The 72,089-nt window shown below is 37.6% G+C and overlaps 2 protein-coding genes across 2 annotated transcripts; both read left to right on the top strand.

Annotated features, from left to right (window-relative positions):
* Positions 1-1,098: 1,098 nt before the first annotated feature.
* On the top strand, positions 1,099-4,421 carry LOC149842239 (uncharacterized). Its single transcript, XM_090001333.1, has 2 exons — positions 1,099-2,215; positions 3,936-4,421. The coding sequence occupies exons 1-2, from the start codon at positions 1,199-1,201 to the stop codon at positions 4,011-4,013; spliced, it is 1,095 nt and encodes a 364-aa protein (XP_089857459.1). The 5' UTR covers positions 1,099-1,198; the 3' UTR covers positions 4,014-4,421.
* A 15,809-nt stretch (positions 4,422-20,230) lies between these two features.
* Positions 20,231-36,317, top strand: LOC149842240 (mitochondrial outer membrane protein porin 5-like). Its single transcript, XM_089999022.1, has 6 exons — positions 20,231-20,416; positions 20,515-20,582; positions 35,032-35,142; positions 35,223-35,309; positions 35,430-35,638; positions 35,752-36,317. Exons 1-6 carry the CDS (start codon positions 20,368-20,370, stop codon positions 36,056-36,058), a joined length of 831 nt encoding a protein of 276 aa, XP_089855148.1. The 5' UTR covers positions 20,231-20,367; the 3' UTR covers positions 36,059-36,317.
* Positions 36,318-72,089: the final 35,772 nt, after the last annotated feature.

Genomic DNA, 72,089 nt, shown 5'->3' on the forward strand with positions numbered 1-72,089 from the left:
CTGGATCGTCACCTACGAGCGCCTCAGGGATTCCCCTCTCCACAAAGCCCTCGTTGAAGGCATCTCTGGCGTCGTAGGTGAGGTTTTTCATTCCCTCCTCCTCTCTTTCATTCTTGTTTTCCCTTTGAGGAGGATGCCACCATCATACGAGCCCACGCCCGCTACGGCAATAAGTGGACCACCATCGCCCGCATCCTCTCCGGCCGCACAAACAACGCCATCAAGAACCACTGGAACTCCACCCTCAAGCGCAAGTGCTCCAGTGTCGGCAACCCTCCGGCCAAGCGATCCAATAGCTCAGGCAGTGTCAGCCCCTCTTCCGCCGCCGTCGGCGTCCTCTGTCTCAATCCGAGCAGCCCGTCAAGCTCCGATTTGAGCGACTCCAAACATGATGCGTACGCCTTAGAAGCGAAGCACGTTTCAACTTGGCGTGCGCTTCACATGAGTGAAGCGTGCGTTTCAAGCCTGAAACGCTTCACTGCAATACCTTAGTACCTTGAGCGTGCGCTTCACCTTTGAGGCGTACGCTTCAGGTATTGAGGCGTACGCCTCTCACAACACTGCTATCAACAGCCAATTGAAAGGCAATGTACGGTTAGTGATGAAAGGTTGGGCTTTTGTACAGTGAAAAAGAAAACTAATAAATTATTTATTTAATTTTTTAATCCATCGGGTATGAACCGGTGTGGGTTTGGTTGGGGTTGTTATGAATACACTATACAGGTATAAATTATAAATATGTTTAAATATAAGATGGTAGATAGGTTAGGGTTGGGATCCTGGTCAGATCTAGCACGTATCATAAACGACCAACAGAGGAACGGTTGGGTTCTTGCATTTTCACAAAACGGGTTTAAATCTTGGATCACAACCGAGCATAGATCCATTAGAATTTGGGTCGGATCAGGTGATCTTGTTCTGGTCTACCGACCCTGTTAACAAAATCCAGACTGCCGAGCTTCCTTCAACACGGAGAGCCACAGCACGAACCGAGTCAGCTGCACGCGTCATCATCAACCCACCCAATACCCATCGACGATCGTGCGGGGCCCAGTCCCCCCCCACCCTTTAAAATGAGCTCAACCATGTGTCGCCACCGCCACAAGTCTTTTGGTTTTGGGGCAAAAAAAAAAAAGAGAAGGGGAATTCGGGGCTGCGTTGGCTGGAAACGGTTTAGACGATTAGAATTTCCGACGAGATGGAGGCCGCCGAAGACGAGAACTCCGGGCCATTCAGCTCTGCGGCGTCCATCTACAGCTACCTCGGCCGGAACCTCGACAGGCTGAAGACCCATTCCTCGACTTCCGCCTTCAGCGACTGCAACAGCGACCGGTCCGGCGAGTTCGCATCGGGATCCGGCAGCCGGAACCTACTGATAACGGCCTGCACGGCGGACCGTCCCGACGACGACGACACAATATCGCAGCTCGTGTCCGACCTCCAGTCGGCGTCGCTCGAGACGCAGCGGACCGCGGCCATGGAGATCCGCCTCCTCGCCAAGAACAAGACGGAGAACCGAGTCCGGATAGCGGACGCTGGCGGGATCAAGCCGCTCGTGGCGCTGACCCAGTCGCCGGAAGCGCAGATCCAGGAGCTCGGCGTCACGGCTCTCCTAAACCTCTCGCTCTGCGACGAGAACAAGGACCGGATCGTTGGCGCTGGGGCGGTCCGGGCCCTCGTCCGGGCGCTTCGGACGGGGACGGCTGCGGCGAAGGAGAACGCGGCATGCGCGATTCTTCGGCTCTCCTGCCAGGACAACGTCAAGGCGGCGTTCGGCCGGGCCGGGGCGGTCCAGCCTCTCGTCAAGCTGCTCGAGGAAGGGGGGCTCAGGGGGAAGAAGGACGCCGCGGGCGCCCTCTACGCGCTCACGACGGTTAAGGAGAACAAACTGCGGGCCGTCGAGGCCGGGGTGATGCGGCTGCTGGTGGATTTGATGGCGGACCTCGAGTCCCAGATGGTGGACAAGGCCGCGCTTGTCACGCTCAATCTTGTCTCGGCCTCGGAGGCGCGGAAGACGCTCGTTGAGGAGGGTGGCATCCCGGTGCTGGTCGAGATCGTGGAGGTCGGGACGCAGAGGCAGAAGGAGTTCGCGGCGGGGATCCTGCTGGAGCTGTGCGAGGACAGCGCGCAGAATCGGGGCATGATCGCGAGGGAAGGGGCGATCCCTCCCCTCATCGCCCTCACGCAGTCCGGGACGACTCGGGCTAAGCAGAAGGTAAGAGAAATTTTTTCTCGTTCGTTTCCCGGCCGTATTAAACCCGGTTTCCCGGCCTTTCTATTCCTGTTTGTTGACTTAGTCCGTTGACGTCCGCTGGAGAAAGCGTCTTGCGCTCGCCTTTGGGGTTTTTTCGGTGAATTGACAGACGTGTCCGGTCACCGGTGTCCCCTCCCTCTCGAAAATGACATCCTTGTCGTTTGGGAAGCTTGGTGGGGGGTGGGGGCCGGCTTGGCACGGCCAGTATCTTTTCCGCCCTCTAGAAACTATGAAATGACGATCGTATCGTTCCTTATGTTCCGGACCTCCGGTACATTTTAGAAGGTCGGATTTGTCATTTGGGTGATCTGGAGGGACAGCGTTGTCAATGGAAATTTGTGGCAACAGTACTTTGGCTGGAGATTTTGACCTCCGTTTGTGGAGTTAACGGATTGGGAGTTGGGATTCGGTATGCAACGCTAAACCGTTTGAAATGTTGACGTGTTTTGGTCTTTGACTTTGTGTGTTTGACGAAAGGGAAAATTTCCAGTTAGGCTCCAACCTTTGCACTTAATTACAAACCAGAGATAAGCTTAGGGTCTGTCCTTTTCTTTGTGGCCTGCTGCATGATAACCCTGCCCATCTGCTCTGCTGCATGGAGATAAATGCAGTATGGAACATTTTTGTTGCTTCTCTTTATGGAGAAATTTCCACGTGGTTCAACTACCGACGGCCAGGCCCTTCATTATATATATTGGAAAGCAATAGGATTTTTTTCGTTTTGTGATTTTGATTGGGACATCTACTATGCATCCGTAAGGAGGCAGCAGCAGCAGCAGCAAATGGGTTGCTTTTGTGTTTTTCCCATCAAAAAAACGTTAAAGAATGTGTCGAGTTTTTTTAAAACACCTTGTTCCCTTGGCTTCCTGCTTAATTTGCCTTTTTAACGTATCGATTCTGTATGGTTTTTACCGCGTTAAAAAAAAATACATGCACCATCGGTTCGCGACGCTAAAAGAATGTAAAACTATTGCATGTCGCTCACCGCCATTCGTTTGGCTGTTTGGGCGTTTGCTATTTGGAGGCATCTTCTCGTTGGGCTTGGCGTTTTGTTCGTTGTGCTGAGTTTTACGTGAATTCCGGTGACAACCAAACGTGTCATAGTGTCTTTAACAAAATGAGGGGAGAGACAAGCCCTGACAATGGTTCATGGGGCTCAACCGACATGGAAAATTGAAACCTACATAATACAAAACCTATTAAATCAAACATGACATTGGATTTTCGTTGTTTCTTTTTGAAATCCCAACCCATAGATGTGTTCAGAACTAGAAATCGACACTTGGATCATGCAATTTGGATGAAAAAGTTGGTATTTAAAGCATAAAAAATTATGAAAATTGTAGGCCGTTGATTTTTAAAATCTTTTAAAAACTTATTGTGATTCATATAAAAACATATAGATTACATCTGTATAGTTAGAATTTTTTAAAAAATCATGAAAATTCATGTTTCATTTATAGGTTTATATATATATGAGACCCACGTGTCTCCAGTCTCTTCCAAGTTTTAATAATTCCGCCCCTTGTCTCTCTGTCTTGAGGCTTGCCTTGTAAAAGGAGCAAGGAACAGCAGATTCCCCAATAATTGAGTTATGGAAAAGTTGTAGGTTAAATATTTAGCTTCCTCCACCCTATTAAATAAACTATTCTCCTAATGTTCTTTTCTTTTCTTGGTTCAGGCAGAAGCTTTAATTCTGTATCTACGGCAGCCCAGATCCGGGAGCAACGGAGCGCCAGCGTCGGATATCTCAGACTAGTAGTGGGTATCTGAGGTGGACCAAAAAAATAGAAAAACCTTGTTTGTGGTGTTGGGGGATGTAAATACGTGTAACCAAGAGAATCAGAGAACGTGTAAAATATTTTGTTTTTCTTTATTCAAGTGAGGTCCCCAAACCCCCCCTTCTTTTTCCGCTGGAAAGTGGTTTTCCTTCGATGTTTGATTGCTTCTGCCCTAGCTGACTCTGGTTTTTGTATTATGGGTTTTCCTTCCTTTCTATCTTTCTCCGGAGTCCACAACGGTGGTCGTTGTATTGCTGATGTTTGAGGATAAAAAAAAAAAAGGAAAAAAGAAACGGTTGAGAAGCGAGGAAATGTCTTTTCTTTTGTATATCTTGAAGATTCTTTATTAGTGGTTGTTGTCATTGTCATGACTCATGACTGACAAAGATGGTGCTTTCTTGGCTCAGTTTGAAAGCAATCCAAGTTTGACTGGAACAGGGTAAGCTGGGTAACCATGGGAAATGTGCAAGCAATACCATTGTGGGTTTTTCACTTTTTTGGGTTTTGGGGTGTGGTCTGACAAGATTTCTAGAAAGTTTTCCATCTTTGATGCTTTTGGTCGTTTCATGTCATCATCAAAGTGCGAAGGTGAATGGATTTTGAATGGGTGCACCAAAAAATAATCTTTTTAATTTAGAAAGTGATAAAAAAAATAGTAAAAATTATTTATAAAAGAGACCATTTAAGAAAAAAAAACCAAACACAGTAACATTCAATCGTTTCAAGATTGATCGTGACAAATTTGCCTTATGTTAAAAGACTGGTTGGTTTTACATAAAGATCCATTCGGCCCACGTGAGCCACAGATTTCTAGGAATAACAATGAGTGAGATTATTGGATTGGACTTGGGGTTTCTGTTGTGCTGAGGTGATGAATAGTTGTCAGTTTCTAGATGCTTTTTGAGTTCTGAGAAACATGAATGGGGGGGGGGGGGTAGAATAGCTTGTTTTTCCTATTGCGTTGCTGATTGAGCAGGAGTAGAGCACATGGTGCACTCGGAAGTGACCGAAGATCTAGGATTTATTGGATTCGTTGCTTCTCTGCTGTCGGCAAGTCTTAGAACAAGTGGCACTTCTAAATGTGTTGTCAAGATGCAAGGAGAATTCATGGTTTGCTATTGCATCCAACTACTTAAAAGTTAGATTTAAAACATAAGCACATAGTAGAATTCACCTGTCGGTACATACTATCCGTTTGACACACACACACACAAGGCAAGGCTGTCAATGGGTCACTTATCTGATCCATTAGAATGTATACAAACCAACCAAAATAACAAGCAATCGGGCTCACGTTATATCAAGCGGAGAAAATGGAATCCCAAACCCAACCTCCAGGATTTAGTGGAAATTTAAAATATATCTTTTTACATTCAAATGTATAACAAAATTACTGAAATCAGCTCGGTTAGGTTGGATATCGAGCAAACATTATATATATATATATATATATAGAGAGAGAGAGAGAGAGAGAGAATCACTAGAATATGAGAACTGAAATATGAGAATCAGAAATAATGGCATTTTCAACACCTTTTTGCAAATCTAACCATGTGGATGTGCTTGTCATGATGAATTTGCTAGGAATCAACCATTGGATAGTGTATTTTCGATGAAAAATATGATTTTTGAATGCTTAAATATTTATGAAGAACATGATCCATTGATTTTAAAGCCTTAAATAAAATCTCATTTATGCATCAAAATTGGATGATTCAACAGCGTGTTCTCATGAAACCAAGCATGGAGATTGCATCCGTACAGTTAGATTCAAGAAAAAAGAATATGAAATTCATAAAAATAGCGGTTTACAAGTTCTCATATTTTCAGTTTTCATATTCTAGTGACTATATATATAATACATCCGTGATAAATGAAACATGCTAAATAGGTTTTTTGGCTTTTCTGTTGTATTTTTTGTAGTTTCGACCCCATAAATGTGTTGGGCATGGTCCATCTGCTAGGAATCTACACCTGCATCATGTGTTTTTTATGAAAAAAAATTATATTTGGAGCCTAAAAATTTTACAAAGATTTTGGACCTTTGATTTTTCAAGCTTATAAAAACCCATTCATGTGTGAGAATCAAACTCTTCAAGAGTTGATCCCTATAAAATCAAGTACTTCCCTTTAAAATCAAGTACATAGATCAAAAACTCATTTAGCACAAATGTATTACCCTATATATATTAGGTCCCATTTCTTGTTTTGTCCTGTCCTGCCCCATAGTTTTGGAGTGTTTTATGATGAATCTGAACTGTTATATGTTTTAGCATGCTGGGTTTAGTGGGAATCGGCACTTGTATTATGTTTTTCTATGAAAAAACATGTTTTTATGAGCCGGAAAAAACTGGTACCTTCATAGATATTGATTTTGGATTACTGAAAAAACTTGTATACCGTTCAGATTCCGGTGATCCAAAAGCCGTTCCCACTAAACAAAACCTATAGATCATATCTATGGTGTTAGATGTGAGAAAAAATACAAAAAAAACTATGATTTTAAATGAGAGTGGACAAAACAAGCGCATTATATATATATATATATATATATATATATATATATATATATATATATATATATATATATATATATATATACTGCTACAGTCAATTGTGCCAACAATTTAGTTGGAATCTTATGATGCAAGTTGTGACTTACTCTGACTTGGTAAATATGCTCAGCATGGACAATTTAGTGGGATTAACCCTTGGATTATGCATTTCAACAAAAAAACATTTTTTTAGTGGACAAGATAGATGTATTTACAATGATCTAATTTTGCATCTCTAAAAAAAAACTTGTACATAGGTCAGATTTTGACAATGCTAAAGCCAGTTGCTACCAAAAAGAAGAAATGGATCACATCTCCAATGTCAGATATAATTGAAAAACAAACAAAGGCTTTGTTAGGTCAATGTTAGGTACAATGGATTATAGCAAACATTAACCTACATATTTATACTGGATATGGATTCAAATTCAACTTTGTGATACTACTTTTGGAACTATGTTATTTTGTAATTAGAAAATTGCAAAATGGTTCGGCTTGGACCTAAGTCCGATCTGAATCAGCAAGAAAAGTCTGTCCGTTACTTCGACCTTGCAGCGAGGGATGCGCATCCTAGGTACTGAACTCTTGACATCCTTTAACTTGAACATCTTAAGCTCGCCCACCCTAGCCAGGTGTAAAGAAGCCCTATGTCAGATTTTGGTATTCCTACAGTACTACTTATAACAGGAGATTGAGAACTCTACAAATTCTGAATTGTTAGCAACATTCAAGCACTTTTGCTTTTTTTTAGAGTAAGTGAAGTACAAACCAAGATTGTCAGGAAGGAAAACAGAAACAAGAAACATCTTGGGAAATGAAAATAAGAAACGAGGTTTTTGAAATGACAAAACGAATTAGGAAACTATTGGGAAGTTAATGGAAAATGTTTAAGGACAAAAAGCCTTTGTAACATAATAAATAAATAAAATCAAACATGAGAAAACTGCATTCCACAAAAGGGAAACACGTTTTGCAAATATGGGAAACAGTTTCCCGAATATGAGAAACGCATGGGAAAAAGTTTCTGAGAATATGGGGAATGTGTTTCCCACATGGTGGAAAACACATTTCTCATTAACTTTTTGGCGTTTTCCAGATGTTTTGAAAACACAGGTTTTTCTATTTCAAAAACAGTTTTTCCACGAAATGCATTTCCCATCCTCTTATAATGTTTCCAATATTTTTGAAGTAAACCAACACTATCTATCATTGTTTTTTTGACAAGGAACCTTCGCCAAAGTGTGGAAAACCCCGAGTGTGGCTCCACGACCACCCTTACATGACCCACCTCTGAAAGCTACACACAATACTATTTAATGTACCTTTCTTGGATGCTCCATATTTACCTGATACTGAAACTTTTGCGTCCAATAGAGGTTATTCTTTAATTGTGTTGCTAGTTTATATATACTCTACTGTCTGTATGTCATGATAAGTATATATTTTTTACTTCTCCATGCAAAGGATGCACACACTGGGTATCAAACTATGGGCATCCTTCAACTTAATGTCTTAAGCTGCAGAGCCCTTGTGAGCTCACATCTATCTATATATATATATATATATATATATATATATATATATATATATATATATATATATATTAACCATCAAAATATATAAAAATGCATCCAATTACCCTAATTGAGACAGACAAAGTTCCCACAGTTAATTATTTAAAATATTTCATCAAGCATTGGAAAGTTTGTTCGGGAACCACTTTCTTTTCTATTGAATATACAATAACTGAAAAATAAACAAACTCAAAATTTACTTGGCAAAGATAGACACTTTCATATATATGAGTAAATGTGTTCCTTAGGCCTCCTTTTTCGATAGGTTTCATTGGGCTCCTTCAAAACTCATAGTTTTAAGTATTTTTTATCACGTCTAACACTGATCTATAGGTTTTGTTTAGTGGGAATTGGCTTTTGGATTGCTGGAATATGTCCGGTATACAGGTTCTTCCGGTGATCCAAAATCAATGGCTATGAAGGTACCAGTTTTTCTCGGCTAAAAAAAACATGATCCAAGAGTCAATTCCCACTAAATTGAGCATGCTAAACATATTTAACGGTTCAGATCTATCACAAAATACTAGAATGAGAAATGGGGCCTAATATGTTCAAACTCTCTCTCTCTCTCTCTCTCTCTCTCTCTCTCTCTCTATATATATATATATATATATATATATATATATATATATATATATATATATAGAGAGAGAGAGAGAGAGAGAGCTAGTTGCCCATAACAGTGGATGAGCAAATAGTCCACTGTTATCAAACACATATCCACTGCTGATTGTGTGCGGATCAACGGTGAAAACATCATTTTTACTTAAAAAAATACTTTTAGTGGCAGCTGTGACCGCCATTAAAAGTCCATTTCCCACTCAAAGAATTAGCGGCGATCAAGACCACTGCTAATTGTCTTTTTTTTTTACATAAAATCGATGCACAAGGCTCGATTGATCGTTGTTTGATGATTTACCAGTTCAGCATTAAGAGTTTTCCTCTATATATATATATATATATATATATATATATATATATATATATATATATATATATATATATATATATATAGTGGGAAGCTACCTGATTGCATCCCTACCACATGGTACCTGATTGCTTGGGATCATCAATTTTTGGTGTTTTTTTTTTAATTTCTGACCTTACAATTTTTGGTGTTTTTTTTGAAATTTCATTTTTTAACCTTATAAAAACCTATTTATGCATCAAAATCAAATGATAATTTCTAGTAAATCAATCATGCTGAACACGTCTGTAAGGTAAGAATTTCATAAAAACACCTAAAAATTCTTAGTGGGTGAGAAGCTCCAACACTATTAATGACAAAAATTGACATGTGGGACTCACTGTGATTAGGCTATGTCAATATAGACGATGTAGGTAGGAAATGATAAGAGAAACGCGGAGTGAAAGTATAGAGTCATAGACATGGTCTCTTGAAAGGACGTCAAGCTAAGGCCAAACTTTCTGAAAAAAAGCTCAAAGTGAAATAATGATGATGTGATCGATATAGACAGGCATTATAGTTTAAGGATAGATCATCTGATTGCGTGGTACGTTGGTTTTCATTCAATGCATTACATTTTCAAGGATTGAAGAGCCCAATATTTCTGCGTTGAAATCCCTGAATCCAAATTACAATTTTTAATAAAACAAAAATCATGTCAATATATATATAAGGTTATACAGGTAATTTTAAATGTGATGTACATATTAAGTTCAGTTCCTTTTGGGCTCCTTGAGCTTAATTTTGGTATTTTTTTATATTTATACAGAAACAATACACATGATCATAGACCTAATTATCCCATTGGCTCTGCCTACTATACTTAAGGTCATTGTCCTGACAGCATAAAACTCTATGGACTTACCCCCCTTGCCCTCAAAGCTTTATTTTTTTTAATTTAAATGAGAAAATGCCCCAAGTTATATGTTTGACATCTTTATGAAAAAGAGGACGCGCCATCCTCAGAGAGAGAGAGAGAGAGAGATTGCTTTATTGGGCAATAAATAATTAAAAAAGTTACCGATCAGATCGCTGCACATATTAAAGCTATTAAAATAATATTAAAAAATAATTTTAAGTATTTTTTATGTTTATTAGAAATTAACCTATTCAGCGGTGATGTGTATCAAACAGATACAGGCAACATTGTTTTTGAGTTTTTTTTTTTAACATGATTAAAATATTATTTTTATAACACGTGTCATCTTCTAGTTAAAAATTGACCCATTCAGTTCAGAATTGAAATTAGCTTTGAAAATCGGTTAAGGGCCGATTCCAATTCTGACAACATTGGGTTGGAACATAAAGCAAAGATGGTTAGTGGTACTTTGCCCGTAGAATGGCAACTCTCTACAACAACACAACAATAGGGCAAGCAATCCACAAAATTCAGAAAGGATTCACTGACGTTTACCAAATCAAACTCCCTGCCCCTTTTGGGTGGGAGAATAACAACGCTTTATTAGTTTTTTTTTTTTTTCGAGTTTTACTTTGAGAAACCACCCCAAGCGCAGAGACCGAGTTGCGCTGGCTCAGCCTGCCATACTTATGGTCTCTGTCCATGTTGGCGTAAAACTCCGAGGGCTTACCCGTAGACCCTAGGGGAGTCTCGAAACTTCGGCTTACATATGAGATTTGAACCCAGACCGCACATCAAATGGTCTAGGCCCATCCCACTACGCCAAACCCCTTGAGTCTTAACAACACTTTAATAGTTGTGGTTTGACATCACCTCAGTTTCTTACCCCATGGTGACAATAGGACCGAGCCTAAACCCAGATTGTGGATGTGCTCTTGATCCTCTATTCGATCTTTCACTAATGGTATTAGCAATCTTGGACTACTAATTAACTAGTCAAACTTACCTCCTTTAATCCATCCTGAAACATTCTAGAGCTGTAGATATAAAACCCAAGGTTCAAGTATCTTGGGATCAAGAATTTCTACCAAGATATTGTTGATATTTTGTAAGTAATTTTTCAAGGTTGATGGCATGCCCGAAAATGCAACAGCTCAAAATGTTCATAAATTTTAAGGCTCCAAATATCATTTTTTTTCATTGAAAACACATGATTCAGGCATCACTTCTTGGTAAATAGATCATGCTGAACACAACTATGGAGTCAGAAGCACGAAAAAGCCGAAAAACGGATTTAACATGTTTCCATCTCTCTCTCTCTCTCTCTCTCTCTCTCTCTCTCTCTCTCTATATATATATATATATATATATATATATATATATATATAGAGAGAGAGAGAGAGAGAGAGAGAGAGAGTGTGTGTGGTATTGGGGGATGGTTTAAGACATAATTGTTACTCTCTCTCCACACACACATACAAGTATGCATGTATGGATTGGATAGGGGTGGACCACATCAATAAGTTTGTTACTCTCTCTCTCCCTCCACACAAGTAGGCATGTGTGGATTGGCTAGAGGTGGGTCCACCCTTTAGGTCAATGGTGGAGGTCCAACATGGGCTATATCAATGCATCAATCTAGCTGACATTTGTTGGCTAGTGTCTTGAATGCCATAATTTTTAGGCTTGATGATCACATGTTCATCAACCATGGGTAGGTAGCCAACCTTTACTACTCATTAGTATATGACTACTTTGCATCAATCCATTACTTGGTGGGTTGATGAAGAAAGAATGAGCTTATAAATACCCGATTACAGGGGCACTTGAATCATCACTCTTAGTTGTAAGCATTTGAAAGCAAGTGAGCTAATTGAAAAGATTATTTAGGAATAAGATCTCATTACAATAAGGATAGAGAAATTACTCTTGGACGGGCTATACCCTTTAAGTACTAACCTTCTTGTACTTAAAGGAAGGTGTTGCTTAATAAGAGATTTTGTATTACTTCAACTTTTGCAATAAAATTATTTATGTTTCTCTTCGTGAATGTAGGCTACTTGACGAACCATGTAAACTGTGTGTATGATAATTGTGTATTTGCGTGTGTGTGTGGTTTTATCTATTTATCTCAATATCCTCTTACTTGGTATCTATCCTAATTATACTAAGCTCTTGAGTTAGAGACGACTTGTAACGCCCCCAAAATTTTAGCCCTTTTAAAATTACTTAAAAATTAAAAAAAATCTTTCATATTTAAAAACCACAGCGAAAATATTTTCAAACAAGGTCCAAAACCTCAGGCGAGTTACATTCTAGTCAAAAGTTTGACAAATCATTTTTGCATCTCTATGCAAATCATTATTCAATGCACAAGGTTTTGGCACAAGAAACATTCATTCATTTGAAATGTAACAATTCTAGAATATATAATCTATTCTCAACAAAGCACCAAAACGAAAAACCACACAATACTCATTAGAAGTCTGTGAGTCTTTTGTGCTGCACCTTCCGCCTATCCACTAAGCACCTGAAAAACAGTTAAAGTAATGGGGTGAGACAAACAATAATGTTTCAGCATGATCCAACACTCAACACACATCAGAAGACAAGCACAACAAGCATCCACAATTGGAAAGCCTCTGATGGCTGAAACTCAAATTCAAAGGATCACACTAGCATATTCTTTCAATTTTATACAATCAACAAAAGAGTGTAAATCATCTTAGTCTAAGATAAGACAACCCAACATCGGTTAATTAGCATTCAACGACATAATCCAATTTTCATAAGATCATAACTATTGAGCAACATTCAGCAATTTATTTTATTCACGTAGTGAAGACAAACTCGAGCTAACGCTCTACGTATCGCACCCTTATGGTGCCAAAATCTTGGCCAAGACACAACTACCGCCACAAAACACATGGCATACAGTCATCACACATTGTACCCTCTTGGTATCGGCTCTCACGACCAAAGCTCACAGTACCCCTCAGGTATGAGCCACAATAATAATCATGTCCCCGTACTCTCAAGTATGGGCAACTAGGCATCATACCAGTACTTAGGCTTGGGCCAAGATGCAACATACACAACGGTAGTCAATACAAAGGTTAACCCAAATTATCTACTCAATAATATAGATCAATATTCAATACTCAATCAGGTACATATGGGTCAATACCTGATCATACGAGCTCATGCTCATCAATACCAAAACACTTCTTGCATCACATGCAAACGATTGCACAACCAAGTTTTTGGTTTCAACACATCTCAAGTCCATCCTACATAGATCGAAGACCACATGATTCAATGATGATTGATTTCATACACAAAAGCATAACAGGGGAGTTGACCCTCAACAAAATGAGATCATCCAACATTAATAGGAGGAAATTCATTCAATAGCAATAGGAGGAGTCGACCCTCTGATTTTAGGGTTAACCCAAGCATAAACCTCGATCAAACCAACTAGAGATGGTCTTACCGACCACATCATATTACAACCAGGTAGGGTCACTCAGATCCCAAACTTAATCACATCATTTCATACTCCAAAATCCATGAAGAAACCTTTTACAAGCAAAAGAGTCGACCCAGACCACTCAAGGGTCGACTCACGAGCTTCAAGGGTCGACCCACAATCAGCTGAGATCGATACAACACTACAAAGGTCAACCCTTGTCAAGTGGGGGTCGACCCACCCACTGGAAGGGTCGACTCACGAGCTTCAAGGGTCGACCCACAATCAGCTGAGATCGATACAACACTACAACGATCAACCCTTGTCAAGTGGGGGTCGACTCTTCAAATGACAAGAGTCGACTCTTCCCTACAGGGGTTGACTCTTCAAAGACAAGAGTCGACTCTTCCCTGCAGAGGTTGGGCTAACTAAACTGAAACATCACGAGAAAGGTTGACTCATAAACTACAAAAGTCAACTTTCTAGCAAAACCGAATCCAATTTCACCACTTTTGGGAGACCAAAACATGAAAACCTTGCATCCATAACATCTGAAAATCTCCCCCAACATACCCAAGGAGGAAAACATTCAAGAAGAAAAGCTCTAACATGGATCTTTTACCATAACTTAATTCATGTTACTCTGAAACAACACATTTGATCGTTCTTTGCAAGAATATATATATATATATATATATATATATATATATATATATATATATATATATATATATATATATATATAAGCTGAACTCACTACAAGAAAAATGTTAATTAGCGATAGAAATAATCTGTCATAAATCTATGACGGATTAGCTAGAGAAAACTAGTCATCCCTAAAATTGGAATTAGTTACAGAATTAGCGATGAAAAAATTTTGTCTCAAAATCCATCACTAATTAGCGACAGAAACATTTTGTCTCAAACTTCGTCGTAACTTCGCGATGGATGAGCAACAGAATTTTGCCGTCGTTAATTCGTCGCTAAAAAATGATGGATTTTGAGATGAGATTTTTTTGTCGCTAATCTATCGCTAGTTTTTGATGTAAAATGCCCCATCTTGGGCACGAAATTAACTCCTCCCCCTGCTCTCTCTTTCTCTCTCCCCTATTCTACCGATCGCCCTTGCGCTACTTGCCTTCTCCACCCCCGCTCTCCAGTGACCCAACATCCGACAGCTCGCTCCGGAGACCTCGCCGACCACCTCCCGTTCTCCTCCCTCGGTCGTTCTCCCTTTGTCGCCCCTTTCACTCGGGTGATCCCTCTCTCCCGCTCACCGTATTTCAGCCACCCAACGTCAGCGACCCCCACTCCGCGTCTGGCCCTCTCAGGTGATCTCTTCCACCCTCTTTGTTGTCTTCTTCTTCATCTTCTTTCTTCTCGTCTCTCTTTTCTATCCTTTGTCTTCTGCAGCTCGCCGGCAACCTCACCATACGTTCGATCACCTACCACTGTTGGCTACCTTATCCAGAGCACCTTTGAACCTCCTATCCCCATTACCATCTCCCTCTCTCCAGTTTTGGTTTGTTAGACACCCAACCCCCTCCCTCTTCGACAGCCTCGTCGGGCATCCGACGCTGACCGACACCCTCTGTTCCCACTCTCTCTTTCTTCCCTCGCTCATCCTTTCTCCCTTCTTACCTTCCACGGTCCTGCTCTCTGGTGATGATGCCGACAGACCCTTCACCGGCCCCGCTTAGATGACTCTCTCTCTCTCTCTCTTTCTCTCTCTGGCATCGCGGGAGGGGCACAGACCCCTCCCTACCTTCTTATTTGTCGACAGGCTGAGTCTGTAGACACTTCCTTTTTTGCTGGCAGGTTGGCCTGTTGACTCTTCATTCCGGATAGGCAGGAGCTTGCCATCTCTACCTTCCCGACAAGGGGCTTTGCCTCTGTCCGTTGTGTCTTTCTCTGCAGGTAGGGGCAAGGCCCCTGCCGCCTTTGGTTTTTCTGGTAGGGGCGATGCCTCTGCCCCTCTTAGTCTCCCTCTTTTGTTTCGATCGGTAGGGGCGATGTCCTTGCCGTCGGTGGGATTCCTTCGATAGTGACTTTGACCTTGCCCCTCTTTTTTCCTCGACAGACAGGGGTGCATTACAGGTGCATAACAAAGCAAAATGTGTGATGCTTAATGCTAAGCATCACATGCGGCTTAAAATGCAATGCGAAAAGAAACAAGAAAAATACAAATGCAAAAGTATGTAAATCAGGTAAATACCCATGGTAAGTAAGTGATACAAGTGCATCACATGTTATTTACTTTCTTGGATGCAACACATTTCTGCTCACACACTCACTTAGTTGTGGATATCTATGACTGTTTTGCTGGAGTTTGGAGATCATGCTGAGCATGATTTGAATGTATGGCAATAAAAGTGATCTTATTTTTGTAGTTCGGATTTCATGCTAGTCATGGTAGTAGTTAGCGGGATATTATAGTATGTTTGTTGCAGGTACATATTTGATATTGTTGTGATATGAATGATTGAATGTATTACAATATTTGACATGACTATCCATGCGTGCATGAAGTTATTTTTTATTTGATTATGCATCCTATGTAAAATTGTATCATAAAAATATGTTTAAATTGAATATATCATATTTGTGAATGTGATTTTATCTTTCTAAATATCCTTATGATGTGTGTAAATACGATATGATGGTGTTACACACAAAAATATTAAATTATCAATGCATGCATAATAGTTCATGGAATTACATTTTATGTTAAGCATGTTTGTGGTAGAGAGGGGAAGAAAATTTATGGATTAACTGAAACAAAAAAAATTGCTCACCAACAATCACCAAACAAGAATTTCTAACAGATTTATAAACCACAACAAAGTATTAACCAACTTAACACAAGTAAAAAGCAAAATAAAGACTTTATGACCTACAATATTCAAATTATAGCAAACCAACAAGGAGAAATCAGTCATTATACACACACACACACACATATATATATATATATATGTGTGTGTGTGTGTGTGTGTGTGTGTGTGTGTGTTTGATAGATATATCAAATCATTACATACACCATCAATGCATGATAAATTAGATATTTTCTTAATCATAGCATTATTATGATTCTATTTTAACTAGTGAAGATAATATCAGTAATATTATAGGACAAAATGGTTGTAAATCATGAATGGATGTACTGTAGGATAGTTGATAATAAGGCATCACTTGAATATATGGATGATGTTGACAATTTTATTGAATTTGCAACGGCAAGTGTCAGTACCATGAATCCCACCGGTCGGATTAGATGCTTCTGCACGATGTGTAAGAACAATCGATTTGTAGAACCTCATGACATTAAACATCACCTATACAGGAAGGGTTTTGTGAGTGATTATCAGAATTGGAAGCTTTATGGTGAAAAATTTTAGAATAATTTTGATGCATGGGTGGATGTCGTGCACGATAATCCATATATGAATTTGATATTTGATACCGCAGGACCAGAACTAGGTCCTGTTATGGGTCCTAGTGATAAACCAAGTGGGATAAAAGAAGAAGCAACAAACGATGCATCTAGTATGTTTTATAACTTACTTAGAGATGTTGATGAGCCACTATGGAATGGTTGCGAGAGTCACATTATCTTATATGCAGTTCTTCAACTACTGAATTTGAAGTCAGAGTATAATTTGAGTCAATCATGTTTTGACCGTCTGTGCTTTATTGTGAAGAGTATGTTGCCTCAGGATGAGAAATTGCCACAAAATTTCTACCGTGCAAAGGTTATGGTCAACGCTCTAGGTATGGGGTATCAAAAGATAAATGCTTGTCCAAATCACTGCATGTTTTATTTTAAAGATTAAGAAAATAGTAGATCATATCCGTCTTGTGGGCATCCTCGGTTCAAGCCAAAGACAAGGGGCAATGCTAGCACGAGGTCAAAAGAAGTGTCATACAAGTCACTCTGTTACTTCCCTCTCACCCCTACATTGCAACGATTGTATATGTCTTCGAGGACAGCTAAACACATGAGATGACATGCAAATAAAGTTCGATATGATGAAGACAAAATCATGCATCCTATTGACACAGAAGATTGAAAGCATTTTGATCGTACTCATCAGACCTTCGCAATGGAAGTGAGAAATGTTAGGCTCAATTTATGTATAGATGAATTTAATCTATTTGGGGGTAGATCAACCTCATACTCGTGTTGGCCGATATTTGTCACCCCATACAACCTTCCTCTAAGCTTGTGTATGAAGCGTCAAAATCTTTTATTGTCTCTATTGATCTCTGGTTCGACGTCTCTCGACCAAAATCTTGATGTATATTTGAGGTCATTGATTGATGAACTAAAAATATTGTGGGATGATAGTGTTCTCACGTACGATGCTCATAAAAAACAAAACTTCATTATGAAGGTTATTGTTCTATGGACAATTAGTGACTTCCTTACATACGGTATGTTATCTGGTTGGAGCACACATGAGAGGTTGGCATGTCCATACTGCATAGAGGATACAAAATCTTTTAGATTGAAGCATGGAAAGAAGTTGTATTGGTTTGATTATCATCATCGATTTCTACCCAGCGACCATCCGTTCTGATGACAAAGGAATGTGTTCTGAGCAGGTATAATTGAAATAGGAGGTTCACCTACACGTTTGTCTGACATAGTGATTTTAAGATAATTATGATACTTTCCATATGGACTGACAGATGCCCGCAGTGCGACGCCTTTCCTTGGATTTGAGAAGGATCACAATTGGACAAAGAAATCTATATTTTGGGAACTACCATATTGGCCAACCTTATTGATATGACATAATTTGGATGTGATGCATATTGAGAAAAATGTGTTTGATAATATTTTCAATACATTAATGAATGTCAAAGAGAAAATAAAGGATAATCCGAAGGCTCGTATGGATTTAAAAGTAATATGTAAAAGACCAGAATTAGAACTCCAAGTTTACAATGACAAAGTACTGAAACCAAAGGCAAGGTACGTGCTTGGACCAGATCAAGTAAAGCAGGTATGTCAATGGTTGAAACAATTGAGATTTTCATATAGATATATCTCTAACATTGCTCGGATTATGAAGATAGATGAGGGGCAATTATATGGGTTGAAGAGCCATGATTGTCATGACATCATGCAACAGTTGATTCTCCTAGCATTTCATGATATGTTAGACAAACCTATATAGGGGGTATTATCCGAGTTGAGTCGATTTTTTAGAATATTGCGTGCATCGAAAGTTGTAGTAACTAAGGTAAAGAATTTTGATGATTCTATCGTCACTATTATTTGTCAACTAGAGAAGATATTTTTGCAAGCATTTTTCGACGTTATTGAATATGTGATGATATACTTGCCATATGAACTTACGGTTGATGGTCTTGTGCAATATCGGTGGATGTACCCATTTGAAAGGTATATTTTTATTTATATTTTTTTCTATAATGCTATTGAGAATTTATTGTATTACGAGATGTATATTGTTGACAGATACGTGTTTGAGCTCAAAAAAAAGGTTCAAAATAAAGCAAGAGTGTAGGGTTCGGTTTATGAGGCATACACTTTAGAAGATATTTTAAATTTCTCATCTATGTACTTTGAGCCTCACATTCCAACACACTGCACTTGCCCACCTCGTAATGATGATGAAGAACAAGTTATTATGGCTGACAAACTATCGATATTTAAACCACTTGAGAATGCCTTTGACAGTTGTCGGTCAAGACTCTTGGAAGATCGAGAGCAAGATGCAACACAAATCTATATCTTTTTTAATTCCTTAGAGATCAACCCCTAGGTATCGGGTAGGGGTGACAATCGGGTCGGGTCGGGTTGGCGGGTCAGAATACCTCAACACGAACACGATCCGTTTATTAAACGGGTCGAATGTGGCAAACACGAACACAACCCATTTATTAAACGGATAACCCGACACGACATGGTTAACCCGCTCAATAAACGGGTCAGGTCGACACGACACGACGACCCGTTTATTAAACGGGTCGACCCAATAACATAGACACGATAACCGCACAGGCGCACACCACCACTGGAGAGGAGAGGTCTCGGGCTCTCGGCTGCGGCTGGGTAGGAAGGAGTTAGGTGGGTGACTAAAGTGTAAAGTTAGAAGTTAGGGTTAGATAAGTAATGTATATATAAACGCGTTGCGGGTTGACGGGTTCGTGTAAATGGGTTGACCCATCCGCCTAACCCGTTTATTAAATGGGTCAAACGGGTTGGCGGAATTGGCATACCCCTAACACGAACACGACCCGTTTAATAAACGGGTTAGGCGGGTCGACCCGTTTACAACACGAACCCGTTTAAGCCAAACCCTAACCCGACTAAGAAGCGGGTTGGCGGGTCGGGTCAGATTTTGCCACCCCTAGTATCGGGTCCAAACCTGGGTCTAATCAGACCCACCATATGAGAAATCATACCCAAACACGATAAGAACCAAATGAACCAGACCTGGGGCATACCCGGTAAAACCATATTTTTTATCATTTTTACATTGAAAATTTACGGGTCTTAATCGGAACTCGGGTCAGGTCCTGGTCTGGTATAAAATTTCACAAACTATACCCCCAGTCCATGTATTAATTGAACCTTCGGGTCCTCGGGTCTTAATTGAGCCTTCTTATTTATCACCGTACCGGGACCCTGTAGGGTTTGGTTCGGGACGGGTCGTGGTAAACCCGAGCCGTTGACACCCCCAACCTAAACCGCTAAGCGTCTTCCTTACCAAATGCAAATAGGAACGAAGCTCACAAACAAAACTCTCTCTCTCTCTCTCTCTCTCTCTCTCTCTCTCTCCATTGTTGGGGATTTCGGGACCCTCCAGGGAACCCCAAAATCTCTAACATCTCATCATCATCATCTTATTCTTCTTGTTTTTTGTTCATCTGAGAAGATGAGCAAAGGGCCCGGACTCTTCTCCGATATCGGGAAGAGAGCGAAGGGTGAGCGTTTTTCCTTCCTTCTTTTCCCTTCTCGTTCTTTGGTCCTCTTTGCGGCTTCTGATTTTTATGGTTCCGTCTTTTTCTTTTTGTTGTTTCAGATCTGCTGACGAAGGACTACATCTACGACCAGAAGTTCACCATCTCCACTCACACTGACGTCGGTCTGGTATGCATCCTCCGTCACTCAGGATCCATCTTTTCTTTTTCCTTTTTTCTTTCTTCTTTCCGTTTTGATCGATCTTCTTTCTTTCTATTTTTGTGAACAATGAAATGCCGATTTTAGTGGACGGTTTTCCCCTTTGTTTTTGCTTTTTTATGCATGTGCATTGCGGAAGAAGTAACACTGTTATTTCTTGTTCTTATTGGTATTGTTATTATTACTTTTTATGTGGGATAAATTGGTGGCTTCGTATGTGATATTGATTCGATCTCAAATCGAACTAGAAATTTGCAATGATGGAAACTCGTGTTGAGTTTGTGGTGGTGGGATGTTGGGTCCTTTTCCTTTATTCCTTTCTCTTTGTAGCCTGGATTTGTAGAGAGAATGATTGGATCGTATGAGTGAAACTTAATAGTTGTCTGGTTTGATTTGATCAGTGATTTCTGGATACAGTGAAACATTTGGATCATATGAGTGGATTTTAGTTTTCTGGTTTGTTTTGATATGTCAATTGTAGATGCAGTGAAACATTAGTCCACTTGTCTGGTTCGCACGCTCAGTTGTTTTGTTGTGATGTTGATTGTCGTTAGATGGTCTAGTAGCCATCTTTGAGAGGATGTGTATTGCGTATGTCAAAAATGTGTTGTGGCTTGGACTATTTGGTCATGAAGCAGTAGAAAAAGAAGTTTGAACTGATTTTAGTGAATTTCCTGCATAATAGTAATATAGAGACAATGTAAACTTAAATGTGAGATTAGAGGGTTTATGCAAGTAAACATAGAAGCTATGTAGTCAAAAGTGGTAGTCAATAGATCCCTAAAAAGGACTAGTCTGAGACTAGGCAGGACTAGTCTCACTAGTCAGTACCCCAATTAAGAAAATAACAAATACAAGATTTACAAATCGATAACATGATTAAATAAAACTGAACATGCTTTCACGGAAGCATTCTATGTATAGGAAAAGTGGTAGCTGCCTACTGTTTTTCTAGCCTACCACCAGTCTACTGCGAGTGTTTTTTTTATCGAATCTGACCCTACAAATGTGTTCAGCATGGTCGATTTACTAGGAAATGGCACTTGGATCATGTTTTTTTGATAAAAAATATTATTTTTTAGGCCTTCAGTATTTATGTAAATCTTAGATCGTTGATTTTTAAATCTTATAAAAAAACCTATATGCATATCAGAATCAGAGGATCCAAGAGTTGACTCCTATAAAATCAAGCATGTAGAGCACATCTGTATGGTCAGATTTAAAGAAAACCTGACAAAAACCTTCAAAATCTTGGTAGGCAGGCAGTAGGCTAGAAAAGTGGTAGGCAGCTACCATATATATATATATAGATAGATAGATAGATAGATAGATAGATAGATAGATAGATAGAGAGAGAGAGAGAGAGAGAGAGAGAGAGAGAGAGAGAGAGAGAGAGAGAGAGAGAGAGAGAGAGAGAGTAATGGGTAGGTGCTAAATGATACTTGCTAAATGGGTTTTTCTGCTCTTCTGGTGTTTTTTTTTGCAGTTCTGACCCCATAAATGTGTTGGGCATGGTCGATTTATGAGGAATCCATACCTGGATCATGTGTTTTCGATGAAAAAAATGATATTTGGAACCTCAAAAATTTATAAATATTTTGAACCATTGATTTTTTGAACCTTATAAAAACCCACCCATGTGTCAAATTGAACACTTCAAGAGCTGATCCTTATAAAATCAAGTACATAGATCACATCTGTACGGTCAGAATTTAAAAATAAAAGAAAAAACCCTGAAAAACTCATTTAGCATATTTCATTTAGCACCTACCCATTACTCATTATATATATATATACATATATATGAGAAGGGGGATGGTCCTATCCCTTTTTTCGTTAGGACCATAGTTATAAAAAACGAGCCTTGAGGCGCACCTCGCCTTGAGGCGCGGCCCTATGTGTCTCAAGGCGCAAGCCTGAGGCGCATTTTTTTTTTACTTTCCAACAAGATTTCTGAGACATAATCAGCAAAGTTTTTGTAGGTTAATCTCATGTATTTTCCAGTTATTTCAGTTATGTAATAAATTTCTTAATATATTACTATATTTTAACTTTTGTTGGTTAATCTCGTATATTTTTCAGTTATTTCAGTCATGTAATTAGTTTCTTAATATATTTTAACTTTTGTTGGTTAATCTCATATATTTTTCAGCTATGTAATCAGTTTTTTAGTTACTTTTATATGTTAATCTCATATTTTTTAGAATAATATCATATATTTTAACTTTTGTAGGTTAATCTCATATATTTTCCAGTTATGTAAACAGTTTCTTAGTATATTTTAACTTTTGTTGGTTAATCTCATATATTTGCCAGTTATGTAATCAGTTTTTAGTTACTTTTATATGTTAATCTCATGTTTTTTAGAATAATCTCATGTATTTTAACTTTTGTAGGTTAATCTCATATATTTTTCAGTTTTTTCAGTTATGTAATCAGTTTCTTAGTATATTTTAACTTTTGTTGGTTAATTTCATATATTTTCCAGTTATGTAATCAGTTTTTAGTTACTTTTATATGTTAATCTCACATTTTTTAGAATAATCTCATATATTTTAACTTTTGTAGGTTAATCTCATATATTTTCCAGTTATTTCAGTTATGTAATCAGTTTCTTAGTATATTTTAACTTTTTGGGGTTAATCTCATATATTTCAGTTATGTAATCAGTTTTTAGTTACTTTTATATGTTAATCTCATATTTTTTAGAATAATCTCATATATTTTAACTTTTGTAGGTTAATCTCATATATTTTCCAGTTATGTAATCGGTTTCTTAGTATATTCTATCTTTTTTTGCTTAATCTCGTATATTTTCCAGTTATGTAACCATTTTTTTAGTTACTTTTATATGTTAATCTCATATTTTTTAGAATAATCTCATATATTTTAACTTTTGTAGGTTAATCTCATATATTTTCCAGTTATTTCAGTCATGTAATCAGTTTCTTAGTATATTTTAACTTTTGTTGGTTAATTTCATATATTTTTCAGTTTTTTAGTTACTTTTATATGTTAATCTCATATTTTTTAGTACTTATTTGAGATTTTCTATTTCTTATTGGTTGTTATTTCATCAATAAAGCATTTCTTTATTTATTTGTATTTTTATATATTTTTTTAAAGTTTTCAAAAAAAAAATTGAGGCTTACGCTTTACGCCTCGAGGCTTACGCCTCGCCTCAGTTTTTGGTGGAGCGCCTCGCTACGCCTCAACGCTTTTCACAACACTGGTTAGGACCTTCTGAAAATTGTTCTTTCAGTTATTTATTGCTTGATCTATACCCTTAGATGTGTTTATCATTGTTTACTCAATAGGGTGCATTTATTTGATTACGTTTTTTTATGCTCAGATGTGTATTTTAAAGATGTAAAAAAAATCAATGGTTGATATTTTACTAAAATATGATGATAAAATATTTACATTTTTTTACATCAAATCAATTTGAAAGAAAGCTTATTTTTTAGTAAATAAGCAATGATAAACACATCTAATGGTTCAGATCGAGCAAAAAGTATTGAAGGTATGATTTTTAGAGTGTCCTAATGGGACCTAATGGAAAAAGGGGTAGGAGTAGGACCATTCCCTTTCTCTCTCTCTCTCTATATATATAATATGTTCTCTCACACAGTCGAAAGATAAGAAGAAGAGGAGGTGGAGGAGGAGAGAGAGACAGCAAAGGGGGTAAGGTTTTTTAAACTTCCCTTTAATACCTTTTTTTTAAAAGAATTTCAAAATGAGTAAACTACCCTTGCGACTAGGTGGGGGCAGCTTATCTCCGACTAGGCTCCCTAGTCGGCAAGACTGGTGCCCTGTTAAGTTCCCACCACGGAATCACTCAGACTAGGTGTTTTACCTGTGCCGAGGGCAACTAGGCACCCAGTCGGCCCATAGTCGCTGCTTTTAGCTACATAACATAGAAGAGAAAGGGGTCAAATGTCAATCTGACAGATCTTATCAGGCCCTTTTGTGTTGGTTGTTACACAAATGTTCCAATAATGATAGTAGTGGAGGGTAAGGGAAACACTCATAGGATAGTGGGGTTTCAAGTTCCAATTTGTTGCAGAGACTTTTTAAGGAAATCTTATCATGGCAGAGTTCATCTAGTTGAGAAGAATTCTGAATTTCTTGAGCACAGTTTGGTACGTTAACTGGATTAGCCTTGGATAATAAGGGTTAGATTTCATTTCTAGATGGTTGCATCACACTCTTTGCTTTTTAGATGTGAATATCCAAAGTCATCTATTAGCATCATTACCAATTTATTCTTTCTAATATCTCACTCACAAATCATTGAATTCAGAGGGTTGTTCTTGCTTGCACCACTTAGAAATGGCTTAACACTAATCGTACATGGATCAGTTCTCCTAGAATGGGCACCATAACTATGCCTTGTAACTCTATCTCCTTAATTGATGGTGATTTCTCATAGCCAGCTTTCAATAGAAATTCTATTTTCTTTCAATAAAAAGAACCTATATTGATCCAAAACCAGGACCCCCTTAAACCTATTTCATATCTCACCCATTTATATAACCAAATGAATTCATGCCCAAAACTGATTCTACCGAACCCAATTTTAACCAATCCCAGTTAAACATGGTTTGCCACCTATCCTTATATATGAACATCAAAATTTCTAATTTTAGTTGTTTATGGAACTTTTGGATCGAGGTTGAACTAAATTTGTTTCATATGATACCAATCCGAACCTAATCTTGTATGAACAGTTATGGACCCAACCCATCTCATACCCAAACCCATGAGAACCCATCCCAGAGAAATAACTCGACCTAAAACCCTTCTATATCCGTATGTAGTTTCAAGAGGCAAGTTCGTTAAGGACGTAAGCAGGTCATCTTTACAGAATCCAATCTATTGGGGTATTGCCTAATCAGATTGATAGTCGAGCTCAGTTTCACATGAAAAATAGCTAACATTGAATCCTTTTCTGACTAACTTAAATAGCTAATCCAGTTTACCTTTTTTCATGTCATGTCACTTGGAATCCGTTGGGTTCGTATTTGTAATCTGATTATTAATGGGGTGTTGTTTGCTTTGTCAAATTCAACTAAATGGATTTGGATTTGGTTGGATATCCGACCAAATCTGAATTGCTGATATCCCTAAAATTTATCATAAAACTGTCTGAGGCCCAATTTTTTTGTTAGTCTTGTACATGAAACAGAAGGTTTCTTATGGATGAGGAGACATCTGATGAAGTTGGACAGTTGGAGAGGTTTATGCAATTTTTTGACATGTTGGGTGTATTTCAGGTAATTTATACAAGCTAGGTTTCATCCTCAACCATAGTTAGCTTGAGGAACAAGTTAGAGGTAGGGATGTCAATGGGCCAAATTTTATCTGACATCTGACCTGGATCCAGCTGCGATTAGTCAAATTTGATAAAGGGAAACTGTTTCATAATTGGATTCAGATTCGGTATGGAGTTTTGTAACTGAATTTTGGTTCAGATTCAGTAGGGAGTTTTCTAACAGATATTCGAATCCAATTGCATGTAAATAGTCAGATTCAGTATTAGCCTTTCTCCTTTGACTCCTACTCTGATTAGCCAATATCTGATTAGTCAGATTCAGTAGAGGCCACATCAGTCCCGCACCCAAACTGTTCATCGCCCCTAGTTAGAGGTAGTTTTAGGGGGTAATGACTAATTTTAATTGTTGCTGCTAGCCAGTTGACCATAGCAAAATGGTGGTATTTCTTAGATTTGAGATGAAAAGACAGGTAGGTTTAGGATTCTCAATCTTAAATGCTCAATTCTAAAGGTATTCTCCTTTAAAAAAAATACATTGATGACACCATGATAGATTTTTTCTTTGGTGCTGCCTAGAAATAGCAATTTTTTCTTTATAAGTCTTTGACCTCTTTAAAATTCACATGATAATTGTATTTATTATTTGCCTTTGTTAATTTCTGTCACCTTGTTCTCGACCTTTATAAATTTGTAAGTTCCATAATTTTTCCTTTTTTTGATAAGAATATGACTAAGTTTCATGGTTTGTCTTTCAAGTTAATAAAAGAAGTGTATGTAATTCATGATTCTGCTTAGTCAAATTGATCTGTTTCTAGTTAACAGTAAATTCTGTGTTTTAATTTTGTTCACAAAAAAATATAAACAACAAGACTACAATATCATCAAGTAGGCCTAATTATAAAATAAACTGAGCTTGAACAAATATGTATCAATTGACAAATAGTAAAAATGTTAGATAATTAATCAGCCACATTATATAAAATTGTAAATGAAGCACCAACTACCAACTGCTAATTTCAAGGATATAAGTTCTAATAAGTATTATGTGCAATATAGCTGATCTGATGTATTATGCTCCTCTATCAAAATATCTCATATTTCAAAAATATCCTAATATTTTGCTTAGATTTTCCAACTGCAAGAATCCCAGCCTTGATATCAAAATAATGGTAAGTTATTTTCATCTTGAAAGTATCCCAATATTATCACCATAACGTTGAAAGATAATTCTAATGAAGTTGCAATGCTTAAATTAGTAATGAGTGGTAACTTTTTTACTTTTTCTGTTAAAGTTCTTTTCTTGAGATTTTGCAGAAAAATAAAAATTCCAGAGAATGACATAGATTTGGTGAATGCCATGGGATTTGTGATGGTGATGCCTACGATGGACATGGGGAACGAGAATGAAATTGGACACTAATGCGCACAAATACTCACACGCGTCAAGCAAAGCCTAAAGAAACTAACTATGACTGAATTTTGGGAAGCCGATTCAGGTACCCAAATGAACCGAAACGAGAATCTAAACATGCAGCAAAAAATTCAACTTATTCTAACCCATTCACGCTCATTGAGGAATTTCACCCAACACTTGGTGAGCACCTCAAAAACATTTTTCTTGAATTTCACCCAACACTTGGTGAGCACCTCAAAAACATTTTTCTTGAATTTTTCAACATGAAAAATTTGTGATAGTATGTATAGATTCAATTTCAAATATAGAATCGATCATTCAACATATATAACCAAATCTAATACGAATAACCCCAAATCAAATTTCAACTTAACAAAGATCAGATTCAATACAAATAAATCTGAAACAACTTAAATCAGAATCCAACAAAACAAAATCAGCTTCAGCATGAAAATCTAATTAAACTCAAATCAGGTTCCAACACAATGAAATCAGATTCAACACACATAAACGAGTCACAAATTTTGTTCGAAACTCCTGGTTGAGGAATTTCAACAAACACTTGGTGTGCAGATTCTGAATTTTTTCAGAGAACAAGTTCATTAGATGCTGTCATGAAGATCAATCATATGTACACCTTTCTTTAACAGAAAATCAAACAAACAACATCCAAATCTGGAACAAAGACACTCCAACGCACATCAAAACACCTGCACAGCCAAAACAGAAACAGAAAAAAAAATGCTGGTTAGGGAAGAGGATGGAAAGAGAGAACCGTTAAAGGTGATTCAAGTAAAGAGGGGGTCCGGCCGATGGGGGAGGAGGCGACAGCTGCGGCATTCACACGCTGGCCGACGTCAACCGCTTCACAGCACACGAAAGGACAAAGGATGGTCGACGTTCGGCCGTCTTCCTGATGGGAGCTCTCCCGTCTTCGAGCAGCTGCCAAGGAGGTGAATCGAAAGGGGTGCCTCCTTCACCACGCTCACGAGTTCAATGGGGATTTTTTTTCTTCAACAGCAACAACCTGCGCTCCCTCACGGTCTGCCCTTTTTTTTAACAGCAAAGGAAGAGAGAGAGAGAGAGAGAGAGAGAGAGAGAGAGAGAGAGAGAGACGTTGGGAGGCTCCTTGGTCTTCACACCCCCACCCGTCTCTTTTCTTTTTCGAACAGCCAAAAAAAAAGGGGGGAGGAAGAAACGTTAGAGAGAGAGAGAGAGAGAGAGAGAGAGAGAGAGAGAGAGAGAGAGAGAGAGAGAGAGAGAGACGTTGGGAGGTTCCTTGGTCTTCACACCACCGCCCAAGGGAGCCAACCCCACCCGTCTCTTTTCTTTTCGAACAGCCAAAAAAAAAGGGGGAGGAAGAAACGCTGGGGAGAGAGAGAGAGAGAGAGAGAGAGAGAGAGAGAGAGAGAGAGAGAGAGAGAGAGAGAGAGAGAGAGAGAGAGAGTCATTTTTGGCATTCATTGAGTCGCCCAACACACCCAATAGGGGGTCTTGGGTCCAACGGGTGGGGGGCACATGAGTGCCCCCAGTTGGGTTAGCTTGATCCAACCCGTGGTCAGCCGGGTCCAAACCTGCCCAGGGTTGGATCCAGCTTGGCTGGTTTTTTAGCCAAAAAATTATAAAACTACCAAAATAAACTTGCAACACCCGTTGACCTAAATAGATCCTAACGTCCTATAGAAATAACCTAATAAAAATAAAAATTGCAAATGCGTAAAATAAATCTAATCTACTAAAAAATTGAGTTTCGGATTCCTCACGCTTGGAGTAAGCTAGGTTCGGGGTGACTGGACTTGGGCTTGCTGAGATGCACATCAGTTTCCCTATGGTCAAAAGGCTTCGTTCTCAGAGCCTGTACCTTGTTAAATCTCCTTGGTACCTAAAAATAAATTTGACATAAAATACATCAGCATTATGATATCAAGAAGGGAGATTTAATCGGTAAGCATTCTCATTAATAAGTGCAAGGGGAACAAAATAACAATTGTTAGGAAAAGACTAAAACCTTTTAGAAAAGTTTAAGCCATCAACAAGTAGCGAAATAAGCTTATCAACTAATATATCAAATAAAAGAAATGATTTTCACATGATAATTCAAGACCTAATTCAGAACAAAGAATTGCATTGGAAGAAATAAAAATACAACCTAAAAGTTAACAATTCAAAAGACTTGCTAATTCTTAGGATCAACTGGACAATGCAATTAGCAAGGGATATTCCTACATTAATGAAATGAGAAATAAAGCTACAACTAAAAAAAACTAAATTATAAAAAGTAAAAACTAAGAACAAATATAGGAAATGTGGGAGTCGGTGAATCTTGGGGGGACTCTACTTTCATTGGATCTACATAAATACTCTTATTTTAAACCAGGGTTACCGGAAGCGCCTAGCTAAAAGGGGAAGCGCGAAACGTCGCGCTTCCGAAGCGTGGGGGGAAGCGTCCCCCTTTTTTGGGAAGCGCGTTTCCCTTTAATGGGGGACGCGTTTCCCTTTAATGGGGGACACACTTCCCTTTAATGGGAAGCGCGCTTCCCATCACTCTTCCCCCTCGCTTCCCCTGTTTTTTTCAATTTTTTTGTATTTTTTATTTTTATTTTTTTCGCTTCCCCCTCGCTTCCGAGACGCTTCCTAGGTCGCTTCCGAGACACTTCCCGAATCGGTCCTAAGTGGTCCCACGCTTCCCCGCTTCCTAAAATTTTGAAAGTGCCTCGCTTCCCGCTCCCGCTTCCCGTATCGCTTCCCGCTCCCGCTTCCTCAACTGGCAACCATGTTTTAAACTACATAACCTAGGCATAAAATGTCATTAACTAGGAACAAATAGTTTTTTGGTGCAACAAAAACAACAAATACAACTTGTAAATGAAACAGTTGATCAGAAACCAAACAAAGATAGCATACAAATGCTTCAGATAAAGGTTCTTCCATTTTAGGCCTAGCCAGAAGTGCACTAGATGGTTCTAGTGGATTTGACTTAGGAGCTGGAGTATGAGTAGGTAGGTCTCGAGATGGTGCAAGGTTGAGCTTCCTACCTTCGAACATGAAGGAGTACGTAATGGATTGGCCATTAGGCATAACCGACCGATTGTATGGCCAAGGCCTACCCAAAATGAGGTGACTAGCATCCATAGGGAGCACCTCACACCAAACCTGATCAACATATGTATTGGCCACAAAAAGTTTCACTGGACATTGGTAACCCTAACATCGACATTCTTTTATAACCAAAACATTTGATAGTGCCTAGGGTGTTTGTGGGTTTCTAAATTTAACTTATAAACGACTTCGATAGATATCACATTCTCACAACACCTAGACTCAATGGTAAATCAACATACTTTTTCACCTATAGTCTTAGATGTCATAGGCGCTAGGCGGAGCCTAGGCGGTGAGTCCCTAAAAGGCCTAGACGGGGCCTAGGCGGTACCTAAAATAAAAAATAAAAAAACATAAAAAGCATAATAAGAAACATGTATATTGTCTTCTCTTTCTTCTTCTTCTTCTCCTCCTCGAAGAAGAAAACAAATGATATGTCTTCAAAAAAAATAAAAAAAGAATTAGGCTTTAAAAAAAGCCTAGGCAGCAATATAGGGCCCCACCACCCAGACCTGGTCGCCCAGGCGGTGGGGCTGCCCCTAGGCACCTGCCTTTGACAACTAAGCTTATAGTGCAAGCAGACTGAAATATGTTGGTTCTCAACCAATGATCTCCGGACTCCTGCCCTGCCAAACAAATGCGGTGGGTGATCAAAGCTTCACCCTGATCTGCGTAGAGTGTTTCCTCTACTGAATCCTCCTCAACCTTTTCATCATAAATTGGTTCACCCTCAATTTTCTGTAATGGGTCCACGTGAACCTCATCCACACGACTTTGACCGGCACTCCGATGCCTGGTGTCCCATACCACCACCAACCATGACATTACCCATGAGAGGTTCAGCATTGTGTGAACCTTCTCCTTCCTCACTATCTTTGACCTCGTTAAAGGACGGATCACCGAGGATCTCACAGAGAGGCTTCTCATGCTGTTCCTTTGTGAAAACCGTAGAGGCATCAACCTCTTCTTCCTCATGGACATCAATCTGGTCCTCTACTTCCATATCGTATCCTTCTAGCGCAACAATACACCACGTTAGATTTTTGAATTGCCTATGCAAAACATGAGACTCTATCCTCAATGCCAAGATGTTGATCGATCAATGAAGGTCATAGTTTTGTTGACATAGATCCCGAACAGTCTCAGGAAACTCCGGACTCATGTCTAGGCCATACCTTCTTCGAGGCATCGTAACGATAGGGACCGTACTGAATTAAGAAATTCAATAGGCTGCGCTCTGATACCACTTGATGGCGACGCCTATGAGGAACACGGGGAACGAGAATGAAATCGGACACTAACGCGCACAAATACTCACACGCTTCAAGCCAAAGCCTAAAGAAACTAACTACGACTGAATTTTGGGAAGCCGATTCAGGTATCCAAATGAACCAAAACGAAAATCTAACACATACAAATATTTTTAAAAACTATCCTAAACATGCAGCAAAAAATTAACTTATTCTAACCCATTCACGCTCATTGAAGTGTTTCACTGAACACTTGGTGAGCGCCTCAAAAACAAAATTTTGACGGTTTTTTCTTGAATTTTTCAACATGAAAAATTTGTGATAGTATGTATAGATTCAATTTTAAACAACGAATCGATCATTCAACATATATAATCAAATCTAATACGAATAACCCCAAATCAAAATTCAACTTAACAAAGATCAGATTCAATACAAATAAATATGAATTTCCAACGAAACAAAATCAGATTCAGCATGAAAATCTGATTAAACTCAAATAAGGGTCCAACACAATGAAATCAGATTCAACACCTATAAATGAGTCACAAATTAAGCGAAATTCTTGGTTGAGGAATTTTGACAAACACTTGGTGTGCAGATTCTGATTTTTTTCAGAGAACAAGTTCATTAGGTGCTGTCATGAAGATCAAACAAACAACATCCAAATCTGAAACAAACACACTCCAACGCAGATCAAAATGCAAAATACCTACGCAGCCAAAACAGAAACAGAAAAAAGAAAAACGGTGGTTAGGGAAGATGATGGAAAGAGAGAACCGTTAAAGGGGGTTCAAGTAAGGAGGGGGGTCTGGCCGATGGGGGAGGAGGCGACAGCTTCAGCGTTCACACGCTAGCTGAGGGCAACCGCTTCACAGTACATGAACACAGCATGCGAAAGGACCAAGGATGGTCGATGTCCGGCTGTCTTCCTGACGGGAGCTCTCGCATCTTCGAGCAGCTGCCAAGGAGGTGAATCGAAAGGAGTGCCTCCTTCACCATGCTCGCGAGTTCAGTGGAGATTTTTTTCTTCAACAGCAACAACCTGGGCTCCCTCACTGTCTGCCCTTTTTTTAACAACAAAGGAAGAGGGAAGAGAGAGAGAGAGGGAGAGAGATGTTGGGAGGCTCCTTGGTCTTCACACCACAACCCAAGGGAGCCAGCCCCACCCGTCTCCTCTTTTCTTTTCGAACAGCCAAAAGAAAAGGGAAGAAACGTTGGAGAGAGAGAGGCTTGTTTTGGCTTTCATCAAGTCGCTCAAGACACCCAATGGGGGTCTTGGGTCCAACGGGTGGGAGGCACATGAGTGCTCCTAGCTGGGTCAACTGGATCCAATCCAGACCCACCTAGGGTTAGATCAAACTGCCCAAATAAACCTGCAACACCCGCCGTTGTCCTAAATAGATTCTAAGGGCCAACAAAACTAACCTAATAAAAATAAAAATTGCAAATGCGTAAAAGAAATCTAATCTACTCAAAAATTGAGTTTCGGACTTCTCATGCTTGGCGTGAGCTGGGTTCGGGTAACCAGACTCAGGCTTGCCCAGATGCGCTGCATCAATTTGTGAGGGTTTAATACTAGTAAAAACCTTTTTTACTGCATAATGAGTGCATATTCTTCAAGAGAGTAAATACGGAAGATAATCCCTTTTCATTAAGGATCTATGGAGAGTGCATGTATCATATAGTCCACGTCACATGGATATGGATGTGGAAACAAGACAAAATGCAGATACACTTAGTACGATATGACAATTATAAAAAAATTGGACATAAGGATATACAGACCAGAGTTACCAGAAGCTTTGGGAATCCCGCTTCCCAAAAACTCGCTTCGAAAGCATGATACTCCTCTCTTCCGAAACTTTATGAGAATCTCGATTCTCTCACGCTTCTCCTATGCTTTCCACACACTTCATCTATTCTTCTTATATGTTCTCACTCTACTTTTCATGTTTTTTATGTGTTTCCTCACGCTTCTCACTAACTTCCATGCGCTTTCTCAAAATTGGCAATGATTATTTTTAGGTTTTACTAAAAATTTAATTCTTACACTAAACAATCATGAAATTTAAGAAGTCACTTTTATTTTAGTTTTTATTTGCGTTCCATTTTTATTCCATATCAATTCTTATATTGTTTTTTTTTTATTCCTCGCTTCCCACTTCCTATTCATTTTAAAATGCATCACGTCTTGCTTCCTAATCTGGCAACCTTGAATTACAGACCATAATCACCTATAGCGTTTAAGGTATTATCTCAGCAAGGGAATTTCTCATTGAGATTTTCAAAAGTTGAAAAATCTTGTGAGTTTAAAAAATTGAAAAGAACATAAATAATAACCAAAAAATAAGAAAATAAGTTTTGCCTTATTTTTTCATCCAGAAAATTTAAAGAAACAAGTTTTAAAAGGTTTTAAAAATATAAAAGAACCAAAAAATAGGAAATGAAAACTTAAAATATAAAAGAAAGTTTTTCCCCCAAAAATATCATGATATTATCACGATAATATTGCGATATTTTGAAAATATTGTGAGATATTACCTTTAATATCAGCTACCTTGAAATAGCCGATATTAAAGTGATATTTTCAAAATATCAGTGACACTAATACAGACACACACATATCTGTGTGTGCCAGTGTAATTTTTAACCTAAAGAAAAACATGAATATCATATCAAGTGCGAACTCTTGAACATCAATCCTGAATTACTATGATTAAAAACATGAAATAATAAAACTAAGTTAAAATTGAAATATGATGTAATTAATGAAAAATTTTAAAAGAAAAAGAAGACAAGTAAATGCAAACTAAGTAATGGAGATCATAGTAAAAGGAAATATATAAAATTGAAGATATAATGTTGACTGTGTCTGGCACTGTCCTTGTGTGTCCAAGTGTTGTGTTGTGTCGACATGGTTACACATGCTAAGTGAAGTGCCAATGTAACATTGGATATGGTACATGTTTCCTCTTTGTACCTTCATAACACAGCTAGCTGAAGCATATAATCTAAGATGTCTCTTTTGCAAGCATTATTCGAATCTGATCTGTTTGCAACCTTATCCACTATTATGTGATTGAATCCATGGAAGGTCATCTGCTCTTTCAAAACCTCCGAAGAAAGGATCTAAAGTTGAATGAAGTGAATGTGATCTTTCATTTGGTAAGGATAGAAGTTACAAAGTTATTCAAGGGAATTAACAAAAGAAAAACAAAGAAAAGAAGAAATCAACATTTCTATAAAAAAACATCTCAATCTGCTATTACCAATGTTTTTGTATATTTCCCATACTTAGATATTTTGTACAACTACAGTTACGTATCTGTTAAATAGTTTTTGTTGAAGAATCATCTGATAATGGTTGAATACTGCCAGGGCCTCACATCGACTGCAATTAAAAAGGGCGGACTCTCTTCTGGTGAGGTTGCTGGAGTATACAAATACAAGAATGCCACTATTGATATCAAAGTTGACACAGAATCCAATGTATGAATTTCGCCTGCTATTTTTTATGTATCCTTGATTTTGGTTACTCATTATTTTCATTATTTTTTTTTGTTTGCTAGATTTTTACAACAATCACCGTTTCAGAAATTCTGCCTTCGACAAAGACCATAGCTAGCATCAAGCTGCCTGATTATAATTCTGGCAAGGTGAACTTGATTCCGTTCTTCTTCTTCTTCTTCTTCTTCTTCTCTCTCTCAAATCTGCAATGGGATGGAAGAAGAATATTACAAGCAGCTCTTTTCATCTTAATTTTTTTGCTCTTTCAGCTGGAAGTACAATACTTCCATGACCATGCGGCTTTGAGTACAACTGTTGGTTTGAACTCGTCTCCTGCTATTGATCTTTCAGCAACAATTGGCACCAAAACTTTTGCCTTTGGTACTGAGGCAGGCTTTGATACAACCACTGGTAGTTTCACAAAGTGCAATGCTGGTATTAGTGTTACAAAGCCAGATTCTAGTGCCTCATTAATTCTGTAAGTCCATATCATCATGAACTTTGATGATGGAAAATTTACACTATAAAATCCTAAGATTTATCATTTCTTAATTGCAATATAAATCTAATAAAACATGAGAACTTCTCCAGGGCAGATAAAGGTGACACACTCAAGGCAGCCTATGTTCAAAGTGTTGATCATTCGCAAAGGACTTCAGCTGTTGCTGAGATGTCAAGAAGATTGTCTACCAATGAGAACACATTCACAGTTGGTGGATCACATGCGATTGATCAGCTGACTGTGATGAAGGCTCGGTTGAACAGCCATGGAAAGTTTGGCGCACTTCTGCAGCATGAATTGAAGCCCAAGTCAGTGCTGACCCTTTCGGGTGAGTTCAACACAAAGTCCCTGGACAAACAGCCTAAGTTTGGATTGGCCTTATCTCTTAAGCCATAATTTGCATTTGGTAAGATAGGACAACAAAGTTCTGTCCTCATTTTTTTTAAAGCAGTGATGTTGATCGAGTGAAGTTCAATAAATATTTTTCTGTAGTTTTAGGATATCAAACTGTTTGAAAATTGGGCTTTTTGTGGCCCACACTGGGTTAATTTTTTCAGTGGTTCTGAACAGCAGTACATTTGTAAAACTCATCTCATATGACTAAGCACCTTCTTGTGAGCTGCTCATATGTGCTTGCTTGTCTATTTGTTTCAGTTCAGAAGCGTACCTCTCTCTCTCTCTCTCTCCTTTAAGGATTTGTGTATGTAACAAAGCATCTGTCGGCTGCTGTATATTGAAAATTTGTTTACCGTGAACCCTGGTGCAAGCTGGAGATGCTTGATCACTAGAACAGTGATTCATAAAGGAAAACAGATTGAGGATCTCCATTACCGAGAATTTTCATAAAAAAATGCTTATGTGCTGGTACCTTGGCTCTAAATCGACTTGGATATTTATGCAGTAGGAAACAGTGGCAGATATCTTTCTTGGACACGATAGCTTCTTATGATAATCTTGGTGTGTTTAGCTTCCCTGTCTTTTGTGTTAAGGTCTCGTTGGGAGTAGTGAAAAGCTTTCACATGGGGAGTTGGTGGTTTGATTGTCTGAAGTTGGAAATGCTATCAATGACTTAGTAGGTATCCACATGGTTTCATTATTTCCTGCTGCTGACTTTCCTGCTGGGTTGGAAGCTGATAACCGCCTTGGTACAACTGCTCTGAGGGGCATCGGATGGGAAAATCAAGAACCATTGTTGTGGGTTTTGTTCTGATTGAGTGGTGCAAATTGGCTGGATCTGTGCTTTGGATACCCTGATAACAAGTTAACTCTTGACAGGCCCATGTTTCAACTTGGTTGATTAACTGTAGGAAAGCTAAAGATGGTGCCAGAGTTCAATTAATTTCTGATAACGAGAACAACCACAAGCTTTTCAATGGTGTTAGGGATATAACGATCAGTTGATTTCTTGGAGATCATGGGTCCACAGAATCATAACAAATGTTGGAGAATTTTCATCTGGAAACGGTTTTTATTTTTGATGTATTTATAATTTTTCATATGTGAATATATTTTGCATATTTTTAAGTTTGTATATATGCCTTTTTTTTCTGAAAACCAAGATTTTTGTTTGCTGATATTTTCTCAAAATAGTAATTTATGGGAGGCTAGCGCGACCTGTCATTCGACACACCCTTAAAGGAATCTGGAGCTGTTGTCATGACCATGCCAGTGTTGGTGGCACCATGAAAACCAGGCATCCAAGCATTGTGCAACACATGGAGCTGGTACTGTGGGCCCTTTCCAAAAACAGCAGTTACAGAGATTAAAAATGGTCATGTGATAAACTTGCTCAAGACTATCTGATCTCATGGAAGATAGGCATTGACATGGTGCTAGAAGGAATCCAGCTTATTTAGAGTATGAATTACATGAATGAAACTTGAAAAAGGCCTTAGGAATATCAGAACAGTAACTAATAAATCCCTCTTCGAGTTTGTTGCAAATCCCAATTTTGCTCTACGCTACGTTTGGTTGTTTTTTTATTGCCCAATTCAAAGGTGGTGTGTGTGTTTCTATTTCACGACAAATAAAAAGATTTAGCCTTTTTGGGAGCCTTGAATCGAGGTCGTGGTTTCCTCTGGTGCTCTTATGTTCTCTACTATTTGGAAGCAGTGGTGTTGCCAAAACACTGAATTGGGAATGGAGTTGGCAGCCTCAACGCCCCCATGGTGTTTTGGCAACCCTATCTTCAATACCACATTTTGGCAAAAACCATATTCTCACCACATGGAAATGGTTTTCCCATCTCAATGCAAGACTCCCAAATAACAACCAACGGGGGCTCTCCTTGTCTGGCAGGAGCAGTTAGTCCACGCCACCTTGTGTTGGGACGTTCCAAGTTCGAATCCCAATGGTATAGTTGTATAACTAGTAGGGGTCTGCCTAACCCCAGCTTTCTGGCGTAAAAAAAGACTCCCAAACAACTAAACGAGTAACCTAACATGCCATGAAGCTAATGGACCCAGCGACATTGCGAAATGGCAATGCTTTGTGGATACAGGGTGGAACTCAAGCAAGAGAATCATAGCTTACCTGAAGCTAATGGGCCTCAAAGAGTCAAAGAGCATAGCATCGATACGCGAAGAGTTTCGCTTCTCTCATGCTTTGATATTACTAATACGATTCGTTAAAAATGGCCTTTCTTTATGTTGAGCTCCAACCATAGTTCTTGTACATGTTATATTACCTATTTTCATGTAGAAGGTTATGTCACAAGGACACACCATTTTCACAGTGTTCCTAGTAACACGATCAGACATGCACAGACACAGGGACACGGATATTGACACGTACTGTTATTATTTTAATAATTTAATATTATTTCAATAAAAAAATAATTTTAATATTAAAATATCAAATATTTATTGTTTAAAAATAAAAAAAATCGTGTGTGCTTGTGCCATATTTTTCAAACACTTCTTGAACTTTCAAATTAAACGTGCTTCAAGTGTAGGGATGCAACCGGTCCGGATCCAGTATGCCACTTTTATGATATTTGGCTGTTCCAACCCGACCTGGATCTGACTTTTCTATGTATTTAGCTGATCCAGATCGTTTGCATCCTTAATCAACTATTCTCGTATCCGCATGTCGTTGTGAGATAGATAAAAGCATGAAGATACCATATAAGATCATGAGTTATAAAGGTTCATGCTTGAAGGGATCACACAAGAAACACAGACTGACTAAATATATCATGACTATCCACGCAAGAGGATGGAGGCCAGTAAACAACCAAGCAGTGGAAACTGTGGCAGAGTCAGGAATTTAACCTAGGTTTGGTATAAATACACAATGAAAAGGAAAAATAAATACTAGTAAACTATACAACATATTAAAAAAAATCAAATAGTAATGTTCTAAAACATACCTTTTATAATTGAGTTGTTGCTAATAGTGTCAAATATGTTCTCGTCGGAGGTAACTAAAACATCATTCATTCATTCATCTCAAATTCGGTTACACAATTGAGTCTTGATAATATTCATAGCTGAAAATGCCCTTTGAATACTTTTGTGATCACTAGAGTCAAAGCTAACATGATAAGTAGCTAATCCAGAGGAAACACATTATGCTTTTTAATCATTATCATTATTTCTGCAATCTCTATCAAGCATTTTTAATTTGAAAACCCTATATTGTGTTGCATATCAATGATGTATGTTTGTAGTTGATTGTCAATCTTCAATAAATCTGACATAGAAAAGTCTCTAGGATAAAATTTAGTAAGACTTATCAATTTTTTTTTTGTGAAATATAAAAAATAAAATTTTTGAACTTAAATATGCCACGGAAAGAAGTATCTATGTATTTGCTTCTTTAAAACAGTTGTTCAACTCTTGCAGCTGCATATCAATAACCCTATAAAATAATTTAATATGATAACAATGCAACACTATGATATTTTCAATCCTACATCTTGATCGTCCGTGAGGTCTTATGTTTGTCACAAAACACATTTTTTTTTCAAAAGAGAATCTCATTTATTATCTCTCATTTCTTGATTATGTTGTCTGAATATATTGTGCTTGCTTCATTGGGTTTTCACACTTCATCCATGCATTATTTATGACAACTATCAAGACCTCCAACATGCCCATCAAGTTTCTTCTTGTATTTTTAATGATCAAATCCTTGATAAATAAACGACTCTCCACTTCCTTGACCAACACAATTTGACTTGAAGAGAACAATACAAGTAAAATGCTGAATCTTTAGATTTGTTGTAGTCTAACCAAGCTTTGTACTAATCAAACCAAGCCTTGTTAAACAGTCATAATTTATTATCAAACTTCTTTTGCAAAAAAATGTGATTACGTGGTTGACACAAACCTCTTTGAAGATACTCTCTATGGATATTATCTTGTTTATTGGGATGATAATAAAAAATAGGAATACGAAGCCCAGGATCTACAGACAATTATGCTAGATTAATTTTTTTGACTTCGTTTCTCACATAATTTTCCTTTATCACATCTTATTTCTTTTTTATTTGAAGAAGATTGATGAGAAGCGGGCTTTCATATAACAAATTTATCCATCCCTATAAATTAAGAAATCAAATAAGAAAAAAGAAGAATAAAATAATAATCATTTATCATGTACACACTCACTTTTTAATAAAATAACATTAATTTGTATTTATATAATAATATAATTAAATAAAACATGCTTGATTATTTATCTAATCAAATCACTAAGCAATTAAAATGTTTCAAATTACTCCTAAAAAGATCATATATTAATGATTTGCAACAAGTATTTAACAAATGAATAAGAAATTGAATCAGTTCAAATATTCAAGATATATAAAGTGAAAATAATGAACTTTATAAATGTACTCACAATGATGAGTCTCTTTGATTTAGTTTAACAGAGCCTTTTGATAAATGAAGTCCAAAGTATAAAATATCAAGCCAATGACAACATTGAAAACATATTGATTAAACATTCATTATTGGTTGTTGCATTTATACTAATTGACAATGTTTGCATTTATGCTAATTGTCAAAAAAACAAAACCCATAATATTTTAACTAAAATCAAGCATTCATTATTGATCACTCATGGATTCATGCCTAATGTTAACTGAAAAATATATATAAAAAACCCTTAAACTATAACTAAATATTTATGCTATTTTATAAAAAACCAAATCAAAACTTGTAATCCTAACACCATTCATATATAGGCTAATTGAACAAAAAAAGGATCTAAAATTCTAACCAAAATCAAGCATGAAGTATCATGTTGAATGTTAAATAAAAAACAAAAAATACCTAATTAAATATTTATCTTATTTAAAAATAAATAAAAATCTAACTAAATATTCATGCTATTTAAAAAAACTAACTAGAAAATCTCAATCTAAATAAACTAACTAAAAAACCTTAATCTTAACAAACAACAAAAAAAACTAATTAACTAAATGCTATTTGAAAAAGCCTTAAAATCTAATTAAATATTTATGTTAATTAAAAAAAGTAACTAAAAAATCTCAACCCTAACAAACATTATTTGTATATATAGGATAATTGAAACAAAGAAACTAAACCTCCAAAATCAAGCATGTGAAATTATGTTTAATGTTGATTAAAAATAAATAAATATATAATTAAATATTCATCACATTAAAAAACCAAAATAAAAAAACTAAATGATAATTAAAAAAAACACAAAAATCCCTAAAACCTAATTGGATATTTATGCTATTAAAAAAATATAAATAAATAACCAAAATCCTAAGTCCTAAAAATAATTTCATATTATATGATAATTAAAAGAAAGAAATCATAGAACTATAACAATCCTAATGTTAATTATTTCAATTAATCTTAACTTAATTATGAATCATATGGAATCATGTTTCATGTTAATTAAAAGTAAAAAAAAAAACAAAAATAAACATTCATGATTCATCTCACTTGAAAAATAAAATCAAAAGCCTAAATGTTAATTGAAAAAAACTAAACTCGACGGTTGGCCACTCGATCCAGGGCGCATGTGGCATAGCTGAGTGATGTCTTCTTTTTGTTTTATGAAATATTTTTGAAAATATTTTTATATAAAAAGCAATGTGAAAACCATACACCAAATATAAAACCAGTTCTCACAAATGGTAGAGACCGGGTCGAACTCGGAGAACGGAGAATACTTTGTATTCAAACAAGCAATTAAACTATGCTTTATTGTCAAAATAGAAAAGTACGAGAAAAATAAAACTACTTTAACTATTACATCAAATGTTTACCCTACGCAGAGGGTTCAAAATGATTTTATTATAAACCTAAAAATTGAATTAAATTCTTAATTTTAAAAGAAAAGTAAAAGTGTCTTCTGCGCTCGCACCTCGTGTAGCGTATTGAATGCGTGCAACAAGATATCACTTGCTTGCTCGCTCCCACTCCACGCTTTCTTGCAAAACACAAAACTCACAGTAGCAACACAAGACAACTAATACTAAAAATGCGAAAATATACTAAGTGACACTAAATGCACAATATACGTAATGGCAAAGTATGCTAAATGCAAATATGAAATTGCAAAAATTGAAATGATAGGAATACTTGCGAAATGAAATTTAAAAATGCAAATTCACGAAATAAGAGGAAAGCACAAAACTAAAATGCAGTGTTTGAAATGCCAAATAAAATGTGAAATAAAATGATATGCTTAAAATGAACTACTGTAAAAATAAAATGAGAATGTTGTTTACCATTAATGACTGTGACCAATATCGTGAAAATGAACGTGAATATTGCCATGAAAATGAAATTCAATATCGTGAAGTGCAATACCGTGGAAAAGGGGCTGCCGTGAACAGAGATTTCACGGTAGCTATTTCACCGTGAAATCAGAGGATTTCACGGTGATGAAGAACTGACATTCACCGGAAAATCAAATACAGATGCAAATCAAAACATTGTCGTGAACATTCAAATGCAAAGCATGGCTTGAATTCACGACAGATCAAAACATTCAGCAACAAATCAGATGCAGATGCAAGACCTGGCATCAACCGGTGATTTCACAATGATTTCACCGTGACTGCAAGGTATTTCACGGTGAACCAGAGATTCACCATGAAATTTGATTCCGGCAGATCTGCTTTCACGGCAAAATAAATTCGGCGACAGCAGATCAGGTTCGGTGGATGCAGAGATGAGTCCGGCCTCACGACAGAGGAGATGAGAACCCGATGATGAAGGCTCAGATGTGAATCCACAGGATTCAGGTGCCGTGAATGTGAAATTCACGGTAACTGCTTCACCGTGAAGCAGAAGATTGGAGACATTCCGGCAGAGATAGCAGAGGGTTTCAGCAGAGGTCCGGCAAATCAAAATCTCTCCTGCTGCAGAACACGCCGAAATATGATTTCACGGCGACTGAGAGGCGCCGACAAATATGAAATTGCAGATATGAAATTGCAAATCCGGCAGAGACAGCAGCAGGTGCTTACAGAACGGCAGATCATGTCTGCTCTACCGGTGAACAAGAGCTTCAGAAATTGCAGATTCACAGTTCAATGAATTCAGGCGTGCAATGCTATTTAGATGCAATGAAATGCACGAATGATGCTAGATCAGGTGAGAAATGCACAGATGAATGAAAGAAAAAAATCTAAATGCAAATGACAATACATTGCATGCTGAAATGCTCCAAAATGAAGATCTGATCGAACAAACTCTAAAAATACTTTCAACAGAGGAAGATTAAACTTTTTTTTTGATTTTTTTTTTCTTTTAAAACAGATTCACTAATCTAAAACAAGATTTGAAAAAGAAGAAAAAGAGAAAGAGGGAATTCCGGAGGGAAGAGAGTGGGAGGTCATGGTAGATGCCTTTTCTCTTATCTACGTGGTTTTTTTATAAGTTTGAAGTTAACTCTAAATAATTTCAGAAATTTCAAAATGCTATACTACTAAACAAAAAGTTTATTTGCTAAAAACCTTAATTTCACTATCTTTTAGTAAAACTAAAAATTAAACCTATTCTAAACACATTTTTTTCATTATTTCTAGAACTTAACCTTCTAAATTATTTACAATTGATAAACTTTGAACTAAATTGCAAAATAAATGGATTTTCAAGCATTTTCTAATTTTTATTCTTTTTACACGTTTTCTCGAAACTAACAATAAACTTGAGATTTTAATGCATTTTTTCTACTGAAACATGCATAGTTTAATATGAATTAAACTCTAAAATGTATGCATGATCACTGAGGCCTTGACCCAACCTAAATAGGATAAGAGAGAGATAACCTGCATAACATGTGCCAGAGGCCATGGTCGGATGACAACTTGTCGAAGGTGATGGTGCTTTAGCCTTTTAGGGAGAAATCGAGAAAGAGTGAGTCTAGAGCCAGAGGACCAGAGAGAACGTGGAGAGAGGGAGATATGGGGTCAAGGTTGGGGGGAGCACTAAGAGAATGTCTAGAGAGAGACATGGGCTTAGATCGAAGGTGGGCACACTTTGTGCCTTTGGGTTGGAGTCAAGGCACTTTTTTGAATCAACCTAAATTAAACCTCAAAGGGGTTTTTTTTTTGGCCTGGCTCTAATGTGGCTTCGTTGCTGGGTTGGGGGGAGTGCATAGGGAACACCGAGAAAGGGAGACGCGGGGTCAGATTGGAGGTGGGGTACACTTGATGCCTTTGAGTCGGGGTCTGGCACTTTCCGGGTTAGAGTGGGCACTGAATATATATCTCAAAAGAGAGATTTTTTAGGCTAGGGTGGGCACACGCCCACCCTTGCCCTAATGTAGCAATGCCATTGAGTGGAAGATTGGCTTGTAGATTATATTGGCAGTCATTGTCAGCTAGGGCTGGTAAACAAGCTGAAGGAGCCAAACTTTTCTTGTCTGAGATTTGTGCTCATTACATATTTGAGCCTAAGAGCAAGCTCATTCTGTCATAGTCACAAGCATAGTATTGTGCAACTCGCCATGAGCACGAGTCAAGTTCGAGTTGGTTTATTAATATATATATATATATATATATATAGTAACTTGTATCTTCAAACACATAAAGTATTTGAAGATATGTTGGATGAACCATCACCGCCGTTGATCGTGCATGATCAAACGACGATGATTCATCATTTTTTTGCTCACTCTGGAGATTTAGTAGCGGTCTTTACCGCCACTAAATCTTTAGGTGAAAAACAAAGATTTAGTGGCAATACAAAACCGCCGCTAAATCATCTTTAAAAAAAAATGCATGGTGTTACACCTCGCATTCGAATGAGTTTAAAGGAAAACTCGTTCGAAGATACAGGTTTTTCTATATATATATTGTAAAGAGGAATAATGAAGAAAGATTGAACTTTAAAGATTGTTCAGATAGTCTTGTTTTTAAAGAACGATAAAGAGAAGAATTGAACTCTCAACCTCTTGTATCTCAATCATTCCAAATAACCAATTTAGTATGAATTATTATATGGTGTGCATATTATAAAACATGTACATATTGTGCTTAGAGGCCTACCTAATTAAGGCTAGCCTGAAAAGATTCAACCACACGATTTCTGAGAAGGCACACACACATAGGGAAATATATTTTTATGTGGTTCAGTCTTTATCGTGACCTAAGTCCATAGGAAATTCTCTCAACTTGACACAAAGATGGAGGATGATACCTTTATTTAAATAATCACATACAAGAGATAGTTCCCTTATTTGATTGGGTCTCTCATTAGTACAATCCACCTTGAAAGGACTCTACAATTCATAAGCTTCATACAAGATTGATTTCCCTAATGGAGAGGAGTCTGACTAGGCATCCCACCTGGAGGTAGTGTCTTTTGGTCAGGAATTTCCATACAAAGAGACCTGCTGCTGCTGAGAAACCTTGTCTCTCTAAGATTCATCATATGGGACTCTATACCCACGTTGGGTCTTGGATTTGGGCAGAAGTCTATTGGATTAGCTGAATGAAAGTTTGTTTCCTTAACACGCCCCCTCAAGTTGATCTCTTTGAGATTAAACTTGTCTCTAAGCTGATTGAACTTTGGCCATGCTAGAGGTTTGGTGAGGATATCAACCACTTGATCTTGTGAAGGGATAAACTTCACATTAATATCACCTCTGGAAACATTTTTTGAACAAACTGATAGTCAATTTCAATATGTTTAGTTCAAGCATGAAATACATGATTAGCAACTAAATATGTGGTGCCTAGATTGTCACACTATAAATTTGGTGCTTCTTCAGATGTCACATTCAGCTCTACCTGCAACTGCTTGAGCCAACTAAGCTCAAAAATTGCTTCTGCCACTGCCTTATACTTAGCTTCTATACTAGACTTGACAATTGTATGTTGTTTGATGGAGCTTCAAGACAAGAAATTTGGTTGTATGAAGGTCAAGTAATCACCGGTAGATTTATGATCATCTGGGCACCCTACCCAATGAACATCAGAGTACGCAGACAAAACAGAGATTTTGATTGTTGAATTTACAAACCCATATTTAAGGTTCCTTTAAGATATCTCAAAATTTGTTTTACGTACATGCACCCAATGACCTTCAATATGTTCAGGCACAAATTGATAGGCTTTATTGGTCGAGTAGGCTATATATGGCATGTGAAGGTGACGTACTGCAAATCCCCAATGATGCTTTTGAACTAAGTTGCGCCTTCTAATAGAGTACCATCATGCTTAGAAAGAACCACATTAGGATCAACAAGAGTAAAGATAGGTTTGCAGTTTGTCATGAATTAACCAAAAGATCTAGAATATATATTTTTTGGCATAACAGTATCTCTGAGGGCTCGTGAATCACCTCAATCCTAAGAAAGTAATGTAGATTACCTAAGTCCTTGATAGAAAATTCACTGCCAAATCATAGATAACCTATCTAACATTCTCATACGAGTTTCCTGTAATAATAATAAAATATATGTGAACAAACATGTGAAAACCATTCTTATGGCAGATGAACATGGACTAATCAACTTTGGATTCAATAAATCTCAACTTTTCTAGGTACACATAAAGTCTCTCAAACTGTGTTCAAGGAGGTTGTTTCAACCCATAGATGACACTATTGAACTTATGTACAAAATTAGGATGAATCTTATATTTAAAACTAGGGGATTGATTCATATAAACTTCTTTTAAAATACATGTAGAAAAGCATTATTAACATCTAATTGATGAATGAGTCATCCTAAGCTAACAACAACACATAAAACCATCAAGACAGGTGTGAGTTTAATGACAGGGTTGAAGGTTTCAAAATAGTCGACCACCTCTTGTTGACTCTATCCCTTGGTTACTAGGTGTGCCTTATACTGAGCTATGGTTACATCTGAATGTCTTTTAACCTTATAGATCCACTTACACCCAACAAGATTTGTGACTTTATCATAAAGGACAAGGGTCCAAGTTTTGGTTTGGTGAAGATCTTTGATTTCTTCTTCCATTGCATGACACCATTTAGATTAATAAAAAGTTGACTAAAGGATGATGGTTCTTGATCATCTTGACTCAATTCACTTAAGAGAGAAATGAGATATTTGGAACTAAAAAATAATCTAGGTTTTAATGTACCATCTTGGGAACTTATAACCATATGATGGGATCTGGGGGCGCAAGACTTGAGAGAGCAGCTAATGGTTCAATGCTTGGAGGAAAGAGTTCGATCATGACACACTCACTTGCAAGACTAGATTGGTCAGACAGATCAAGAGGTAATACAGTTTCTGGGCTGGATACATGAGACAATTCAGCTGGTAACACACTTTTAACGTGACTGGGTAATAATATTGGGTTCATAGGTGGATTCTCTTATAGAGTCTCAATGAAAGTTAGATTCTTAATAGGACTAGATTTCTAACTCTATATCCACTTGGACCCTTGCATTATAACAAGCTCTTTCTTTCCAGCATAAAAAAAAAATCTTTTATGAAGACAACATGTCTTGACATAAACGTGTTATTGGTCATAAGATCATACCAAATATATCCTTTGTAGCTTACACAATATACTAAAAAATGCAAGGCTTGAACTTTGGATCGAGTTTGGACTTGGCATAATGAACCAAATACAGATAACAAGCACATCTAAAAAAATTTAGATGATCATACCCAGACACACATTTTAAGAGAACTTCATATAGTTATTTCTAGTTAAGATTTGGTATAGGAAACTGATTAATGAGGTACACAACTGTTCCAAAAGCATCTACCCAAAATTTATGTTCTAGGGAAGAATGATACAATAAAGTCAGCTCAGTTTCAACATGTGTTTTTTCTTTCTACATCATTTTGTTTGAGAGTGTGAGACAACCAACATTTATTACCACACTCATTTAAAAACTGTGTAAAGCTCTCACTGACAAATTCTCTTCCACCATCACTATGGAATATCTTGACTTGGCTATCAAGTTGCTTTTCCATAATATTTTTAAAATTTATAAATCATGAAAGAGCATCATACATTTGGCTAGAGAAAATAGCCATAAAGATTTAGAAAAATTATCAACAAGCAAGAGATAAAAATAGTATCCTTCATGAGAAGGTGTCAATATAGGGCCCTAGAGATCTGCATGAATCAACTCTAAAGGGTTTGCGTAGAAAATTCAGCACTAGCAAAGGGAAACTTGTAAAATTTACAATTTGTACAAGTCGAACATAAATCAAATTCATTCTTTTTATCATAAAAAATTTTTTTTATTGTTCACTAATTAATGTTTCCAAAACTTTAACCCCGGGATGACCCAACCTGTAGTTCCATACTTCATCAGAACATCTAAATTTATTTGGGCTAACAGTAGCAAAGCTGGCTTTAAGAGACCAATTTTCTTGTCCTCGTTGTCCTTCTGGACATGGGTAATGTCCTCTCTTACTCGGTCATCTTAGGAGAGTAGTCCCACTCCGTATATCCTTAACACAAAAGTCATTAGTATCAAACTAAAATAAGTAATGATTATCATAAGAAAACTTAGCTATAGACAATAAATTTCTCTTAATAGTGAGAACATGAAGAACATTTGATTGCTTAAAACACTTAATTCCATACCACTTTAATTGGAGATAGGCAATTGTGAATCACTTCCTACCATAACACCATCTGTCTCGTGATATTCACTCTTGTCAGATCTTATGAAGTTACATGGTGTGTGACCTTCATATTGGGGTACCACATAGAATTTTGCCTATTATTGAGCGCAATGGCAACATATGCTTTTGGTATGTCATAGCACATGAGAGCTATATGATTTTGTGATCACAAAATTAGCAAATGACCTGATCATCTCTCTAGTCACATTGTGACACCTTGGACTATACTTGAGGATTTTGAAAATTCTGGAAGAAGGGATTGAAATGTCCCCCTCTTCCTCTACCACCATGGCCACCACGGTCTCTATCATGCCCTTTTGAGAGAAAAAGGCAGTGGTAGATGATTCAACTAGTTGGGGAGACTTCATATTCAACATTTGAAGTTTTTTCTTGATTTAGAAGTAAACCAAAATCTCAAAAAACTTAGGCAACTTATTGAGAGCTGTGGTTATAAAACTTTCATAATCTTGGGAGAGACAATTAAGAGTAAACTGAACCAAGTCTCCATCATCAACATGTTCATTAAATATGCACAAAGAATCCGCAAGGACCTTGACATGATTCAAGTACTCCAACATAGACTTTTCCTCATTTTTCATGTTTTGGAGGTCACACTTTAATTGAAAAATACAAATACTCAAGTGAGAGGCATATGATTGTTATGATGCAATCCATGCTTCCTTGGCAGATGAAACACGGATAATATGTGCCAATACAACTTATGTAACTGTGAGCTTTATCCAACTCAATGCAAGTTGGTCAGCCCATTTTCATGAAATAAGATCTAGACTTGGTAACAACTCACCTTCTCTAATATATGAATTTGGTGTAGGAAAGGAGCCATCTACATATTTGATAAGGTTATAACTATATATCACAGACTCGATGTGGGAGCGCCACAACAGATAATTGTCTTTGTCCAGCTTGATGGACGCTAGAGAGGAAAATGCATTGAATTTAATTGCAAGGTTGGGACTTAGAGAAGAAGAGCTTGCTAAGCTTGTTGCCATATCAATCAATGACTCAAAGAGCACACTACGATCATAATTTTGTAAGGGCTAGACTCAGATCTGATACCATGAAAAGATTCAATCACACAATTTTTTAGAAGGCACACACACACAGAGGGAAACACATTTTACGTGGTTTGGTTTACGTGACCTACATCCACGAGAAACACTTTCTTTTTCTCTCTACTTGATGCAGAAAGGGAGGAGGATACCTTTATTTAAATAATCACATACAAGAGAGAGTTTTCTTATTTGATTGGGTCTCTCATTAGTATAATTAAGCGACTCTACAATTCATAAGCTTGTTAGAGTCCATACAAGATTGATTTCCCTCATGGAGAAATGTTTTACTGTGCGTCCCACCTGAGGTTGGTGTCTTCTGGTCAGGAGTCTCCATATAAAGAGACCTCCTACTGCTGGGAATCCTTGTCTCTCTAGGATTCATTGTATGGGATTCTGTGGCCATGTTGGATCCTGGATCTGGGTAGGAATTTACTGGATCAGCTGAATGCATGTCTGTTTCCTTAACAGAACTGAGTCAACCGTAAGAGCCCTTATTGATGGAGCTCATATCAACCTAAGCATGAGTCTAGCTCATTACTGAACCTAACCTAGCCAAAGTTATGAGCGGCTTGGTTCATTTATCAGCCCTACCAGTCACTATTCTTTTAGTCATTGACCTGGTGGTTGCAGATAGAATTTGAAGATACAACATCGTGTTCTGAAGCATGCAAGGAAAGGGTCAGGTGCTTGCTGCATGTGACGCTTGAAAAAAGGGGTTTAAACTGGTTAATCTAGACCCAAATCATGGTTTATTCAGTTATAGATCCAACTTTTAGAACGGTAAGTATGAACTGGATAAAAAATGTGGTCGGATCCAGATCCATTATTTGCATAGTAAATGGAGTAAACGAAAAACTGTATTCCAGATGTTGAATCAAAAGGTAACTCCGACAAAAACAAATCAAACAGACCATGTTTTTTTAAAATCGGAATCCAAAATATTTTGTGGATCTGGGTTAGAAGTCTAAGTATATCTATCCTTGAAAATATCTTGATTTTCTCCATAAATTCAAAGTCTGATATTATCTTGAAGACCTACTGTAGTTGAAAAATCTCTTCAAAATATGTTGGGCATCATCCCTTCCTTTGTGGATCAAGAGTAATTTCACCTTCATATTTGCATGCCGTTGCTCTCTTTGATCTAAATTGGGTCAGTTGTCAGGCTTCAGACTTGTACCACTGATGCCCATGATCTACCAGAGCAGAACCAGTGATTAGGCTCGAGTACCCAGGGTAGATAATGAGATATGGTTAGGTGATCGGGTCGAGTACCCAGGGTAGATAATGAGATATGGTTAGGTGATTGGGTCGAGTACCTTGTAGTACTTGTGCTACACAAAGCACAGAAAAATCGCTGCATGCATGTGTACGTAGTGAATATCACTGCATGCATAGTGATTTTCTGTGTTTGTGTTTTACACAAAAAATCCCTGCACGTATTAATGATTTTCTGTGCTTTGTGTGGCCCGAGTACTTTGTAAAGTACTCGACCCAATCACCTAACCACGTCTCGTGATGGGGGAGCATTTCCTAGGTCACTCAGCCATAAAAATGAATCAGGTTCAAGATTATGTGTTCACCCTATGTTTATAAGCAGACTGAATGGAGTGAACTTAAGCATCTCTTGACTAGCCTATCCCTATTGTTAATTGAGTGCCTTTTCTTAAAGTTACAGTTGATATCAACATCAACCAAACCTTTCTTTTTTATAAAGTCAAGCTTTAATAGTTTCTAATTAAAGTAGGACTTCTTAAAATTATGGAGATCTAAAAGATACTAAAATTAAAATACAACAAATACAAATTTGAATGTCCCATAATTTGAAAGATAGGATTCTAGAAATCCTATATATTTGACCTTTCTTTCTTGATAAAGTCAAACTTTAATAGTTAATTACTAATTTAAGTATGACTTCTTAAAATTATGGAGATCTAAAAGATACTGAAATTAAAAACCAACAAATACAAATTTGAATGTCCCATAATTTGAAAGATGGGAATCTAGAAATCCTATATATTTGGCAACGATCCAGCTTGACTTTACACACACACACACACAAATTGGTATATGCTCACTCGTTAGGTGATCAAACAAAGGCAAATCACGCTGACCGCGATGGATGCTCAACATATTTTTTTGCACAAACACTACAAAAAACCTGTGGATTAACGACGACCTAAATTTGTCGCTAATCCGTTGCTAATCCATCGCTAAACAATTTAGTGACGGATTAGAGACGGATAGCTTTCATCGCAATTTTTTTGACACTAAGTAGCGATAAAACTTATCCGTCGCTACTTTCGTTGCTAATTTGCGATGGATTAACGATGGAAATGATCCGTCGTGAGTCTGTCACTATTTTAAATTAGCGATGGATAATATCCGTCGCGAGTCCTTCGCTATTTTAAATTAGGGACAAATAATATCCGTCACTAATCCGTCGCTAAATTTAAAAAAAAAAAACTTTACACCCTGTCGGGCGATATTTCGACAGCAATAGGCCGGACTTGGACTGATTCGTCGGCGGCGACAATGGCGGAGGAAGACGACCCACCACCAGATCCCAGCAAGCCGTGCTCCCTCGGCCCCAAGATCTCTGATTGGGTCTCGCAGAGGTCGGAATGGACCGATCTCGTTGTTGACGGCCATGACGGAGACGAGGCCGATGTCAGGGCGGATGGCGTCGCAGAGGTGGTCGAGGTCGAGGAGGCCGTCGGAGCCGATGGGGAGGTGGGTGGCGTGGAAGCGACCTGCTCCTTGGCGCGCTCGATCGCCTCATCCGACTCCCAGTCGTAGAGGTGAGTGCGGGAATGGGGGTTGCCGAAGCGGCCAGTGAAGAAGGGCATCATTGCGCCCAACACCCGTGGGTCCACTGGCGACATCGCCTGCATGTCCAGGTACAGCGGCCGCCCCGTGATCCGCACACCCTTTATTGAGATTCCCCCACCCTCCTCTGTTGCACCGGAGTTGGGCGACGGCTCGACGACCGTCGCGACGGTCGACATCGACCAACGGGATCGTTCGCCGACCTTATGGCGGCAAGCATGAGGCTTCGCTTCATCGGTCAGCGGGATCATCGGCCAGCGGGATCGTCCGGCGAGCCTTGCCAGTGGTCGCTTGACCTCCTCGATGCCAGGGATCCGATGGGGCTGAAGGGGAAGATCAGGAAAATTGCTCACAAGAACGCTCATTTGGGAACAGTTTAAATTTCACATCAGTTTAAATTTTGAATGGGGGAGAGAGGGAAAATTTTGTGCCTTAGGTGAGACAGTTTAAATAAAAAAGTAGCAACAAAATTAGTGAGGGAATTTTTCTGCCGCTAATTCGTCGCTAATTAGCGACATAATATTTCCCTCGCTAATTCCGTCTCTAAGTTCCTACAGTTTTTGCAATGAAAATTTTTTGTCGTCTATCTGTCGATAATTAGCGACGGATTTGAGACAAAATTTGTATCGTCGCTAATTTTAAAAACATTTCAAAGATTGGCGACGGATAATGTTCTCTCGCTAAGTCCGTCGCTAATTTATGACGAAAAAAAATGAATCGCAAATATCCGTCGCTAATGAGGGTTTTTCTTGTAGTGAAAAAGACTTTTACTGGCACTAAAATAGCGCCAATAAAAGTCTAAGCTAATACTTTTAGACTTTTACCGATGCTAATTTTAGCACCAGTAAAAGTCTAAGCCAACACTTTTAGACTTTTACAGATGCTATTTTAGCATCAGTAAAAGTCTATTTTCGCAAAACGAATGTTGAGCATCCAATCATGCTGCGCGATAGAGACTCAACATGAGTGACCTTCGTTTGAGCAACTATGCATCTCTCTCTCTCTATCTATCTATCTATCTATATATATATATATATATATATATATATATTCCATAAAAACTTTGTTTAACCAAGGCGGGGTGTGGGGGTGAGGCGCTCCATGTGGTTGGTAGGACTCTCTGTGGTGTGACATTGAATAATAACTCGTGGGGGTCTGCCTAACCCCAACTTGCCTTAAAAAAAAAACTTTGTTGAACCAATATATTGTCATATGCTCTAATAATAGATCACATGTTTGACTGTCAAGGTTCATTTAACTAATCCTATCTTAAATATAACTAGTTTGTGTATACCAAAATGTTTAATTGACCCCAAAAACAATTGTGGGTCTACTAGAAGCATGTGTATAGAATGTTTTACAGTTTCTGCTGGGTCTTAAACAATTTCTCAATGCATCATGATTAAGTTTATTTCTTGACGGTCTTATCTTCAAGAGACTACTATTGAAATACATGCGACTTTTCATGAATATTCTTATAAATAATAAATGGATAATGATAATAAGAGGTATGAAATAAATAAATTAGATTTTAGAAAAAAAAATGACTAAATTGACCTACCGACCCTAGTGAAAGTCACTCTTAAAATTAATTTCAGTAAAAATGACATTTCTAAGAAAAGAATTTAGATAATTATGATAAATTAATCATTTGAAAGAATTTCCTATGAATTTGAAATAATTTGGTTTAGTGTCATTCTATATAAAATTTAGTTTTAGAAATTTAGAAATCCAAAATACCAAATAAAGATAATTAATAAATTAAATATTATAGAATGAAAATTTAGATTTAAACAAATTATATAAATTAGTAGAGGTCTATAGCTGGAGCATCCCTATGGGGACCATCCTATGTAACACCTCAAGTTAGTTTGAAAAAAAAAATGTTAAAGCTTTAAAAACAAAAGAGAATTTTAAAAGCTTTTTAAAACCAAATAGGAGAAAACAAAGTCAAAACTTTTCAATTTACATGGAAACCCTCCCAAGGGGGGGGGGGGGGTGGTCTCATCCTAAAAGATTCTAGGATGGGTTGATAAGCCAAAGAAGAAAAAAACAAAGATATGAGAAGTTTGAAAAAAAAAAAGAAAAAAAATAAATGAGAAAAAAAGACTTAGTCAAATTGCTTGCCAAGCAAGCAAGGATGACTATTTTAAAAAATTGAATAGCTAAGTAAGAAGAAAAAATATAATGCATATAAAAAAAATAAAGGCTTAAAAAAATTAAGAAAAGGAATAGAAAGAAAGTGAAAAGTTTTATTCAATGGATGAGATTCAATCTCAGCACCTCGAGAGAGACAATGGAGGTAGGGCTCTATAAAAGAGAGGGTGGGACTCATGTCCCCCTTATTTGCCCCTTTTGAAAAAAATTGTTTCTTCTCTCTATCTCTATCTTCTTCTTTTTCTTCTTTTTCTTCTTTTTCTTCTTCTTCCTTTTTCTTAAGTTTTCCTCTTTAACATCACAAAGAGGATTGTATCAAATGTTGGAGGGAGGCTGAGCATTGGGCTGTAGCCACCACACAAAGGGAAGGAGGCAAATCGAGTAGAGAAACTAGTCTTTCAGAGAGTAGAGTTGCTATTTTCGCAAAAAGGCAAAGAGTTCTATTCTTTACCCGTAGATCGAAACTCATATGCACGAGTATATTCTGATTCTAAATAGATAAACCCTACATCATGTGAGGATTTGATGTTGGATCTATCATATTTAGAGTAGAGTCAGTTTTTCAGATTGAAAACACTTTCAAAAACTCGATTATCACTAGAATCAGTTTTGAGGATTTAGAATAAAATTGGGTTGTATACACATATGCACGTATACCTATTGAATCTGATATGTATACACCTATGTACGTGTGAGAAAGACTGATATAGAGTATTAGCTAGCAATATATATGTGCATTTTAGCTGAATACTGGCAAAATGGGTATAGCCGATTAGCCTAATTTTGATACACTAATGGTTTTCGAATGAAAACCTTTTATAAATCCAAAAGGGTGTGAAAGAAGTAGGGATTGTTCAGATCCCACAGTAGGAGTCAATTCAGTCCCTAGAAAAAAAAAGAATTTGAGAATGCATAGGATTATGCAAAATGTATGTGTTAGTGTATTTGAGAAAAAAATGGCTTTTGAGTTCAATAGGAGGATGTAATTATTTTTTGTAAAACAAGTTAGCGTTCTTGCTTTATTTCTCTCATTCATGGTATATGTTGTCAATAATAAAACATTGAAAATATACAATGGTTGTTGTGAAAAAAAATGTAAATGCATGAAATTAGGAAACATACCAAAATTTTTTTTTGAGAAAATAGTTTTCAGTGGGACAGATCAATTTCTCGGTTTAATGGATATGGAAATAGGATTTGTCTGCAAGAAAATATAAAATTTCTCGTTATTGTATATATTTGACTATTTCTGAAAATTTAATTTGGTTTGTCTATTTCTGATCCTCTGAATGCATATTTCTCGTTATTGTATATATTTGACTTAACATCAGTCTGGTAAATTATTTGTAGCTCCTTTATTTAGAGGAGTTTTTATAAACAATTTACTACGTTAGAAAGCAAAAAAAAATTCAAACAATCTGTAAAATTTTAGGCTTTGTTCTTGAAGTGCATCGAACAATGACAGTCAAAATATAAAAGTATAAGCAAACACTAAATCGGTCGTATCTTCCTCGTTCGGAGGTATTTTTATGAATGATTTATGACATCTGTAAGCTGATAAAATTTTCTATAATCTTTTAGAAATTCAGCTCTACCCATAAATTCTACACAGTTTTGTGATAGTCATAATAGTAAGACAGTTTGGAGGTCCGATGGATCCTGAATCGGCTAAAAAATAGGTTACCGACGTATGTGTACCTTATCGATATTCGAATATGATTTTATGCTAAAGTGAATGGTTCTGCATATATAATTTCATACTGATTGTATATAGGTATTGAGTGTCCATATAGGGCACGATTTGAATATGGTGCTTGTGGCAAAAATTACTTTCATTGCAAATTGATATCAGAGTGAATGAAATATGCATGAAATATGAATATTTTTGGGGTGCATCTATTTGCTTACGGCCAATGCTAAAGTCAAAAAATATATAAATGTTCAATAATACATGGTTGTTAAACTGCATTTGAAGTATGTGCATCCATGAGCCCAAAAGGGGCCAAATCCTTAAAGTAGATTTATAGTGTGAAATGCATGGACTTAATGAATTAAAGAGGCTAATCATGCAACACTAAAGACTGATGCTTACAAGGAAAGGATAAGTGATATGTTTGACTTTATTGATATTATTTTTTTGAGTATAGAAGGTTGCTCATCCCCAACCACAAAGATAAAGGAAGCCTCCACAATAAATTATAGTATGGATGGTAAGATACTCATGAGTGAAAAACTCATGTATCAGATAGATGATGTTAGGAGCGCTTTCTCGATACGCTCATCCTTCACCCGTAGGATTGGTGAAAGGTGTTCAATCAGGCCAAAGCCATAATTATATAAAAACACTCATACACCATGGCCTTGGTCTATGCTTAAGACTGTGCTCGTACCCACGGGGCTAAAAAGTGAAACCTAAATTGACTATATATTTAGTTAGTCTTGGCATGCATCATTTAAAAAGAAAATCTAATTAAAGATAATAAAGTCACTCATGCATAAACAGTTGATCATTCTGTAATGCTAAGTGCATGCATTATTAACTGCTCATGCATATTTAAATGTTCATGGATATATAATTGCTTATGATTGAAAAAAATATGCAAGTATCTATGATTGGTATTCGTGTGAAGCATTGCAATATACACATCTTTAAAGTGCTGATAGATATCTGCGTGTGTAAGTCTAAGAATATTCTTTTACATGCTTGTTTAAATTTACGTATATTGAATAATACTTTTCTATTGAGGACTTGTCACTACAACAAGGCAGTAGATTAGCGACGACCACATTCCGTCGCTAATCCGTCGCTAACATGGTTAGCGACGGATTAGCGACAACGAGGCGACAGTATGCTTACGTCGCGAATATTTCGACGCTAACTGGCGACAGAATTATTCTGTCGCCAGGTCCGTCGCTAATTGCGACGGAATAACGAGCACTATATTCCGTCGCCAATCCGCCGGTACTCAACGTCGACCACCGCTTGGTGACGGATTTACTTCCGTCGCTATGCCGTCGCTATATTAATATGAATAGCGACGGATGGTTTCGTCGCTAATCCGTCGCAAACACGAAAAAAATTAAAAAAAAATTATTTGAAAATTAATTACCGAGAACTGTACAATTTCTATTTCCTGTACAATTTATATTTCCTGTAAATAAAAAACAAACCACACAAAAAAATTCATATAACAAGAATCTACAACAATTAATCGTTCCACCTTAAAATTAAGAAGTTTAATTATTTACAATTCAACAATTACAATTAGGAAAAATAAAAAAAATAGAACTTCTTCAACACAGTCCTCTAATCATCGCCAAGATTTTGTGCGTCTTCTTGTTCATTGTCTTTATCTGTCCCTTCAGCTCCACTACCCTGATTATCGCTAGCAGCCTACACAAGAAAAGAACAGTCAGTATTGATAAACAAAATATAATAAAATAAATTACACACTATATGTGATTCTATCATGTGTTCATGTGTGATCTAAGGCAATAAAAAAACTCTATATGTGATTCTATCATGCTCATATGTGCTCTAAGGCAGCCAAAAAATTGAATATGTGATTATAGCATGTTCATATGTGTTCTAAGGCATCTAAAAAAACTCTATATGTGATTCTACCATGCTCAGATGTGCTTTAAGGCAGGCAAAAAACTATATATGTGATTCGATCATGCTCGTATGTGTGCTAAGGCAGTAAAAAAATTGAATATGTGAATATAGCATGCTCATATGTGCTCTAAGGCAGGCAAAGCCAAAAATTTTATATGTGATTCTATCATAAATGATATATAACATGTTCATATATGTTCTAAGGCAGTAAAAAAACACTATATGTTATTATAGCATGCTCATATGTGTGCTAAGGCAGTCAAAAAACTGAATATGTGATTATAATATGCTCATATGTGTTCTTAGGCAGTCAAAAAACTGAATATGTGATTATAGCATGCTCATATGTGTTATAATGCAGTCAAAAAAACTTTATATGTGATTCTATCATGCTCATATGTGCTCTAAGGCAGACAAAAAGTTATATATATATATATATGATTCTATCATGCTCATATGTGTGCTAAGGCAGTAAAAAAATTGAATATGTAAATATAGCATGCTCATATGTGCTCTAAGGCAGGCAAAGCCAAAAATTTTATATGTGATTCTATCATAAATGATATATAACATGTTCATATGTGTTCTAAGGCAGTCAAAAAATTGAATATGTGATTATAGCATGTTCATATGTGTTCTAAGGCATCTAAAAAAACTCTATATGTGATTCTACCATGCTCAGATGTGCTTTAAGGCAGGCAAAAAACTATATATGTGATTCGATCATGCTCGTATGTGTGCTAAGGCAGTCAAAAAATTGAATATGTGAATATAGCATGCTCATATGTGCTCTAAGGCAGTCAAAAAACTGAATATGTGATTATACCTGAGAGGGACCTGGAATCGAAGATCCCCTATCCTGAACAGCGGCCTTGATCTCATTTCGGAGAAAGGGGGCGACAGTGTATTGAAAGTAGTTATTCAGTGATTCATTAATGATCTCGCGTACATCATCACCAGAAAGAATAGTCGGCTGCTTGGAGCTTATGTCAGCGCAAGAAGTCGGTGAGCCGTAACTGGAAGAACCAATAACTGGTGAAGTGTTCATATTACTCCCAAACCCGAACACGCGACCTTTTTGGGGTTCACCTGCTGCAGTCACCCATGCTGTATGATCAAATGATGGATGCTGAGTAGCGTCTTCGCCATATCGCTCTACCATTTGTTGCTCATATGCCTCCTACAAAATAATGTTTAAAGTATTTATTAATAATTAATGATAACATTATGATAACTTGCATATATATTGCAATGATTATTAATAGAATTAATACATACCGTTGTCGTTCTCGCCTTCTCTGATACGAAGACTCCCGTGGTCTTCCGTTTATGTGTTTCTACAAACACATCCTTATATGGTACACTGCCTCCTTTTTCTGCTTCCTGCGAAGTTAAATGACAAAAGATTTAGTACACAAGTTTGCAACAATACTTATAAAATTAATATTATATATTGATGAGTTACCATTTTCTTTAGGTGGCTCCCAAATGTCTTAGATCCACCTGTGTGTAGATGGGCTTTGGGCATCTTCGATCGATTTTGTGGAGCCTTCGCAGAGCGATTTTTAAATGCATCTCCCGCCCACTTATCGCATATTTCATCCCAGTAATCTCTCCTGATAGTAATAGGACCATGGCCCTTCCACAATAATGGATCATCTACTACGCCAGATGCTTTTTTTGTTGCAGTCTTCATAGTGTGCAGCATGTCTGCAAATCGATTGGCAGCCACCTTCTGCCACACCTTCCTTGCATCATTTTCTTCCACCGTAGTTGCGAAGCGATTCGAAGCCTACAAATATTTTTAGAAAGTTAGTAGACATTGCTTAAATAAATTAAATATGAAACACATTAACTATGAGGAACAACTGTATACCATGAATGAGGACCACAATCTGTCTAACACCTCCTTTGGGTACTCTTTCCATTGAGCAACTGAGCAACTGGTCCTGGTAGATGTTGAAGAAGTGAATTCCTAATCTTCCGTACTACTTCTTGTTGCTCAAACCTCGTGCTGTACATGAATTGTTACACAGTAAATATCAATATAAAATATTTAAAAGATATGCAATAATTTAAAACAAAATACTTACGGTCGATTATCGATATACACTATTCGAATGAGTCTTGTTGTGCCAGCCTGAGAAGACCCTGTTTCCTGTGTTAGCTGTTGACTTGTGTCATCAACTGGTGTATGTGGGTCGTGTACAGGCGCAACATCATCTGTAAAAAAATACATTAGAAATTCTCAGAATGTGCATTTGAACTAATCAAACATCTAATTAGTTATATGATATACCTATCACAGGAGCCCGTGAAGATGAAGGCTGAGCCTGGCTACTACTGGATGAGCGACCACTATAACCTCCACGAACCATATTCTAACAAATAACATATGTCATACAATATATTCAAATAATTCACATCAAGTATTACAATGCAATCAAGTCATTCACATCAAGCATTGCAATGCATTCAAATAATTCAAATCATTGGCATCAAGTATTGCACTAATTCAAATCATTCGTTAATTGCATAAATTATAATACATTTAGATAATTCAAATAATTCACATCAAGTATTACAATGCAATCAAGTCATTCACATCAAGCATTGCAATGCATTCAAATAATTCAAATCATTGGCATCAAGTATTGCACTAATTCAAATCATTCGTTAATTGCATAAATTATAATACATTCAGATAATTGAAATCATTCACATCAAGTATTACAATGCAATCAAGTCATTCACATCAAGCATTGCAATGCATTCAAATAATTCAAATCATTGGCATCAAGTATTGCACTAATTCAAATCATTCGTTAATTGCATAAATTATAATACATTCAGATAATTGAAATCATTCACATCAAGTATTACAATGCAATCAAGTCATTCATATCAAGCATTGCAATGCATTCAAATAATTCAAATCATTGGCATCAAGTATTGCACTAATTCAAATCATTCGTTAATTGCATAAATTATAATACATTCAGATAATTGAAATTATTCACATCAAGTATTACAATGCAATCAAGTCATTCACATCAAGCATTGCAATGCATTCAAATAATTCAAATCATTGGCATTAAGTATTGCACTAATTCAAATCATTCGTTAATTGCATAAATTATAATACATTCAGATAATTGAAATCATTCACATCAAGTATTACAATGCAATCAAGTCATTCACATCAAGCATTGCAATGCATTCAAATAATTCAAATCATTGGCATCAAGTATTGCACTAATTCAAATCATTCGTTAATTGCATAAATTATAATACATTCAGATAATTGAAATCATTCACATCAAGTATTACAATGCATTCGAATCATTCGTATCAAGTATTACAATACATTCAAATAAAATTTATGATCATTCACACCAAGTATTGCAATACAACTCACATCAAGTATTACAATGCATTTAAATAGAGGTTTGTAGTATAAGATTTTGCTCACTAGCTTGAGAATTCTTCCTCGTCACTAGTTTGACTTTCTTCTTCTTCTTCTTCTTCTTCATTGTTTGCCCATCCACTTGGTACATCATTTGGATCACATTCCTCTATGAATGTTTCATCGGCCAATGGAGATATGACATGCATATCATGCGCAACATCGTGACCATAAGCAAAGTCATAGACATCATCTGATTGATAGTAATCACTGTCTTCAGCTAACTCATCTTCTTGTAACTGATCATACTCGGGGTATAGTTTGGATTTCACCTTGCAAACTGCCCACCATTCATTTCTATCTGACTTTTTTATACTCGGATATGAAGTATAATAAACTTGTTGAGCTTGCGAGGCTAATATGAATGGTTCATATGTTCCAAACCTGGATTTATGATTCACCTCCACAATGCCTGAAGCTTTGTCGAGTCTTGTTGCAGTTGGATCAAACCAATGACACTTGAATATCGTAACCCTGTTATTCATGCCTAAGTAAGTCAACTCCATTATTTCCTCTATAACACCGTAGTAATCATGTTCATTTTCACCGTAGCTGCTACCCTTGGTCGGACCATTTTCTAAATCACATATTCCTTGATCTTTAACATCACCATTGCGAACCTACGCACAAACATAAACAATGATTGTGATCACGATCAATTAAGTAACTTAGTGTTGTTTATAAGTACAAAATTTATGTTAGCTTCTTTACCAACTGTTTCAACCACTCCACAAACTTAGTTTCACGTTCTTTTTGTACTTCTGCATCAGTGAGATGTGAAACTTCGTTTTGCAACTCCAGATCAAATCGTCTGCAAACCACAAATACTTATATTACCGAGCCATGTATCCACATATAGAACATAAAAGGATTTATAATTGAGTTGCATATACATATACCTACTCGATGTATGGGTCGATCGCTGAGCAATTAAAAAGAATATAGATGTGTGCTGCATCTTGCTCTCGATTTGTCAATAGCCTTGATCGGCAACTACCAAATGCATGCCCAAGTGGTTGAAATATCGACAGCTTGTCAGCTACAGTTACTTGTTCTCCATCATCGTTACGAGGCGGGCATGTGTAACGTGTTGGAATATGAGGTTCGAAGTACATAGATGAGAAATTTGAAATCTCTTCTAAAGTGTACGCCTCACAAATAGAGCCTTCTACTCTTGCTTTATTACGAACCTTTTTTTTAGGTCAAACATGCATCTGACAAGAATATACATTTCAAATTTTAAATATCTGTCACTAAAGAGACAAATATAAAAAAACATATACCTTTCAAATGGGTACATCCATCGATATTGCACAGGGCCACCAACCCTTAGTTCATATGGCAGATGTATGATCAAATGTTCCATAACATCAAAAAATGCTGGCGGAAATATCTTTTCTAACAGACAAACAGTGGTGATGACAGAGTCCTCGAGATTCTTTACATCTGATACAACGACCTCCCGTGGGCACAATGTTCTGAAAAATCCACTCAACTCAGACAATACCCCCCATATAGGTTTGTCTAACATATCATGGAATGCTAGGGGTATCAATCGTTGCATAAAGATATGACAATCATGGCTCTTCAACCCATATAACTGTCCATCGTCAATCTTCACAGCCCGAGCAATGTTAGAGACATATCCATCTGGAAATCTCAGTTGTCTCAACCATTGACATACATGTTTTATTTGATCAGGTCCGAGCACGTACTTCGCCTTTGGTTTCAGTACTTTGCCATTATACTCTTTGAGTTTCAATTATGGTCTTTTACATATTAATTTTAAATCCATACGGGCCTTCAGATTATCCTTCGTTTTTCCTTTAATATTCATTACTGTATTGAACACATTATCAAACACATTTTTCTCTATATGCATCACATCCAAATTATGTCGTATCAATAGGGTCGGCCAATACGGTAGTTCCCAAAAAATAGATTTTTTCGTCCAATTGTGATCCTTCCCAAATCCACGGAAGGGTGTAGGACTGCGGGCATCTGTTAATACATCTGGAAAGTATCGCAATCTTCTTAGAATCTCTATGCCAGACAATCTTGAGGATGGACCTTCCGTTTCAGTTGTGTCTGCTTTAAATGCATTCTTTTGACGTCGGAACGGATGATCGCTGGGTAGAAATCGACGATGACAATCAAACCAGCAAGGCTTCCTTCCATGCCTCAATCTAAAAGCTTTGGAATCCTCCATGCAGTACGGACAAGCCAACCTCCCATGTGTGCTCCAACCAGATAACATACCATCTGCAGGGAAGTCACTGATTGTCCATAGAACAACGAACTTCATGTTGAAATTTTGTTTTTTGTGGGCATCATACATGGTAACACCGTCATCCCACAGTACTTTTAATTCATCAATCAATGGCCTTAGATATACATCAAGATTTTGGCCAGGTGAGGTCGGACCAGGGATCAACAGAGACAAGAAAAGATTTGGACGTTTCATACACAAGCTTGGTGGAAGGTTGTATGGAGTTACAAATACTGGCCAGCATGAGTATGGAGTTGATCTACCCCCAAATGGATTAAATCCATCTGTACATAGACCGAGTCTAACATTTCGCACTTCCATTGCGAAGTTCTGATGAGTACGATCAAAGTGCTTCCAAGCTTCAGCGTCAACAGGATGCGTGATCTTGTTTTCATTGTGTCGAACTTTATTTGCATGCCATCTCATGTGTTTAGCTGTCTTTAAAGACATATACAATCGCTGCAATCTAGGAGTGATAGGAAAGTAGCGGAGCGACTTGTATGAAACTTCCTTTGATCTCGTGCTACCATTGCCTCTTGTCTTTGGCTTTAACCGAGAATGCCCACATGACGGGCATGATATGTCGTTTTCCTGCTCCTTGAAATACAACATGCAGTGATTTGGACAAACATCAATCTTTTTGTAACCCATACCTAGAGCGTTGACCATAACTTTCGCACGATAGAAATTTTGTAGCAATTTCTCATCTTTAGGCAACATACTCTTCACAATCATGCACAAACGGTCAAAACATGATTGACTCAAATTATACTCGGACTTCAAATTCATTAGTTGAAGAACTGCAGACAAGATAGTGTGACTCTCACAACCGTTCCAAAGTGGCTCATCAGCATCTTTAAGTAAATCATAAAATCTACTAGCTGCATCGTTTGGTGATTCTTCATCTATGGCAGTTCTTACATCACTAGAACTCATAGCAGAACCCAGTTCTGTTCCTGCAGCATCAAATATCAAATTCGTATATGGATTATCGTGCACCACATTCACCCGTGCATCAAAATCGTTTCTAAATTCTTCTCTATGAAACGTTCAGTTCTGATAATCACTCACAAAACCCTTCTTGTATAGGTGATGTCTAACGCCATGAGGTTCTACAAATCGATTATTCTTACAAATCTTGCAGGGACACCTAATCCGACCTGTGGGATCTACCGTACTGACACTTGCCGTTGCAAATTCAATAAAACTATCGACACCATCCATATATTCATGCGATAACTCATTGTCCACTATCCTACGGTACATCCATTCGCGGTTTGCAGTCATTCTGTCGTATGATGTTACGAATAGTATCCTAACCAGTTAAAAGAGAACCATCAGAATGCTATGATGAAGAAAATATCAAATTTATCATGCAATATATGATGTCATACAATCACAAGAATTATGATGCATGCATTGATAACTTAATATTTTCATATGCAAACTATTCATGACACGATACATTCATTTGAAGCATGCTTTCAGTATACAATTTCACATGGAAGACATAATCAAATTGAAAGTAACTACATGTAAGCATGGATACAATCACATCAAACATTGCAATACATCAAAATAATTCATATCAAACAAATGTCAAACATGTACCTGCAACAAACACACTTCAATATCCCACTAACTACTACCATGCATAGCATGGACTCCGTACTCCAAAAATAAGAACACTTCTATTCTCATACATTAAAATCATGCTCAGCATGATCTCCGAACTCCAACAAAGCAGTCCTAGATATCAACAACTAAGTGAGTGTGTGAACAATAAAGTGTTACATTCAATAAATTAAATAACATGTGATGCGCTTGCATCACTTACTCACCACGGGTATTTACCCGATTTGCATTGTTTTTGTCACTTACTTACCACGGGTGGCGGGGCACAAGCGAGTTCCGTTGAGAAATCTGCAAAAAACACTGTGTTAAAATGAATATTGAAGCTAATTAGGGAAACACAAACACTTATGCAATGCAAAAAACAACTAAACTGTTGATGATATATCTAATGATGAAATGCGATGAAATAAAGTGAAAAAGAAGCATTGATGATATATATTTTTAAACTAGCGTCTTCCCCTAAAAAAAAGGGAGAAAAATTATAAGTGCACTCCGAACCTTGTTTTTGAAGCTTGAACATCAAATTGTAGTGAGAACTCGATGAAAAAACTAAAGGTTAATTTTTCAAATTGCTCCCATGTTTTCAGTATAATTCAAAATTGCACCAATGTTACAAAACTTTTCGCCCAAAGTAGGAAAAAAAAAGAAATCTGATTCTTTCATGCTTGATGCACACATTCATGATCATCACCAAAGTGGAAAAAAGGAAAAAAAATTAACACAAGCATGTGGAATCTTAAGGAAGAAATGTGATTTTGATGATTCCAATAACAAACCAAGCAAAAGACCCACAACTTGAAGGTTTGAGGGACCAACGTGAGGGCGATGGAAGGATTGTGGATCTTGAAAACATGCACACAAGGGACAACGAACAGGCTGGCGATGTTGCGTGGATGAGCAAGACCTCAAGCCTGACTGAAGTGAGGAATGAAGGCTAGGCTGAGGTGAGCTCACCTCAAGGGAGGCTCAGACGTGAACCTGGCCCAGGCGAGGGCTCAACCCTGGCCTCAACGAGCACACCTTATGGCTCGAGCATGAGGCTGGCTCAAGCGAGGACTCACCTCAGGCTATGAGCCTGAGGCAAGCCCGGCTCAGGCGAAGCCTCACCTCAGGCCATGAGCTTGAGGCAAGGCAAGCTCAGGCGAGGTTCGCCGCCAATAGCCCAGGCTCAACCTCATCGGCCATCGCCGGGGCGTACAGCGTGAAGAAGAAGAAGAAGAAGAAGAAGAAGAAGAAGAAGAAGAAGAAGAAGATGCAAGTGATTACCTGCGCGTCGCCGGGCGGTGGCAGGAGGTTGACGGGGAGCGGCAGCTGGCGAGCGCCGGCTGGCGAGCGGTGGACAGGGAGCGGCGGCTGGCGAGCGGCGGCGGCTGGCGAGCGACGGCGGCCGGACGGTAGCGAGAGCCGACGGGCGGCGGGAGGGAGAGGGCGGCGGGCGGGAGCAATACAGCGAAACAGGAAAAAAAGAAAGAGGGATGGGATTAGGGATTTACGCGACATTTAGCGACAGCTTAGCGACGGAATGTTTCCGTCGCTAAGCCGTCGCTAAATCAAAATACAAAAAAAGCGACGGAATATATTCTGTCGCTACGTCGTCGCTAATTAGCGACGGATTAGCGACGACAGAGTTCCCTCTCTAAATCCATCGCTAAAATGGTGTTCTTGTAATAAAAAGTAGCGACAAAAAATTGCAGTCGCTAATCCGTCGCTAAGTAGCGACAGATTAGCGATAAAAGTTGTTTCCTCGCTAATCCGTCGTGAATTAGCGACAGATTCTATCTCTAGCTAATCTGTCGACGGAAAAAATCCGTCGCTAATTTCCGTCGCTAATTAACAATTTTCTTGTAGTGTGTTAAGTCTGACACTATTATGAAAACTTTTTTTTTAGGTAATGAATAGTTGGCCAATGCGATGGCGGAAGGTTGCGGCAGGACCTAAGCTAAATCTTTTCTACTTGTGCTAGTGTTTTGGATTGGAGACATTCACATTCTTTATGGACTTTGAAGAGACTCTAATATTATTAATTTAAATTTTATAATGAACTTTTATTAAAATGTGGATGTTGAGATTTAAGTTGATATGTTGAATTTAATAATGGATTTGTAACTCGCCCAAACCTTTTATCCAATTTTAAAATTTCACTATAATTTCTAAAACCATTTAAAAATAAAAAATAAATTTTCATAATTTTTTTGGATAAAAATTTGGGGCGTTACTCTGGTGAAAGGTGCCCGGCCAGGCCAAAGCCACAATTATATGAAAATATTTCTGTGCCATGGCTCTGATCCAGGTTTAAGTTTGTGTTCATACCCACATGGCTAAGAAGTGAAATCTAAATTGATTGTGGATTTAGTTAGTCATGGAATGCATCATTTAAAAAGGAAATCTAATTAAAGACAATAAAGCCTTTGATGCATAAAGGGTTGATCATTTTGTAATGATAAGTACATGCATTATTAATTTCTCATGCAAATTTAAATATTTATAGATATGTAACTACTTATGATTGAAAAAAATATGCATGTGTATATGATTAGTATTCGTGTGAAGCATTGCAATGTACACATCTTTAAAGTGATGATTGATATCTGCATGTGTGAGTGTATGAATATTTTTTTGCATGCTTGTTTTAATTTGCGTGTATTGAATAACACTTTCCTATTGAGTACTTATTAAGTTTGACTATATTATGATTTTTTTTCATGTAATGAATAGATGACCAACATGATGATGAGAGGTTGCGGCGAGACTTGAGCCAAATATTTTTCACTTGTGCTAGTGTTTTTTATTGAGGACATTCATATTTTTTATAGACTTTGAAGAGATTCTGATATTATTAATTTAAATTTTGAAATAAACTTTTAATAGAATATGGATGTTGAGGTTTAAGTTTATATGTTGAATGGAATGATGGATTTGTAACTCGCCCAAACCTGTTATCCAATTTTGAATTTCCGTTGTGATTTCTAAAACCATTTAAAAAGAAAAAAAATTATATGATTTTTGGGATAAAAATTTGGTGCGTTATAGCTTTGGTATCAGAGCAGATGAAAAAAATTGTCTCAAAACTCATCTAACTGGCGGACATCCCTTGGTGAGTGTGTTTCTTTTTATTTTTATGTATTGTTATGAAACTGTTCTTAAAAAGTTTAATTTTTATGTTTCATGCAAAATTTGAACCTAGATGCTAAATAGGGACATCAATAGAAATTTTTGATTATATAAGCATAGAAATTTATGTAGAATTTGAAAATTCTTGTAGATGGTCGCACGGCAGCTAACGGGTTGGAACGCATAGAGAGATTTTTTCCTGAAAACTCTAGCAACTTTGACTACTACTTGCTAGAACCTCATAAATAACGGGGTTAATGGTAATGGGAACGACCATCACCCTGATGGCAACAGAGCACTGAATGCAGTGAACTATGGGTGAGCTATAAGCACTTTATGGAAATGAGTCTCCCAACCTTTATTAGGAAGGAGGACCCTAACACAACTTTGAAGTGGATCTATGCTATAAGCGAGATCTTAGATATTCTCAAGGTTCTTGCAGATAGGTAGGTTGCCTTTGCCACCTACCAACTTCAGAGCGATGCCAAGAGTTGGTGGAAGACAGTATGAGAGGTGCATTATACACAAATGCAGCGACATGCGCTTACTTTGGGTGCAAATTTTTAAGGTGTTTCTAGACACCTATTTCCCCCAATTTATAAGATATCATAAGAGGCAGAAGTTCTTAGACCTCTAACAAGGCAGCATGGAAGTGATGAAGTACACTACTCGGTTCAAGCATTTAGAAAAGTACTACCCAAACATGTATACTATTGATGAGGCTTGTGCGAATAAGTATGTGCATGGGTTACAAGATAGACTGAAGACTCAAGTTTTGACAAGTCGATCCGAAAATCTCAACCAGACCATCAAAATGGCTATGGTACTTCAGGTGAAAAAAATAGAATAATTCTTTTTATAACCCTAAGATACCCCAACAAATAATAACGACTATTTACGCATCGCAGAATGATTGAGAGTCTTTCAAGAAGACTCAGTCTAGGCATTTCAATAGGTTGAAGGGTAATGAAAATAGGACCCAGATAGGGATGGCAGTGGGGCGGGGCGGGGGACAAGGTTTCCACCCCCGCCCCGCCTCAAAATTTTATCCTCCACCCCCGCCCCGCCTCCGCGGCGGGGATGGATTTTATCCTCCACCCCCGCCTTCATCCCCGTTTCATGTCCTCCACCCCCGTCCCCGCCCCGCCCCCGCCCCGTCCCCATTTGTCAAATTGCATCCCTACTTAGAAATCATTCACGTTAATATTTCAGTTAATGATAAATGAATTCATCCACATGGAAAACAGGATCTCCCCGCCTTCATAGCACAGACAAAAATTAGATTTTACTTGTGCCTAGTAAACTAATACATAACATCCATGGATCATGCTCTAGAAGATATTGAATGGACTCAATTCCTCATCCTCCAATTTTTTCTGAACTGGAGAATATTGTTTAATAATTAGAAAAATGAATATGCAAATAAGTTGATCTGAAATGTTAAAAAAAATTAAGCCAAATCAAACAACCACTATAAATGAAAAAATTAACCTATTGAAACCTGCTTTATAAATTTATAATCACAGAAAAATGTGTCCACTATATGAGAAGATTTGACAGCACAAGCAAAACCACAGAGTGCAACACAAATTTAAAACATGAAGGTTCAGAAAGAAAGCAGGATGGAAATATTGCCCTTATGCTTCTTCAGAATGTCAAGCAAAACCCTAGTCCAGTAGCCACGATAACTTAGATTACCAAGATTGGAGAGTGGTCTCTCAGGTGTCCCAACCTTACCTTCTTTTTTTGATAGTTCATACGCTGACAAAAAAACAATGCATCAGCCATGTCAAAAGTTGTTTTTAAGATCTCAGAAGATGTCAAACAATGCATCAGCCATGGAAGGAGGGAGAGATCGTGTCGGCCAACGGTGGTCGGTGTCGGCAAACAGTGGTCGGCGTCGGCCAACGGTGGTCGGCGACGGCCCAGCTCCAATGATAATGCGGATGGGGAAGGGGAAGAGGCGACGGCCCGGCTCGGCGGCTCCAGGGTTAGGAAATTAGGGAAGGGAGTTAGGGTTAGTAAACATGTAAAAAAATATAAAGGGTTGGGGGCGGGGATGGGGTAGGGCGGGGCCGGGACGGGGATGGGCCGGGGCCGGGGCGGGGATGGGCCGGGGCGGGGATGGGGCGGGGCGGGGCGGGGCGGGGCGGGGCGGGGGAACGTGCCAGTCCATCCCCGCCTCCACCCCCGGACGGGGATGGATTTTAACCTTCGTCCCCGCCTCCATCCCCGTTTCATACCCTCCATCCCCGGTCCAAACGGGGCGAGGCGGGGCCCCGCTTTCCCCCGGTCCACTGCCATCCCTAGAGCCAGAGACTTATAACCGAGTCAAACAAGTCACCACCTACTAAGAAGCTTAAGGTGCAGCATGGTGGGACTAGCCGCCCACAACAGACTATCTCGATGTGTTCTTTCTACCAGAAGCCGCATAAGGGAGTCTGCCATAGGGCATAAAAAATATGCCTATTGTGTGGGAAGATGGGACACTACATCAAGAATTGTCCAATAAGGCTAGCATAGGAAGGAGTGAATACAACACCACAAGGGCAGCAACAACAGTGACCACAGTAGCCCCAACAACAGTCACAGGCACATAGACAAAAGAGGGTGATAGGCAAAATTTACACGACTATTGCAGAGGAGTTACAAGAGGATGTTGATGTCATCAAAGGTATTGCTTGCATCATCAAATTTGATGTTAGAGTACTTTTTGATACGGGCACTACACACTCTTTTATGTCCATGTGATTTGCTAAAATGATTTATATAACTCTGATTATATTAGGCTATATTTTAGAAATTATCACACCTTCGAGCATTAGGAGCATCGCCCACACTTACTTACCATATATGGAGGTTATTATTTCAAGACAGAACCTCTCTGGCAACATAATTATATTAGATATGATTGGGTTTAATATAATTCTAGGTATAGATTGGATGTACGAGCACTACACTTGTATGGAATGTCATAAGCGATGAATATGTTTTAATCATCTCGGTCAGCCTATTCTTGAGTATAAGGCTAATAAGACTGTGAGAAAAGAGAAAATGATCTCAGCATTGACGGCCCAATGTTGTATGGAGAAGGCTTGTAAGGCCTTTTTGGTCAGTATTTCCTTGGTAGAACCCAACATGACCCCGATAGAAGACCTATGGTTCATGAATTTACAGATGTGTTCCCTGATAACTTGCCAAGCCTACCGTCT

Source organism: Nuphar pumila, chromosome 3 (assembly GCF_984573655.1).
Source record: "Nuphar pumila chromosome 3, dmNupPumi1.hap1.1, whole genome shotgun sequence".
Lineage (NCBI taxonomy): Eukaryota > Viridiplantae > Streptophyta > Magnoliopsida > Nymphaeales > Nymphaeaceae > Nuphar > Nuphar pumila.

What these genes read in the sequence shown, in the direction of transcription:
- LOC149842239 (XM_090001333.1), top strand. Translation starts at nt 1,199, where the DNA reads ATGGAGGCCGCCGAAGACGAGAACTCCGGGCCATTCAGCTCTGCGGCG. An exon ending in CGACTCGGGCTAAGCAGAAG is followed by an intron (nt 2,216 to 3,935) that starts GTAAGAGAAATT and finishes TTCTTGGTTCAG; the next exon opens with GCAGAAGCTTTAATTCTGTA.
- LOC149842240 (XM_089999022.1), top strand. Translation starts at nt 20,368, where the DNA reads ATGAGCAAAGGGCCCGGACTCTTCTCCGATATCGGGAAGAGAGCGAAG. An exon ending in TATCGGGAAGAGAGCGAAGG is followed by an intron (nt 20,417 to 20,514) that starts GTGAGCGTTTTT and finishes TTGTTGTTTCAG; the next exon opens with ATCTGCTGACGAAGGACTAC. An exon ending in CTGATTATAATTCTGGCAAG is followed by an intron (nt 35,310 to 35,429) that starts GTGAACTTGATT and finishes TTGCTCTTTCAG; the next exon opens with CTGGAAGTACAATACTTCCA.